At 44.8% G+C, this 72,089-nt stretch overlaps 1 protein-coding gene across 7 annotated transcripts; it reads left to right on the top strand.

The window, feature by feature from the left end:
- Window positions 1–27,520: 27,520 nt before the first annotated feature.
- TFAP2A (transcription factor AP-2 alpha) lies at window positions 27,521–69,627 on the top strand. Of its 7 annotated transcripts, none has more exons than XM_068236877.1 (7): window positions 27,521–27,625; window positions 34,521–34,955; window positions 37,406–37,457; window positions 40,076–40,307; window positions 43,339–43,457; window positions 46,165–46,306; window positions 67,427–69,627. In XM_068236877.1, the coding sequence occupies exons 1-7, from the start codon at window positions 27,593–27,595 to the stop codon at window positions 67,713–67,715; spliced, it is 1,302 nt and encodes a 433-aa protein (XP_068092978.1). In that variant the 5' UTR covers window positions 27,521–27,592; the 3' UTR covers window positions 67,716–69,627. The 7 variants fall into 7 exon arrangements, with proteins under 7 accessions (XP_068092978.1, XP_068092981.1, XP_068092976.1 ...); XM_068236880.1 differs by lacking the exon at window positions 27,521–27,625 and adding an exon at window positions 30,735–30,887; XM_068236875.1 differs by lacking the exon at window positions 27,521–27,625 and adding an exon at window positions 30,905–31,087.
- Window positions 69,628–72,089: the final 2,462 nt, after the last annotated feature.

Genomic DNA, 72,089 nt, shown 5'->3' with positions numbered 1-72,089 from the left:
CGCTGCCAGGTTTCACGTATTTTGGGGAACTGCTTCCAGATTATGTGTATGTTGGGGGAACTGCTGCTGCCACATTGTCTATTTTGGGGGAACCACTGCCATATTATCTGTATTTTGGAGGAACTTCTACCAGATTACGTGTCTTTTTGGTGAAATGCTGTCAGAATACATCTATTTTTGGGGGATACACTACAGTAGAGCTCAAACTTCCCTGGCAGACCTTTTACATCACTGCTAAGGTCATGTATATTTGGCCCCACCCATGACCATGCCCATGTTATGCTTGACCACGCCCATTTTGGCACAGGTTTTTAGGGTGAGTCCTCTCACCTCTTTTCCCAGGACTAGACCCCTGGCTGGGGGCTACCTAATACTGAGTCTCTCTGGCTGACATATACCAGGGGGATACCTAATATTAGGGGATTCCTTAGGCCACCCATACTGGGAGGCTATTTGGGGCTACCTAATACTAAACATGAGGGCTGCCTAAAACTAGTGTGTGTGTGTGTGTGTGTGCGTGCGTGCGTGTGTGCGTGCGTGTGCGTATAAAGATACCATGTCATTCTTTTTTTGGAGGGGGACTCAACCAAAATTGTGCCGGAGAGAGCCATGAATTCTAGCTACGCCCCTGTTTGCGTTTTTCCAAACATGGCAACAGGTGTCACAAAATATTAAGATATGTGTTTTACTTGGTTAAAGAGCACTGCTCAGATAGCCAGATTTATGTGTATTGCAATGTCATAATTTTGTTTACAGTTTTGAGATTAGAGCAAGACGTGAACTGTGTGAAGAATGACATAAGTTAAGGACGCCATCAAGTTACAAAATATTCTATGCTTTAATACCGTGTCACTAAATTAAAAACTGTCAGTAGAAACAAAAACAGCCACATCAAAGCAAAAATTCACAACTATGGCATTTAAGCAACTCCACCCATTCCCAGCCCATCCTATTCAGTTTCCTTCTACTACTGTACAAAAGAAGAAATTATATATACACTTTTATGCTGCTTAGTATAGTTTTCAGAATGTGCTTGCATGTAAAAATGGAATAGTAACCCATATATTTGCTCATTGGAAACTCGCTTACAACAGCAAAAAGATATTGATGAGGGTACAGCCAATTTAATTTTTTTCCAGGTGGAATATAATCTATGAGGTCGTTGTTTTTCTTCATTTATTTAATGCTGGTTTAACTAGATAGATTGTATTTTAATTAGGGACACATAAATAACTGTTAAATTATATTCCACAAGAAAAAAACAACCTTTTGCCAAATTATCGCTGTCCCCCCTCTTTTCTTTTACCCAATGCACCAACAACTGGCTACTTCATTAAGCAGCAGGGAAGCATTGTGGTAGCTTTGGAGTGTAACATACACACTGGCACTGCACTACTGGTCTCTTTACCTGAGATAGGCTGGCTCAGTGGCACAGAAAGAAGACTACCCCTCAGGCCACACTATGATGCTAGCAGTCTTCGCAAAGACCGAAATCTGCCATGGCAGTTTTTCTGAAAAGGGGTGTGGTTAACCAACAAAACCTGGATATGATGGCACAAGTGGTCAGCAGTCATGCTCGAAAGTACCCAAATTCGATTCGGGTGGATTTGAATCCGGGTCAGGGGAAAATTCGGCCGTGATCACGAATTCGTGATTCAAAACCCGCCGACTTTAAAGAGAATCTGAACTCTAAAATTCTTACAATAAAAAGCATACCATTCTCTTCATTATGTTCTCCTGGGCCCCTCTGTGCTGTTTCTGCCACTCCCTGCTGCAATCCTGGCTTGTATTTAACAGTTTTAGGCAGTGTTTACAAACGATATGGCTTCTAACCAGAGTATCATAGGCAGATAACAGCTTACTGTGTGACTCATGCAGAGCTTGGAGAGGGTGTGTAAAGCTTCTGCCAATGACAAGTAGTGCTGCACATTCCACACATTCCAGCCTCAGCCGACAGAGTCGACAGAGGAAAGAAGATAAGATTTATTACAGAGACAGTGCAACTAGAAAAGGTTGCAGTAAGACAGACCACATTAGAACAGGTATAGTAACTTATAGGATAGAAGAAATAAGGCTCAAAATTTTGTTACAGAGTCTCTTTAAGGGTTAATTGCAAAGCCCCCTTAAATGCCAGAATCACCAAATTTGCAGGTTATGTTAAGAAGAAAAGTGGGAGCAAGGGGAAAAAAAGTTCAAAAAGACTTTATACTTTTTGAGAAAATCGATTTTAAAAGTTCAAAGAAAAAAAACGATACATTTAAATGCCGGTCAATGATAGATCGTGGGAAATATTTCCCAGCAGTTAATAGCAAAGGCCCCTTACATCCTAGCAACACCAAATTTGCAGGATATGTTAAAAAGATAGTGGGAAACAATATTTAAAAAACAATTTGGGGGGATGTTCTGAGTGTGGGAAATCTGAAAAAAATGGCGTTGGGTTCCCCTTCCGGAGCCTCTGTAACCCCTTGTCCCCCATGCCAGAATGCGGAGCCCTGGCCGAATGGGGATTTGGGAATCGAGGCTCGATTGAAGCAGAGGGCAATCTGCGAACGCGTAGGGCGGCATCCCCCACTCTGGAACTTGATGTGTATATAAGGTAATACCCTGGGCAGTGGATCAGGCCTTGTATTTTTGCACCTTAGATTTAACATGCACCTAGCACTTTGATTTTCGCTACTGTGAATTATATATGCATGTATTGTGAATTTTGTGTTGGCACTGGTGGTGGGGTGTGGACTGCGGCGCATATCCCGGTATTTCTGAGTGTGGGGCGCAGTCCACTATCCGACTTCTTATGCACTGTATGTTGTTGTGTAGTTTTTTTGCACATGTATATGTCTGGCTGTTGTCAGTCTCCTTGGTTGTTACATGGTCTCATTCATTGCTTGTACAGGATTACTGCACCATAGATTGTATCATACATTACAGATTAACTTATTTCCAGAGATCCTTTATTGTGGGATTGATGGGGGCTTTTTATGCTTTTTAATGTTTTATCATGTGACTTGATTGTTAATAAAATTGATGGAATACTTTTGACACATATGGTCTCTGGACTGATTTATATATACCAGAACCCACTTAAAGGGGATTCTTTTTCTTCTTGTGTATGATTTGCTTCAATCAACTTAATTGAAGATCGCAAGATAAGAGGATACTGTATTCGTTGGATCGTTAACCGAGGATATTGGCGTGGGAACATTTTTTTAAAGGTACAGGTAAGTATTTTTGGTTAATTAAGAATATTAAAATACTTTTTAGTGGTTGTTAGAGATGTCGCGAACCTCCGATTTTCGGTTCGCGAACTTCCGCGGAAGGTTCGGTTCGTGCGAACGTTCGCGAACCGCAATAGACTTCAATGGGGAGGCGAACTTTGAAAACTAGAAACACTTATGCTGGCCAGAAAAGTTATGGAAAACATGTTTCAAGGGGTCTAACACCTGGACTCCCAGGTGGAGGAGTGGGATACATGGCAAAAGTTCCGGGGAAAAATCTGGATTTGACGCAAAGCAGAAATCACATTGAATGCTAAATTGCAGGCCTAAAGTGCTTTCAAACATCTTGCATGTGTATACATCAATCAGGGAGTGTAATTAGTGTACTTCTTCACACTGACACACCAAACTCACTGTGTAATGCACTGCAAACAGCTGTTTGTGTAGTGACGGCCGTGGTGGACTACTGCGCAGTGCGCACCATGGCGAGATTGCTCTTCCTCACTCAGTGATGTCTGGTTAGGTAATGTCTGTCTGCCTTATCAACTTTTGATGGTTCTTTCTCTACCATTGTTAAAGCTTACATCTATTTTTTTTACATTACATTTTTTACTTGCTGTTCAGTACCTGCAACGAGAATCTATTAAGGAGGTCAAGTCTGCCATTGTGACCAAGGGTAATGGCCGGGGAATCATTCCTGGTGTGATTCCGGTCTGGAGTTGTAGCCTAACAAACAGCTACCACCACACATCCAGGCAAGGAGGGCAGCAGGCATGGCATGCCCGCCCCGAGGTAGTGACCAAAAATAACAATACAGGACTCAGGAGGACTTTTGAAGCCCTAATGTAATGATTCAACTTTAAATCCTTTAATGAGAATCAGTTATGGAGGGCAAGTCTGATGGTACCTTCACTGCGATTCACCAGGTTGGTCTCCGGCGAGAATCTGTTATGGAGGTCAAGTCTGCCATTGTGACCACTGACCAAGGGTAATGGCCGGGGAATTGTTCCTGGTGTGATTCCGGTTCCGGAGTTGTAGCCTAACAAACGGCTACCACCACACACCGAAGCAAGGAGGGCAGCAGGCATGGCATGCCCGCCCCGAGGTAGTGACCAAAAATAACAATACAGGACTCAGGAGGACTTTTGAAGCCCTAATGTAATGAATCAACTTTAAATCCTTTAACGAGAATTAGTTATGGAGGGCAAGTCTGCCATCCATTCAAGTGCAAGGTATGCACTGACTGCCAGGTATAATACAATGTGCAGTCACAGATGCAGTGAAAGGCATGCAGTGACTGCAAACAGCTGTTTGTGTAGTGACGGCCATGCTGGACTGGTGCGCACCATGACGAGAGTGCAGGTGATGGTGGCTTTACAGCCCATATGGTCGCCCGGCTGATGTAGATGAATGACATAGCAGTGACTGTTCAGCTGATCAAATTTGGTCTGACCATAATGAAGCAATGACCTTATTATCTTTGGTGTGCCACTCCCACCCGAGACACTCATATAGCCGGCGGACATTGCTTCATTGTGATACGCAAGCCCCTTCACCACGGCAATGTAATGATCACGAAGGGGGATTGGCACATGTACATGCCTTTTTTTTGTTGTTGCAGCCGCCCGCAGTGCAGCCAGAAAAATTAGGCAGGCATGTACACGCACCAGAAAAATTAGTATAGCGGCCGCTGCTAGCAGCGGCCTTAAAAATTCAGGAATCCTGGACCCTGTTGGTGGTGGCGGAGAAGGCAGTCAAACGGCCTGCAGGCAGAGATGCTGTGTGTGGGGACTGACTTAGTCTTCGGTCGGGCAGTAGCCCTCCGGGGTCCATGCCTCATTCATTTTGATAAAGGTCAGGTACTGAACACTTTTGTGACTTAGGCAACTTCTCTTCTCAGTGACAATGCCTCCAGCTGCACTGAAGGTCCTTTCTGACAGGACACTTGCGGCAGGGCAAAAGAGAAGTTGGATGGCAAATTGGGACAGCTCTGGCCACAGGTCAAGCCTGCGCACCCAGTAGACCAAGGGTTCATTGTCGCTGCTCGCAGTGTCTGCATCCACAGTTAAGGCCAGGTAGTCGGCTACCTGCCGGTCCAGACGTTGGTGGAGGGTGGATCCGGAAGGGCTATGGCGAGGCGTTGGACTAAAGAATGTCCACATGTCTGACATCACCATGAGATCGCTGGAGCGTCCTGTCCTTGCCTACGTGGACATGGGAGGATTACTGGCAGTGGTACCTTTATTGCATTGTGCTGTGACATCACCCTTAAACGCATTGTAAAGCATAGTTGCCAGCTTGTTCTGCATGTGCTGCATCCTTTCTGCCTTCTGGTGAGTTGGTAACATGTCCGCCACTTTGTGCCTATACCGAGGGTCTAGTAGTGTAGCCACCCAATACAGCTCATTCCCCTTGAGTTTTTTTTATACGGGGGTCCCTCAACAGGCTGGACAACATGAAAGACGCCATCTGCACAAAGTTAGATCCAGACGTACTATCCATCTCCTCTTGCTCTTCCTCAGTGATGTCAGGTAAGTCCTCTTCCTCCCCCAGCCACGAACAATACCACAGGAACTTCGAGCAGCACAAGCTCCCTGCGACACCTGCTGTAGTTGTTCTTCTGCCGCCGCCTCTGTAAGATATGGACTGTGTGTTTCACTGCTTGCTTTTGTGGAGCAGGCATTGCATCCATTCTTAGAGCACATGTTTCTAAGACAAAAGACTTCACTTCCTGCTAACTGACCTTAGGCGGAGATAAAGTTCAAATCTGCATCCTTTCAGCCAATCACACTGAGCCTTCTCACAGGGAAGTGATGTATGGTGAGGGGGTGGAGTCAAGGGGTATATTGTCTTTGAGCATGCTGTTTTGACTCTCTGTGTGCTGTGGTGTGCTGTGAGAGCTGTTTCTCTGAATGGGTAAGTTAAGATCATGCAATGGTTCTGGGTGATGTGGGTTGTATTTGTAGGACATATTGGGAAGCTGCATTCAGGTTACCTGTATTAATGTATACATTATGTGCATTGGTTTCTAAGCTTTATGCTTTATACTGTTGAATTTCACTGTACTTGTTGCTTACTGTAATACATCAATGTCTGTACCTGTATCACAAATATCACATGCAATATAAACTTTATGAGATGCATTTCCACCAATTTGAGTGTTGCGTGGTGTCTGTACCTCTTAGCTAGACAGAGATGCTGTTCCATAGACTTGAGTGTTGTGGTTCTGTCTCTTAGCTGGGGAGAGATTATTCACTTAGAAGGGGGGAATTTTACCTGGGTTGCAGATCTGGGATCTGCTAAATTATCTTGTAGCTGCCTCCAATGAAATTGAGCTATCAGCCTCCTCCTCCAAAGAAACACCTTCCTCATCATCTGAGTCTGACTCCTCTTCCCCACACGACTCTTCCTCCTCCTCCCCCCCTGTGCTGCCGCAGGTGTGGAGGAAACATCTGATTCTGATGAAAATTGCTCCCACAACTGTTCCTGCCATAACTGTTCCTGTTCACGCTCCTCCACAGCTTGATCCACCACTCTACGCATGGCACGCTCCAGGAAGTAAGCGTACGGGATCAAGTCGCTGATGGTGCCTTCACTGCGACTCACCAGGTTGGTCACCTCCTCAAACTGCCGCATGAGCCTGCATGCATTTCGCATCAGTGTCCAGTTGTTGGGCAGAACATCCCCATCTCCCTAGATTGTGTCCTTTTACTGTAATTGTGCAGGTACTGGGTGACGGCTTTCTCCTGTTCTAGCAGGCGAGAGAACATGACCAGGGTCGAATTCCAGTGAGTCAGGCTATCACATATCAAGCGTCTCACCGGCAAGTTGTTTCTCCGCTGAATGTCCACAAAGCGTGCCACGGCCGTGGAAGACTGTCTGAAATGCCCACACAACTTACAAAACAAGTATTAAGGTGGCCACACATGATACAATAAAATGATCAGATTTTACAGTAATTCGATAAAATCGATCGTATCTCTCGAAAAAATCGAAAGCTTTTTTTTCCATTCGACTGAAAAATCTGATCGGATTTCCCGTTTTTTTTTTATTTAAATCGATCCGGAATGCCAGATATTTCTCTTTAATCTCTACTAAAGATTGTATGGTGTGTGTTGGATTGTTAATTTATTAATATACACACCCTAGCAATTTTCTCTGAGTTTCCAATCATTTTTATCATAAATGAGGAAAAAATTGAACATAGGTGTGTGGTACATTGGACATATTTTTGAAATGTTACAATCAGTCAGAAAAATTGATTGCAATTCTTAAATTGAACAGATATTTAAAAAATTGTATGGTGTGTGGCCACCTTAAGACAAATATAATGGGTTTGAATAAAAGAGAGGACCATTTAAAATATATTTTAAAAAGATGATTCAATAAACTTTTTCTAATTGTTCGTTTAGACCTTCGGGCGTTTGTTTTTTAAGAATTTGTATCCAGAACATTTCTTTATTCCTAAGGACCTCAAAAGCATTGTGCGGTGGGATGGATTCAATAAGAGTGAATTTGAGTGTTTGTGGATTGCAGTTGTGGGTGGAGCCGAAATGACGTAAAATGCTGTGAAGTGGATAGTTTTTTAATATATTTTTGCAACTATGCTTAGTTTTGTATCCATACTTCTATTATTACAGCAGTTTTCCGTCCCCTCCCCCACACACACACACACCCACGTACCATTAACCCTAGCTGGAATGAACTTCTCCAGTATGTTTTGGATCCAACAATCGGCATAGTGTGGCATGAACAGTGGGGAGTAAGCATGTGGTTACTTATGCATATCTCAGTCCCTTTGCCTATATCCCTCTCTTCCCTTCCCATCCAGCATCATACACATAGGTTTGCACAGGGGCGTTTCTAGGGTCCTTGGAGATCGGGGGCACCTGTGGGCACCAGGTGGGGAGGTATATGCGCGCTCCGCGGTAAAAATGGGCGTGGCCATGAGGTGAGTGGGCGTGGCCATGGGTGGGGCCAAATGTACATGAACTTAGCAGCGGTGTAAGCTACAGATAACGGGCCTACCCATCGAAATATTGGATGGAGCCCCCTGTCCTTTATTTAGATAATTTACAATCAGTATAGGCATAGATCAAAGATGTATACGCGCATACAATTTTGATTGGTCAATCACTGACCCCCAATTTTACCACCCCCGTGCAGTAAATGGGCCAACAGATAATGAATTTTATGAACAGAGCTAAAATTGGCTAATCAAAATTGCATGTGTGTACCAGGCTTTACAGCTAATACTGTACATACTGAAAGTAGCAGGGATCAGCATACAATATAGCTGGTTTACAATCAGTAAAGGCACAGAGTAACACCTTACACTGTACACACTGGAGGTAAATCAGCACACAGTGCAGGCACTAGAGAACAGCGTATACTGTACATACTGTAGGCAGCAGAATTCACCACACTGCAGCTAGCTTGCCAAAAATATGAGGATCACGTTGTGCGGCGTGCTTATCGCGCCGCACCGAAAAATGGGTGGGCCATGGACCAGAATATAGGTGTGGTAACGGGTGGAGACAAATTTACATGAACCTAGCAATGGTGGGACATTAGATTATGACAGTGGTGGCGAACCTTTTGGAGGCCGAGTGCCCAAACTGCAACCCAAAAGTCACTTATCTATCGCAAAGTGGCAACAGCAATTTAAACTAAATACTGTACAAACGTTTTAACTCATACATGAACATTATGGAAAATCCAAGTGGAAAATAAACTGTGAAGATAAACAATTTCATCCATCCTACTACTGAAAAATGTATTCAATTTTTTAGAACCTCCCAGTTTTATTTTCTGTTTTAAAAAGCTAAAAAAGTAGGTTTAATGCTATTGTCTCATATGATAAGGATTCAGCTTTTCCCATAGTCTCGCAGTTAGCAATCATGTGACCCCCAACAAGACAGATTCAGCAATCATGAGGACCCCAACAAATCATGAGGCCCCCAACAAGACAAATTCAGCAATCTTGAGGCCCCCAACAAATCATAAGGCTCCCAACAAGACAAATTCAGCAGTCATGAGGCACATAAATAGACAGCATTTCACATAAATAGGCAGAATGCCCCCTTAATGTGGTAGCCCCCCAAGTTAGGTAGTGAGTGACAGGGACCCCCAGGTTAGCTAGTGAGTGACAGGCACCTCCAGTTAGGTAGTGAGTGACAGGGACCCCGATAGTGAGTGACAGGGAGCCCCTTTAGGTAGTGAGTGAGTGCCAGGGAGCCCCTTTAGGTAGTGAGTGAGTGCCAGGGAGCCCCTTCAGGCAGTGAGTGAGTGCCAGGGAGCCCCTTCAGGCAGTGAGTGAGTGCCAGGGAGCCCCTTCAGGCAGTGAGTGAGTGCCAGGGAGCCCCTTCAGGCAGTGAGTGAGTGCCAGGGAGCCCCTTCAGGAATTGAGTGAGTGCCAGGGAGCCCCTTCAGGCAGTGAGTGAGTGCCAGGGAGCCCCTTTAGTCAGTGAGTGAGTGACAGGGAGGCCCTTTAGGTAGTGAGTGAGTGCCAGGGAGCCCCTTCAGGCAGTGAGTGAGTGCCAGGGAGCCCCTTCAGGCAGTGAGTAAGTGCCAGGGAGCCCCTTCAGGCAGTGAGTGAGTGCCAGGGAGCCCCTTTAGGCAGTGAGTGAGTGACAGGGAGGCCCTTTAGGTAGTGAGTGAGTGCCAGGGAGCCCCTTCAGGCAGTGAGTGAGTGACAGGGAGCCCCTTTAGGCAGTGAGTGAGTGACAGGGAGGCCCTTTAGGTAGTGAGTGAGTGCCAGGGAGCCCGTTTAGGTAGTGAGTGAGTGCCAGGGAGCCCCTTTAGGTAGTGAGTGAGTGCCAGGGAGCCCCTTTAGGTAGTGAGAGAGTGCCAGGGAGCCCCTTTAGGTAGTGAGTGAGTGCCAGTGAGCCCCTTCAGGCAGTGAGTGAGTGCCAGGAAGCCCCTTCAGGCAGTGAGTGAGTGCCAGGGAGCCCCTTTAGGCAGTGAGTGAGTGCCAGGGAGCCCCTTCAGGCAGTGAGTGAGTGCCAGGGAGCCCCTTCAGGCAGTGAGTGAGTGCCAGGGAGCCCCTTCAGGCAGTGAGTGAGTGCCAGGGAGCCCCTTCAGGCAGTGAGTGAGTGCCAGGGAGCCCCTTCAAGCAGTGAGTTAGTGCCAGGCAGCCTCTTCAGGCAGTGAGTGAGTGCCAGGGAGCCCTTTCAGGCAGTGAGTGAGTGCCAGGGAGCCCCTTTAGGCAGTGAGTGAGTGACAGGGAGGCCCTTTAGGTAGTGAGTGAGTGCCAGGGAGCCCCTTCATGCAGTGAGTGAGTGCCAGGGAGCCCCTTTAGACAGTGAGTGAGTGCCAGGGAGGCCCTTTAGGTAGTGAGTGAGTGCCAGGGGGCCCCTTTAGGTAGTGAGTGAGTGACAGGGAGCCCCTTTAGGTAGTGAGTGAGTGACAGGGAGCCCCTTTAGGTAGTGAGTGACAGAGAGCCCCTTTAGGTAGTGAGTGAGTGACAGGGAGCCCCTTTAGGTAGTGAGTGAGTGACAGGGAGCCCCTTTAGGTAGTGAGTGACAGGGAGCCCCTTTAGGTAGTGAGTGAGTGCCAGGGAGCCCCTTTAGGTAGTGAGTGAGTGCCAGGGAGCCCCTTTAGGTAGGGAGTGAGTGACAGGGAGCCCCTTTAGGTAGTGAGTGAGTGACAGGGAGGCCCTTTAGGTAGTGAGTGAGTGACAAGGAGGCCCTTTAGGTAGTGAGTGAGTGACAGGGAGGCCCCATTAGGGAGTGAGTGAGTGACAGGGAGCCCCTTTAGGTAGTGAGTGAGTGACAGGGAGGCCTTTTAGGTAGTGAGTGAGTGACAGGGAGCCCCTTTAGGTAGTGAGTGAAAGGGAGCCCCTTTAGGTAGTGAGTGAGTGACAGGGAGCCCCTTTAGGTAGTGAGTGAGTGACAGGGAGCCCCTTTAGGTAGTGAGTGAGTGACAGGGAGCCCCTTTAGGTAGTAAGTGAGTGACAGGGAGCCCCTTTAGGCAGTGAGTGAGTGCCAGGGAGCCCCTTTAGGTAGTGAGTGAGTGCCAGGGAGCCCCTTTAGGTAGTGAGTGAGTGACAGGGAGGCCTTTTAGGTAGTGAGTGAGTGACAGGGAGGCCCTTTAGGTAGTGAGTGAGTGACAGGGAGGCCCCATTAGGTAGTGAGTGAGTGACAGGGAGCCCCTTTAGGTAGTGAGTGAGTGACAGGGAGGCCCTTTAGGTAGTGAGTGAGTGACAGGGAGCCCCTTTAGGTAGTGAGTGAGTGACAGGGAGCCCCTTTAGGTAGTGAGTGAGTGACAGGGAGCCCCTTTAGGTAGTGAGTGAGTGACAGGGAGCCCCTTTAGGCAGTGAGTGAGTGCCAGGGAGCCCCTTTAGGTAGTGAGTGAGTGCCAGGGAGCCCCTTTAGGTAGTGAGTGAGTGAGTGCCAGGGAGCCCCTTTAGGTAGTGAGTGAGTGACAGGGAGCCCCTTTAGGTAGTGAGTGAGTGACAGGGAGGCCCTTTAGGTAGTGAGTGAGTGACAGGAGGCCCTTTAGGTAGTGAGTGAGTGACAGGGAGCCCCAATAGGGAGTGAGTGAGTGACAGGGAGCCCCTTTAGGTAGTGAGTGAGTGAGTGAGTGACAGGGAGCCCCTTTAGGTAGTGAGTGAGTGACAGGGAGCCCCTTTAGGTAGTGAGTGAGTGACAGGGAGCCCCATTAGGGAGTGAGTTAGTGACAGGGAGCCCCTTTAGGTAGTGAGTGAGTGACAGGGAGGCCCTTTAGGTAGTGAGTGAGTGACAGGGAGACCCTTTAGGTAGTGAGTGAGTGACAGGGAGCCCCTTTAGGCAGTGAGTGAGTGACAGGGAGCCCCTTTAGGTAGTGAGTGAGTGACAGGGAGCCCCTTTAGGCAGTGAGTGAGTGACAGGGAGCCCCTTTAGGTAGTGAGTGAGTGACAGGGAGGCCCCCCTCTAGCCGCCGCCGCTCCCCCCTCACCTGGCAGTGTAGTCAGACCTCAGGATCAACGGCGACCCGACCAGTAGTACGAGCGGGCGCCGGACGCACCCGCTTGATATGCGGAAGTGATGTCACTTACGCATATCAGTGCGGGCGCTGGGTCCTAGCGCCCGCACGATTGGTCGCTGGCTCGCCTCCTGATCCTGAGGTCTGAGTGACGCGGCGGCTGGAGGGAGCCGCTGACAGAGGGGGTGGCGGCACGAAGAGATCTGTGGCACCCCAGGACAGATTGGGTGCACGTGCCCCCCCAAAATAGGGCTAGCGACGCCCCTGGGTTTGCATCCTATTTCCACATTTATCACAGTACTGCACCGCCAAAATACCATATGTCATCAGTATGCGACCTCTATGTCTCTCCCACCTCCCATCCCCCGTTCTGGGCAATTCCAGTCACTTATAAATTTGAGACAGAGCATCCCACACCTCACAGAGGCGCTCTACCTGGTTCATGTCCTGATTTTGGTAAGTTGAGCATTTGCTCACCTTTAAACACTGCTGTTTCTTAGTATGCCTTTTTGCTTTATCATAATATACTGCTGCACTCACTCCTTTAAAAACGAAACCTTTCTTTGTTTCTCACAACTTTGGTAAGTTGAGCATTTGCTCATCTTTAAACACTGCTGCTTTTTAGTATGCCTTTTTTGCCTTATAATATACTGCTGCACTCACTCCTTTAAAAACGTAACCTTTCTCTGTAATTCCCTGTTTTAAATTCACTTTTTTACTTTTTTATCATTTTACCAAGAGTGACTCGTACTCTGCCTTTATATTATGGACATGTGCACATGTGCATATATTTATACATGCTACTTGCACACGTTCTCAGTCTATTTTGTATGCATATCTTGCTGTTAAATGCATAATTGCACATTTTATTGCTGTAGACTTGTGGTGCACCTTCGGGTGCCTGGTATTTGCGTTCCTCTGACAATCCCCTTTTTTTCCTTTTGTTTTCCTTCCCCAGCACCCTCTAAAAATCGTTTGCCTGAAGAAGCGGGACTGTTACCCGTGAAACGCGTTGCACTTTTGGAGTTACTAATAAATATTACTTTAGACTGTAAGTAACCTGTCCATTGTCCGGCCTTTTTTTTTCAGAAGGGAGGTGAGTTCACCCACTTTTTAACAATTTTAACTAATTTGATTCTACTTGGCGCCTCTGTTATCGTATTTCAATGTTTGTTAAGAGCAGCTTAATGGGTCCCGTAAGTTATGTACCTGTCCTGACCGTGCTTGACAGACCAGGCATCCGTGTTCAGGTGGACCCTTGACCCAACGCTGTATGCCAGAGATGACACCACTTGCCTCTCAACTTCACGGTACAGTTTGGATATCGCCTTTTTTGAGAAATAATTGTGGCCTGGTATCTTTCACTGCGGTGTCCCACTGGCCACAAATTTACAGAAGGCCTCAGAGTCCAACAGCTTGTATGGTAACAGCTGGCGAGCTAACAGTTTCGCCACGCCAGCTGTCAGACGCCGGGCAAGGGGGTGACTGGCAGAAATTGGCTTCTTCCGTTTAAAGATTTCCTTCACGGACACATGGCTGTTGTGGGCAGAGGGGAGCAGGAACCATTCAATGGCAGAGGTGCAGTGGAGGAGGGTGGCTGTGAAGGTGCAAGGGAGAAAGCGGCTGAAGATGCTGCACCTGAAGGAGGAAGAGGAGAAGGAGGGTGGCTTTTCGTTTGTGTGCTGCTTTTGCTCAGGTGGTCTTCCCATTGCAGTTGGTGCCTTTTCTCCATGTGCCTTCATAAGGCACTTGTCCCTATGTGAGTGTTGGCCTTTCCACGGCTCAATTTTTGGAGGCAGAGAGAACAGATGGCATAATGGCATTGCTCGGATCTTAGGCAAACACATTAAAAAATTTCCAAACCGCTGAGCCCCCCTGGGGTGATGGCACTAAATACCAAGATGGTGCCGTAACAGGACGCCGCGGTCACAGGGCTCCGGTCCTTTTCTCCTTTCTCCCCTCAATCCCTCACCTGCTCTCTCTCCCTCTCTGGGGAAGATACGGGGGAAGATGCGGGGAGAGCGGAGGTTGCGCGTGTGAGCCGGTGGGCCGCGGAGTTTTGAGCAGGCCGCGGAATGCCAGCTTATCTGCCACATGTTCAACTTCTGCAGGCTGCGGGGACTCTGCCATTTTCAGCAGTTCAGCCAGCCACCTGGAACGCAGCCACACAGCCTGGGGAACCTTACCGCTGATCGGGTGCTCGGCGGATCGCGCCCACGCCTGGGTCAGCGCTCGGCGGATCGCGCCCACGCTCCGGAATCGCCATTTTTCATCTGTCGGCCTCGTGCAGCGCTGGCTTCTCCGACACCACTGTTCCTGACCCGCTGCTGGCTGCTGCCGGATCAGCTGACCGGGATGCGCTCGGCTCGGCAGCCAGCTGATCATCCAAGCTGGGAAGGGAGCCATGTGCTCCGAGCTGGGAAGGAACCTGCCAGCCACAACGTTGCTGCCACAGCCTGCAGGGGAGAAGCGGGCTCTTCGGCTCCTTAGGGCAGGTCTGCCGCTGCTGGATACACCAGCACTCCACCGCCACTTCACGGATCCATCCATCTGCAGCTGCACCGGCCCACCGCTGCTGATCCACCAGACCACACCATCGTCTCTCAAGGTCTGTGCTGCTGTCCTCCCGGCCACCGACATCCTACCTGCACTAGGCCACAAGCCGGGGGCTAAATTTCCCACTGGCTGCCAGGTCCACTAGCTTTGCTTACTGCCCCATCGCAGCCACAGAGGAGGTGATGCTGCCCCCTCTCAGTGGAGCTGGCTGCTGCATCTGAGCATCAGTGTTCCCCCACCACCAAGGTAAACCCCCCAGCCCCACGTCCACCACCATAGGGCCCAACCGTCCCGTTTTCGTCGGGATTGTCACGATTTTGGGGGGCTCTCCCGCTATCACGGTATGAGCCCCCCAAGTCCCGGGCAGCAGTGGGCAGTGAGGGTGGGAAAAAAATGATCGAGGCGCCAGCCGCGGGTAAATGGGATGCGGGACGCGTGCATCCTATTACTACCTCCCTCTCTTGGAATCTGCCCCCCCCCCCTGTGTCTCCCCCCTGTTTGCAGAGTGCGCAGCTAAGCGGAGCGGGCTGTCAGCTTACCGGTATCCATGGACGCATACCGATGTCCGGCTTCAATCTGCTTCCTGTGATGTTACAGGAAGCAGGAAGCCAGATGGTGGTATGCGTCCATGGATACCGGTAAGCTGACAGCCCGCTCCGCTTAGTTGCGCACTCTGCAAACAGAGGGGAGTCACAGGGGGGGGGGCAGCATCCAAGGGAGGGAGGTAGTAATGGGATGCACGCGTCCCGCATCCCATTTACCCGCGGCTGGCGCCTCGATCATTTTTTTCTTGCATTGGCACCCTCCTCCTCACCCACCCACCCAACGGACACCCTCACCCACCCACCCACCCACCCAACGGACACCCTCACCCATCCACCCACCCACCCACGGACACCCTCATCCTCATCATATATGGGGGAGATATGTATTAAAAAATTATTAGGGGATATTATTAATTGAAAAAAAAATTCAATTTTTTTTATGGTAGGTGTGACGGGGGGAGGGGGCCTAAGTGTCCCGATTCCTAGACCACCACTGCGGCCCAGCAAAGTTGCCTCCTGGCCCCACAGGGCCCCCACTGTGTCTGCACCCTCATTACCAGCCGGGCAGACTTGAAATCAGGAATGCTACCCCTCGGGCAACCTGGTCCGCGTGAACTCTGCTGTCCGCCTCCATTGATGCCCCTCAGCTTTCTCAGCCTTCTTTCTACTTTCGCGGACATTCGGTAGCACCTGTCTAGTTGGGAGCGTGTCGCTGTGTAGCGTCCAGTGCCGAAAATGGCAGCGCTCATATCAGCTTTCAGGCTGCTCCTCCAGCCCCACTCTTTTCTGTTCCTGCTATCAGTGTATATTTTGCTATGTTGTACTATGTTAACTGTACGTGTATGCTGTAATGCTCTCTGTTTTGCTTTTTTTTTTGCTTGTTATTGTTTTTATGTATGTACCATGCTTAATCTGTATGCAATGCTGTACTCTGCTTAATTGTATGCACAAGCTGTAATGTTGTACTATGTATGCTTGTCCCCTGTCTATGTATGTACCATGCTTATCCAAATGCTGCTTCTTGTTTCTTTTTATTCATCGACGTATGCGCCAAAACTAATTCCGGGTACAATCCACCGTTGTACTTGGCGAAAATAAATTCTGATTCTGATTCTGATCAGCAGCTGACGTTGAAGGGCATGTTGGCTGGCTGTACATAGGTGGAGATACATGGCGCCGGGCACTGCCACCAGCTGTTTCTGATGAAGAGCTCCCCCTGCTTCTTTCAGGAACTCGTCTCCTCCTACTCTTCTCTGACTCCCCCTCTGAACTGTCCCCTTGGTCATCTTGACTCTTAGGAACCCATGTGGGATCCGTATCATCATAATCATCATAATCATCCTGCCCAGCTTTGCTTGCCTCAGACACCTCCAAAAATGCACCAACAGCAGGTACTTCATCATCCTCCTCCTCTTCACACGTTACGTCCATAGTGTCGCCGCCTAACTCAGACATACAGTATGAGGTGGTGTAACTTTCTTAGCGCCTTCATCTGGTTGTAACAGTAATGGCTAATCAGTTAATTTCCCACCAATTAACTCCTGTGAAGTGTCAAATGCAGTGGATGTGGTGCTTGTAGTAGCGCTGGTGGCTGCGGAAGATGAGGTGTTCTGTGTTAAATAGTCAACCACGTCCTGACAATCTTAGGAGTTGATGGGACGCGCCTTCTACTGAGCACTGTACTTTGGGCCAGGGCCGCTCGAAATCACATCAACACGACCTCGCACAGACCTGCCAGGTAACCTTCCTCTGGGCCTTCCTCTACCTCTGCCTCTACCTGTTTTGTCCGTTGTGGCAATATCGGGGGGGATGAAGTGAAAGGTATGCACTGACTTGACTAATAAAATGTGCAGTCACACAGGTGCAGTTAACAGGTATGCAAGGAGTGGTATATCACACTGCGTGCACTCACATAGGTAGGTGGGTGCACTGAACACAACAAGTAGATATATGCAGTGATGAGGTGGGTGCACTGAACACAACAGGTAGGTATATGCAGTGATGGGTATTATAATGTGCACCTGTCACACACAGACAGGTACCGGACAGGCACAGTGACACTGCATGCGCTCAGCTCACGTAGGTGCCGGGTGCACTGTAAACAACAGGTAGGTATATGCAGTAATGGGTATTACAATGTGCACCTGTCACACACAGACAGGTAGCGGACAGGCACAGTGACACTGTGTGCGCTCAACTCACGTAGGTAGGTGGGTGCACTGTGAACAACAGGTAGGTAGGTATATGCAGTGATGGGTATTACAATGTGCACCTGTCACACACAGACAGGTAGCGGACAGGCACAGTGACACTGCGTTCGCTCAATTCACGTAGGTGGGTGGGTGCACTGTAAACAACAGGTAGGTAGGTATATGGAGTAATGGGTATTACAATGTGCACCTGTCACACACAGACCGGTAGCGGACAGGCACAGCAACACTGTGTGCGCTCAACTCAGGTAGGTAGGTTGGTGCACTGTGAACAACAGTTAGGTAGGTATATGCAGTACTGGGTATTACAGTGTGCACCTGTCACACACACAGGTAGTCACTGAATGTGCTGGGCCTGGCACATACACAGTATGAATTATCAAGGCTGTCTATGTAACAAGCAAGTGTCAGTGGGACACACAGAAAAAAAAATAGATCACAAGAACAAGATTAGCTCTCAAAAGAGCTATTGTGGGGTGCTATTTTAGCAATAAGAATCAGCAAGGAGCAAGCTAAGAAGCCTACAAGAGCCTAACTAATCTTTCCCTATGAGAGTCTGCAGCAGCAGCAGCTGTCGCTTCTCTATTTACTGCAGGCACACAAGTGAGTTAAATGGCCGGCGATGCCTGCCTTTTATAAGGGGGGGGGGGAGTGGCTCCAGGAGAGAGTGTAGCCTGATTGGCTACAATGTGCCTGCTGGCTGTGATGTAGAGGGTCAAAGGTAACCCTAATGGTGCATTATGGGGGCGAACCGAACTTCCGGTAAAGTTTGCGGTGGTCCGCAACCGCGAAACCCCGGGAGGTTAACTGGGAACCACTCGCCGGCGAACCATTCGGGCTATCTCTAGTAATATACTCTCTCAACATGCATATTATAAAATTTCAGTCCCTTAGGTAACTAATTTATGTTTGTTTTTTTACTGTAATTTTTTTCTAATTAAAAATTTTATTTAAATATTTCTGGGTGTGTGGGAGGTAAACAGTTAATTTTAAATGTAAAAATGTATATTCATTTTAATAAAAATGTATGTAGATGTAGTTTTACTATTTGACCAGAAGATGGCCACAGTCAATTGTTTTTCTTTTTTTTTTTTTGGCTTCCTTACAGGAAGTGAAGAGGGGATGTGTAACAGAACAATTGCAGCTTCTCCACAGAAGCCAGAAATCGTTCTAAGGGACTTAGATCAAGAATGAATGCTTTCCCATTCACTGATCTCCGGGCTAACTGGCAACCTGCGCACTCCAGTGGTTCCAGCCCTGCGAACCCCGGCAGCTCCCTTTTTTCATGGACGTAGCTCCTACATCCAGCATGCATATTTGGACTTAGGAGCTATGTCCTGGAGACTAAAGTGGTTAAAGAACAATTATCAAAGAAACCGTTTTTCTGTAAACTCCACATACCTATAGAGCTTTTAGCCAGCAACAATAAAATGCTTTTCAGAGGTCTCTCAGTACAGCCTGTGTGAAAAGAAAAGCCTTGTTTATCAGCTGTTTTGCAACAAATTTGTGTCGGCATCGGGGGAGGGGGAGGCAGAGCGGCACTGTAACCTGTCTTTAAACTGTTTACTTTACACTGTGTGGCAGAGAGAGACACACAGACAGGAACACAGAGCTGAAGCTGATGATTATTTACACACATTTGAAGCTATATTTCTGCTTTCCATAATTCTAAACAGATTCCAGTCACAGTATTAGAGGCAGTTAAGATTGTTTTTGTATACTGGATGTGCTATGCACAGTCCTCCATAGTAATGCCCACAGTGAAAACTGTTCTCTGTAAATGTCATATTTTCTTCATATAAAACATGAAAAGATGAAAAAAAGCCTCTCTATTGCTATTTGCTAGAAATTACTGGAATATGTGTGGCATTAAGAATTTTAGTTAACTTTGATAGGTGTCTTTTTAATGGTGCCCATACATGGTACAATAAAAATCTTCGATTTTCCCGAATGAAAGTCAAATAAAATCTTTTTTGTTCAATCAAGAAAAACAAATGATTATCCCGTTTTTTCAATAAAAATCTGATCAGACATGTTGGAAAAATCTTTATATTCAATCTATTGGAATAATTGAGCGAAATTATTTAATTGGGGAAAAAAAAGAAAACATTGTACCATGTATGGGCACCATTACTGCACACGTGGGCAAGCCAGATAGTGAAACATACTCTGCCCTACCAATTCTTGTTGACTGCTATATACGGGTTTAATAATAGTCACGTCACGTTCTGAGTCACAGTTTTACAAAGGACAGCTGTCCAGAGACACCACTGCCAAGCAGCCAGTTCTGTCCTATGGAAGTGGTAGATGAGAGAATCAGTAAGGAGCGTCCCACTTGTGGGAACTACCATGGCAACGTTTGTTTGTGTCTGATTGCTTAGTGATGGATCACAGTGGACCACTAAACAACATAAGGTATACTGAAACAAGATTTTCTCCTGATATGATCATGAGCTATCATCTTGGACAGCAAAATCTAGCATGTGTGCAGTGTGTAAAAGCCTGGTACACGCTTTCAATTATAATTGGCCAATCACTGACTAACTTTACCACCTTCGTGTAGCATGAGGGTCAACAGGTATTGAATACTATGTGCAGTTTGTGTAGATAAAAGCTGTTATACTACATGGCAGAGGTAAAATAGGTCAGTGATTGGCCAATTATTACTGAAAGTGTGTACCAGGCTAAAGGTTTCATCTGTGCCAAGAATCTAGTGTGTACAGCTGCACCAACATATTGCCAAAAGATTCAAACCGCAAAACATCTTGGCTGAGGACATTGTTCTCCTCCTTACCATGCCTGCTGGAAGTCACCCTGCCATCCAATTCCCCCTCCCCCCCCTCTTCTGCTCCATAGAAAAAGAACACATCAGTAGCAGAGATGGATTAAGATGTAATGGGGCCCTAGGCAAAGTAGTAGATTTGGGGCACCCTTGTGGTCCATTTGGTAAGCTGAAGTGGAGAGAGGTCAAACAAGGTGGCAGGTGGACCCCTTGGCGCCCACTAGGCCCCAGGCACCTGCCTAGGTTGCCTGGTGGATGATCCTGCTCTGGTTTTGCTTCCCTGCAGCACTTGACCTGTGCTGTAGCCAATGAGAGATCAGATACCAAACCTTGTGGACAACAATCATTGTTCATGTGTACACACCTTAAGGCCCCATTCACACCTAAAACCGCAAAACGCTGGCAATTACCGCCGGCATTTTGCAGAAGTGATTTTTCCACGATTAACGCAGAAAAATCACTGGACACTGCAGCGTTTTGGAAGCGATCGCGTTTAGCAGTGCTATGCATTCTAATCGCTAATCGCGAATCGCCGGCAAAACACTGTATGTCACTAGTTTGCGGTTAACGCTAAGTGTGAATGGGGCCTAAAGGACAACTGTAGTGAGAGGTATACGGAGGCCACCGTATTTATTTCCTTTTAAACAATACCTGTTGCCTGGCAGCCCTGCTGATCTATTTGGCTGCAGTATTGTCTGAATAACACCAGAAAGCAATAGGGGTTGCAGAAGCTGCGACTGCATCGGGGCCCTTCGGCCAGAGGGACCCCGAAGGGCCCTCCCTCAACTGCAGTATTAGCTCTCTATTCAATCCTGCGCTCGTAATAATTACTTCTATAGATTTTTTGGCTGGATGGTGTAATTGTTAAGGGCTCTGCCTCTGACACCGGAGACCTGGGTTCGAATCTCAGCTCTGTCTGTTCAGTAAGCCAGCACCTATTCAAGTAGGAGACCTTGGACAAGACTAACTAACACTGCTAATGCCTATAGAGCGCGTCCTAGTGGCTGCAGCTCTGGCGCTTTGAGTCCGCCAGGAGAAAAGCGCGATATAAATGTTCTTTGTTTGTTGTTTGTTTGTAATCATTAACAAACTGTTCCCCAACCCCTTTTTGCACTTCTGACACTGTAGTTGCCATTGGCAGGGTTTGGTGTGCTGTATCAATTGCTATGTATAGAGTGCTTGGGGGGCCCCATTGGTAAACTTGCATCGGGGCCCACAGCTCCTTAGCTATGCCACTGGTCCATCTGACAATAATGTCAGAAACACCTGATCTGCTGCATGCTTGTTCAGGGTCTTCTTTGGCTAAAAGTATTAGAGGCAGAGGCTCAGGAGGACTGCACGACAATTGGTATTGCTTAAAAGGAAAAAAAATATGGCAGACTCCATATCCCTCTGGCTTCACGTGTCCTTTAACCTCTTCCGTCCCAGAAGGTGGTGATTGAAATCTACACTCTGGAGGCTGTTATTCCTGCCAGGGTGTAGATTTCACACTTCACCACCGCCACTCACTCTCGCCGCTCTCATCGCTCCCACCGATCGCTTCGCTCTCTGCCTGCCACAGCTCACTCACCCTGCTGGCGGTATGACAAAAGAGCTTCCGTGAGCCGGGCAGGAGACGATTTCATTGGCTCCTGACCCTGTGATCAATGTGAGCAAATCCCATTGTCTTATATTGATCACAGGGTCAGGAGCCAATGAAAGCGGCTCCTGACCAACTCACAGAGCTCTGCCATCCTAGAGACGCCAGAGGGAGCCCAGGCCAGTGGGAGTTGGAGGAAGCCCCAGGTATGTATATTTTTTTTGTTGTGGCCACATCTCAGGTACACTTTAAAGAGAACCCGAGGTGGGATTTACTTATGCTAGTGGGGCACAGAGGCTGGTTGTGCACACTAACATCAGCCTCTGTTGCCCCATGGTGTGCCTCCAAGACCCCCCTGCGCGCCGCTATACCCCCCCGCAGTGCTGGTGACACGCAGCGTGTCGCCAGCACAATGTTTACCTCTCGCCTGTCTGTTAGCGCCGCTCCCCCGCCTCCTCCGTATCGGCGCTACCCGCCCGCATCACTTCCCTCCAATCAGCAGGAGGGAAGGGACGCAGGCGGGTAGCGCCGATATGGAGGAGGCGGGGGAGCGGCGCTAACAGACAGGCGAGAGGTAAACATTGTGCTGGCGACACGCTGCGTGTCACCAGCACTGCGGGGGGGTATAGCGGCGCGCAGGGGGGTCTTGGAGGCACACCATGGGGCAACAGAGGCTGATGTTAGTGTGCACAACCAGCCTCTGTGCCCCACTAGCATAAGTAAATCCCACCTCGGGTTCTCTTTAATGTCTTTACCGGGACGCTTTCGAAACAGATATACATATATGTAGAAAAGGCCACATCACTTCAGTTTTTGAATATTTATTCTGCCTGCCCAATACAAACTTTCAAATCAACTTCTTGCCTCAACAAAGAGGATAACTTCAACAGGTTGTGGCAAACCATTCACAACAGAATTAAGATGAAACTGCACTTATAATGTCCGAAAAAAAGGAGTGCAAAGAAAACGAAAGCAAACGTAGGTTTCAGCTGTTATAGGACCACTACAGCGGAAAAAAAGTAGGCAGTTAAAAACTGGCAGAACCAACAGGTTTTGGACTAGTCCATAGTTACATAGTTACTTGGGTTGAAAAAAGACATACATCCAGCAAGTTCAACCAGAGAACAAAGTATAACACCAGCCTGCTCCCTCACATATCCCTGTTGATCCAGAGGAAGGCGAAAAAACCTTACAAGGCATGGTCCAATTATCCCCACAAGGGAAAAAATTCCTTCCCGACTCCAGATGGCAATCAGATAAAATGCCTGGATCAACATCGTTGGGCATCCCTAGTAATTGTAGCCATTACAATAGGTAGTAGAAATCTGACAGAACACACAGGTATTGGACCATCTCCTCATGGGAGGGTCTCATGGTTTTCTTTATTTTCAAAAGCACTTATTGAATGGCAGTTGCTCCATCCAACTGCCAAAAAAGTGTGCAGGGACATAGGGGCTGGCCAGCATCTTTGTATAAATCCTTTTTAGGAACTGTCTTTATAAAAAATAAATGGCATGCTGAGAATCCCCCATGAAGAGATGGACTAGTCTCTGGTCCCTATGGTTCTGTCAGATTTCTACTACCTACTGTAAGTCGCAGCAGCATAGGAGAAAACTCATTTATGTCTCACTTTACTCTGGAATAAAAGTATTTCTCATTTGTATGTGTTTACATGCATTCTACATTTTACTTTTTTTATTTGCGACAGTGTTGCCTTGAATAAAAGAAAAATCCCCCTAACTTTAAATTTTGTTGCAGTTTTTTTTCACATGGCTTCATAATTCAAGCCCATGATGATGTAGGAAAAAATGAAACACAACAACAAAAGATCTGCAGAGTTTGGGGAACCACTGACTGCCATATATACAGGGGTTCACTGCTGGAAAGTAAAGACAGTCACCCATAGGCCACAAATGTTACCAACATAAGGGGGATTTTCTGAAAGAAATGTGCAATGAGCAGCAATTAAGTGTTAGGCCTGGAACCCACTGCAAACCGCAAACGCTAAACGCAACCGCTAGCGTTTTGCCTGAGCGGTTTGCAAGCTGATTCATGCGAGTTTTCGGTCGCGTTTTGCAACAGTGTATTTTTTTCCCCAGCGGGTGCCTAGCGTTTTGCGTTTTGCGTTTTTATCCTGATTGGTCCTGTGAATTATTTTTCATTTTGTTACAGTGTGCTGAACCGCAAAACGCTAGCAGAACCGCTCAGTTTAGGTTTTGCTGAGCGTTTCTGCTAGCGTTTCAATACTTTACATTGAAGCGCTAACGCTCCCAAAATGCTGCATGTCCTGCGTTTGCGTTTCTGGGAAACGCAAACGCTCCTGTGGAAGTTGCCCCATCCATTAACATCAGCTGAGCGTTTTGGCAAAACGCTAGCGTATCGCAGCGCTGCCAAAACGCTGCCAAAAGCGCTCCTGTGGGTTCCAGCCCTAATGGTACCATCTCAAATATCTTATAATGTACACAGAAGCTCTGCTTGTTTCAATGTACAACGTTTGAACTTTAGTGAAAACTGGGAAACGTTACTCCTCCTTAATCAGCACCATCATCCAGTATATATATAATATATATATATATATATATATATATATATATATATATATATATATATATACACCTTTTTTATATCATTACTTATTAAGCCCCGTGCCCAACCCCCCTTTTAAAGCAACTCCCATCTTCTTTATGTAAGATGTGGCACTGTTACAACTTCAGCATATTTACATCAACTGTGGTTTAACACACTTTTTCCTGTGTATTTCGTTGCCTGTTTCCGTGTTTATAACGTAACAATTTTTCTAGCGGCTGAATGAAAACAACGGGACTTTATGCAAAGGCTGCAAAGTTTACTGGATCTGCCATTAGCCTGTGGCTACTACATATGAATTTATTTACCTCCGTTGCTTTGGTCTAATAACCACTCCCAAGGAAATTGCAAGCTTAGTAAAATACTAGTAATATTAGCACGTGGTTTCCCGAGATCTGTCTATCTGCCTGCAAGAGGAATTGCAAAGACCTAACCTGAGGAAGTCCTTATTTTAGCGTTGCATGTTTAAAAACAATGTTTCCTATAAATCCAGCAGCCTCTCTGTACATGGGGTTATATAGCTCTGCTGTCACACTCGCTGGCTGAAGAGATCAGGGTTATATAAGTAGATGAATTCTCTATCTGACCAAGAAAGGAAGGCTCTTAACAGCAGAAGCAGCAGAAAACATAAAATAATTATTGTTTATACAGAACTATTGCAGAATTTTTTTTTCGTAACTATTCAAAAAAATCTAGTCATATTCTTGACACATGAACGAATTTTGCAGAGTGGTTGCAAAGTTCTTACAGAACAAGATTATTTGTCACCATTTGGGGGGATTTAAATAATATATCTAATGTTTAAGTAATCACACAAAACATACAAAAAAACACAAACTCACACAACCACACTCACACAAACACACACAAAACACACACACATACACTCATCTAAAATATAAAAGTATCTTGAAATCGGTTGTTGAAGAAAATTTCAGAACACTGAAACCTGTTTTTCCCCTGTGAATGAGTTATTTTCCTTCGGGGCAGATTAAGCTTTCCAGAGTTTGATAAGTGCAGATTTATGTCTTTGATGATTGCATTGCTTTGTAAACAGTGTGCAGATACAATGCAGTGCCTTTTGCCTCTTAACACCTGTTGAAGAATACTGTAGCAAACAATGGGGGAGCGCCGGTATTCTATTTCATATGTTACGAATTATGCACGAACACAGATCACAGTTATGCACTTATTTTCTATAGAGAATGTGTGTTCTTTCCAGTGTAGCGTGTGAATCTACCATTTAGAATAGCTTGTTAATGTATAATTAATGTTATTGTGAACTGAGGAAAATGTATTATTATTATTATTGATATTATTATTATTATTATTATTATTATTATTATTATTATTATTATTACCGGTCTCCATCTATGAGCTTTCTTCCACAACTTCACTGAAGACAGAGTATGTAGTTATGTATCTACAGAATAGGACAGCGAATGTGCTTGTTGCGCCCTGCTGCTTTGCACAGGTGAGTGACTGACTACTATCAGTGATTACACAGGCAGCTCCCTATCTCCTGTAATCGATGTGAATTAATACATGTTGGTGTGGATGTAGTTCTCCATGGCTCATTGCTTTGCAAGCCTCTCCCAGCTCTTCTGTGGCTGACTATATAAATACATTACTGCATATACAAAGCTCCAAACTTTTTTCTCCAGCAGTTTGACAGCCGCCTTACTCACACATCACGTGGAGTCATCAGACAATACCTGTGGGGCATCACTGGAAGCCGGTATATTTTATTAAAGCATTAACAGATCCTGTCTGGAGTGCACTAATTATATCACTGGTGGGACTAGCAGGCAATGAAACACAAGGAGTAGGAGGCTAATGAAGCTTTAGGATTTTTGTTCCGGGCAACATTGGGAGAGGATCAGATTCAGAGACTGAAGGTAACGTTGTCCTGGCTATTAGCTGCTTACAGCCACACGAACTGCTTCTGGTGATCAGACATATAGATTAGGCATCAGTGTAAAAAGTGCACCCACATGGCAAATGCAGGGAGTAGATTGTGTAGTCAATGTAGTGAAATAATACTATCATCTGCTATGTATACCTGTATGTAGTTATATTATAATTTTCTGGTAATATAGGGCAGTGTTTCCTGACATAAATATGTTCATTCTCCACTCACTATCTAAGATAATTTAACAGAAATCTAAAGTGAAAATATACTAATAGTACTGACAACCTGTTGCTGGTGCATGTAGTTCCACTGTTGCGCAGCTGATGTATAAACGATGGATAAAACCAGTGATTGCTAGTGTGAGGGAAAGTGGTCCACAAGCATGGTCGTTGCCAACAGCAACCAGAGATGCTAGTGGGAAGTGGAGCTAGATTGGTTGCTAAAGACATCAGCATCACATCCTCATTAAGGATCCCCAGTGTGTCTCTGGAAGTCATCCACATACACGTAATTCCCCTTCAGAAATGGCCACATAGCATGTAGCGATGCCTTTATGTTTTACTGGGAGGCAGAACACAAGATCACAAGCCCATAACTGCTTTATAGTCAACAATCACTGTATTTATCACAAAGCAAACAGCGCCTGGTTTGTATTTACCGTCTCTAGATCTCCTATCAAGCATAAACTCAGGGTTTATTGCATTAAAATTGCCTTAATAACATACCCGGCAGTAACGTCGTATTGAGATGTGTTTCGTTATAAAAGCCATTCCTTTCTGTGACAGAAAAGAAGGGACGTTACAGGAAAGAAAAAAAAGTTGGGGTTGTTAAGCTGAAAAGAAACAAAGTAGTAGTTGAAGTACACGTGTTATTCCTGTACAGCCTAGGTGTAGATAGTGACCTGGTACTATAACAAGGGGGTCTCACAGCCCCATTATCACCATAGCACTTGATTGTATAAATGCAGTGAGCAATAAATAGCTAGTATTGAGGGGACTGGAAGGGGGGAGGGGACCTGGTGTTTATGTGGAGACGGTGCTGTAAATCTATCAACATCACAGACAACTCTGAACATAGTAAGTTACCTAAGCGAATTCCTGACTGCTGCGCATGCGCTTACAGGTAGCAACCAGTTCCTCATGAGCAGGTGAGCTATTCCTGTGCAGGTAAGACAAGGATTTGTTGAAGCTGGTCATAGCAGCAGGCGGATCCCCCAGTCTATCATCAGCGAGGGATTTAGAGGATGTCCATACTGGCCAAGATGGGGGATTGGCAGGTGAGGTGTCACTCCACTGTTTACATACTATTTCCAGGTGTTCTTATCCTAAATGACCCTTTCCAGTCCTATTGCCTCTGTAGCGTTGTCACGTGGTGCTATATGGAAAGCTGTATTATTATGGTTCTATCTGTGAGGTGTGACTATAGGGAGGCCATGGGGGTTCACATAGATGTATGCTTTGCCTGTTGTCATGCTCTGTTCCTTAGCATTATAAACATGAAGCAGGTGAAGAGTAGAGCAGACAAAACCGCCCTGAGCCACTTCTTTTCTCTACACAGTAAAGCCTCTCAGTAAAGGTGAGCGAAGCAAGCTAATAATAACTACCTGGAGTTTATTCACTGGAAAGCTGGGACACTTCTTCTGCATGGGATTCTGGACCGAGAGTAGAGTGGTGTTCATCCTGCCGCCCACGTGACTGGACGGCTACTGACTATATGGGTATAATATATATATATACATATATAGACACAACTGTAACCTACAGTGCCTGTGTTTTGGGAACACCCGTGTGCTCCGGGGCATTCTGTGAAGTGTGTTTGTCTAGAGAGCTCTTCCTACTTAAAGGATTGTAGCCTGAAATATGTACTTACACTCTCTCCTCCTTCTCACTCTCAAATCAAAAACAGGTTCACTGGCATGACCAAGGTGCATACAGGCATTGCCACGGCAAGGAGAAATGGAGGACATGGAGAGGGGGTGGGATACAGGTCTCTCTCTCTCCCCCCCCCCCCCCCCATCACTTCTCCTTTCCCTCTCTCCCCTCCCCCCCCCCCCCCCCTCTCTCTCCTTCTCCCCTCTTCACCTTCCCACCTCTCTCTCTTTCCTTCTCTCCCTCCCAATCTTCTCCTCACCTCTCTCTCTCCCCTCTCCCTCCTCATCTCTCTCTCTCTTCTCTCGATCTCACATCTCCTCCTCACCTCTCTTTACTTCTCTCCCTCCCCATCTCCTCCTCACCTCTCTCTCTCCCTCCTTCGCTCCCTCCCCATCTCCTCCTCACCTCTCTCTCTCCCTCCCCATCTCCGCATCCCTCTCTCTCTCCCCATCTCCTCCTCCTCACCCCCCTTCTCTCTCTACCTCTCCTCTCCCTCCCCATCTCCGCATCCCTCTCTCTCCCTCCCCATCTCCGCATCCCTCTCTCTCTCCACATCTCCTCCTCACCCCCCTTCTCTCTCTCCCTCTCCTCTCCATCCCCATCTCCTCACCTCTCTCTCTCTTCTCCTTATGCTTTTCTCCTCTCTTTTTCTCTCCCCTCCTCTCTCCCACTCTCTCCCCTCCCCTCCTCCTCGTCTCCCTCTCTCTCCTCCTCCTCCTTTCTCTCTCTCCTATTTCCTCCCCCCCCCCCTTCCTTCTTCCTCTTCTCTCTCAGTTCATTATTACTCAATATTTCCACATGTAATATATGTTGCACCTTTCTATAGGGTGTATGTGTACCCCTACTGTTTGGACAGAGTGGTGGGTGGTACGCGTGCCATCTCAGAGAGGTATATATTAAGATGCACATAAAACAGCTGTATAGACAGAACTCAGGTCGCGTGAAGTTATCTATGGTGTTTTCGTTAACAACAACAGCAACAAAAACTGTTTCACTGATGGGTTCCATCACAGCGAAGAAAAGAAGTGGATACTGCAAATGTAAATGTATCGAAAATGTATTCTTACAGATTCCCAAACATGCTACTTACAAATACAACGCGTCAGTGTAAAAGCTACTGCTAGGCCAGGATGTACCTGGTGTATAGTCAATGATTTTATACACACAAGCTCTATGATAGGCCTGTGTGTTTTTGTCAGGCTGGATTAAAAGTTTTCTGTAGAAGTAGCAGCTAGCCTTTGTTATCATAACGTGCAGCAAGGGTTTCTGAAGCCTTTCTAGTGTATTATTCAGTGATCAGTGACTGGCTAGTGTACCTGCTCACACGTTTGTAATAGACGAAATGCTCTCTGCATGTCAATGAGGACTGCAATGCCCATGTATATTTACGAGTTTCACACCATTAGCAGGTCCTGAATGCAACTTCTCCACCCAAGAAATGTTAATGGCTCTTTAATGCGACGGCTATTGATCTGCTTGGTGGTGTTAAAGTGTTCTTTCACACTCTTGCTAACCCTCATGCTGCTATGTTTGATCCTGACGCTAATATTCTCATTCAATTAGCTGGGCGGTCATGGTGATCTTGTTGATGTGACTGTAGGCCTGTCTGACCTGAAGTGGATGGCGCTAGCTCATGAGGTAGCCATTTTCACAGGGCCAGCAGGTCATTAGCACATAACACCGAGGACCAACCCAACGTCACTGAACATCAAAAAGGGAAATACTATTAACAGGTCCTCATCGTACAGAGCTGTGTTGTGCCCTATCCACCTACTCAGCTATATACATATATATATATATATATATATATATATATATATATATATATATATGTCCCCGGGATGTAAAGGTACGGTATTCAGATGCAATAAATACCGCTGAGCGATGCCCTATCCTGCAGCCAGCTGCCTGTCCCAGCTATTCTTTTGAATCCAATTAGCCATTAAAATTAACCATTCTACTAATGTCAATGTGAAACTGTTCATTAGATGCTGCATAATTTTCCCATTTCACACGTTCCCCAACATATTCAGACATCCAGGCGGAATATCAAATAGGACGCACGTAAAAAAGTGAGCATTATCACATTGAAATATTATTTCAGACAATGTGGAGGGAGAACTACATTCACCAAAAAAAGGAAAAAATCACTTTTAAAATCAGTCTGTTAATAGTAGATAAGTGCTATATTGGGTGGATTATTATTAAAACAAAACAAACAGACAAATAAAAAATCTTACAGAAAGCAGCATTGTATTTTACAGAACGTATTTAAAAAGACTACACAGGTTGAGAATATGTTGTTGCTGAATGACTGTGTGACCCTTTAAGCAGGGATTGGTAAAGTGCCTGTATTGTTATGGTGGAGTCAGATTTGAGCACGCTGTACCTGCGTCCTTGGGTTCTTATGTCACCTAGCAATGGGCTATTGTTGATATGCTAATAAGGTACTTAGGCTTGTTGTAGAGAAGCAGGGAAAAAAAGGCAACTTTCCACCATTAGAGGGAGATATCAGAGCACCAAAGCACTCCAGCAGCCTCCTTCACTCCAGCACACAGGGGCTCCAGACTTTTGTGGGGACAAGGAAGAAAGGCGAATTCCTCTTCCCAAAAGCCCATGAAAATGCTCTGGAAGTTGACGGATAATATCAAATACGAGGAGTGTGAGGTAAGGGCGAGAAAGTGTCCTAGTCCATCCGGGAACCTTTCCTAACTTCAGACAGACATCTAAACTCACACTACGAGGAGGCTTTGGGCATCCCTCTCTGCCTGCATGATAGACTTTCTATAGTGACTACATCACTGCCTGCCTAGATGACCACACTGACATCGCCTCTGATTCCTCTGCATATGTTTATAGCCTCGGTGGTAAATATTTGCTTTCCTACCAAATAAAATAAACTCACCTTATCAGTGTTCTCAGCAATCATTGCTTTATAGTTTATATCCAATAAAATCAAATCATTTATTTACCATTTTCTCCTCCATATAACAGCTTTTATGCCACTGTTTTTATTTATTTTTTCATGAAAATATACTTTTGACAAGTGGTGTTGCATTTTACAACAGACCCTCTGCAGAACCCATACTGTGGATTTGATTTGGTATTATGAGTATGATCTGGAAGTTTGAGTATGGGAGGGAATGCTATAGTTTGCTTTCGAGGGTTTGGGAAGTTTGGCCGTATGGCGTGTGTTGTTGTGGGGTTCTATAGACACACACAGGAGGGTACGGTGGGTGAGCCCTGCTGCCTGGCACATGGATCATTGTCTTGTTAGGGCGAGGAGGATTCCCCATGTGGTCGGGGCACTTTGTTGAAGGGCACTTAATAATTCTCTTTACAGGTATTCTCAACATTTTACATGTCATCTTTCTTTTTTTAATACTTTTTGATGGTTACATTATTTTTTTTAAGTATCTATCTCGACTGCCGAAATGTGCCCACTAATGCAATCTTTTTGTGCAGTCTTACCATCTCTATATAGTAGAAGGCTGAACTGAGTGAATATATTTTAAATGGATTTTTAGGCAGCCCCTCCTATTACATAGATTGGACAAAAACGGTTGTAGCATTAGTGGGCACCTATTTACTATATTACACAATTTAGCTGCAATCTGTGAATCTTACTCTATAAGGATGTGACATTGTAAAATCTCATCGGATAGGCGATCTAGGCGGATGTATATGTACAGCTCTTAAAATCAGATGACATTTTGTAAGGATTAGCCCTGTATGGTAAATATAATGGTTTAGAAAGCGGGGAAAGGCCGGGTGTAGGGCTAGGCGATGCTATCAGGCTTCCTATGCCATAGCAGTGGCTGTGCAGAGAGCAGCTCCAGCCTCACAGCCTGTAATCTCGCTTTCAAAGTGAGATTAAAGCTTTATTTTGTTAGGTGTGCATAGTTCTGTAGGAACATGCAGGCGGTGGATGACTGTTGTTATTCTAACCCTAGCCAGCTAAGAGCTCTGTAATATTTTGGAGGAGTTGTTTGCTGGAGTTGCAGAGCCAGTCGGACGGGTTTGGAGCTCACAGTGGGAGCAGGCGGAAGGGAGGCAGCTGCTGAGCCGGGCCGGACCGTGCTGGACTGGAGCTGGCCCAATAGACATCCCGGCCTGGGGACCACTGGGGACAGCCATCGGCGCTACAGCCAGCCGGAATCCGGACTCTGGATCTCGAAAGAGGGACATCAGGGCTGCCCAAGCAGAAGAAAGTTCCCCAGCTCTCTTCCGGGACCTGCATGCTGCCTGCCACAAGCACACTGCTCACTCCCAATCTGGCTGCCCCTCTTTGTCTCAGCCCAAACCACCAGGAAATGAGGGCTGATCTCAATGCCTAGATGCTGGGAAGGAGAAAAAAAAGACATCTTTTTACCAGGAAAGTAAATACTCTGAATCCTAATTAGAGTTGAGGGACTTCCTTCATCCAGCCGCCTTGATTGGCTGTTTTGAGGACTATTTTTTGGAGAAGCAAGCTGCTTTGTGAGCTGTGGTTGTTGTGGTTGGAGCCCATCGGGCTATGGATCAGGTTCAGAGGACAGGAGATCCGGGCCCCTCGGATACAGACATGAAAAGCAAAGGACTGGAGAGTACAGAGAGCCTTCCCATTCCCAGCAGCAAGAGGAGGACATCAGACATGCCCATGGCATATCCAGGATATTCCCAGGATTCCCAGGTGCCAATTCCTTTTTATTTCCCCCATCCCTTCTTTCCTGTCACTGACTGATCCCCACACTCTGGAGCTCTTTCACTTTTCATGCCCTGCAACCTTTAAAATGTCCCCCCCTTCTCTGTGATTCGTCAGCCAACCCCCCTCTCTCCTTCACTGAGTCGTGTCTCTCCCTCTTTTCCTCCCCCTCCACCTCTCTGATTAGATACACTGATTCTTCATTCAATGGACGTCATTTAGAACAGGGCTCTGCCTTGAGTTGCTTCCTCGGTTCACGCTCGATTTCCAACCATTCTTCCTTTATTAAGTATTGGTGTAATATTAATAGTCATGAATATCTGCTATTAGGGCTCGGAGGAGAGCGGCGTGTATCTCTTTAGTACTAGGAAGCCCAGGCACCGCTACACAAGGCAAGAGGAGAGCTCACAGGAAACAAGGATTAAACACCCCGGCTTATAACACACAGAAAAAAACTTTATATTGAACATCTGAGCCAGGGCGTGATTTTTTTCCAGCATCAAATGAAGAATTTATACCAGTTCTGATGGATTATGCTGCTTGGTCGCCTCTTAACAATGGTCGACGCTATGATTTTCTAGTAGTAATATTCTAGGGCTGCCTCTTTTTAGCACCTAGCTGTGTTTTCGTCTTTTCTGTTTCTTTTTTCTCTTTTTTCTTTTTTTACTTCCATTTTTTCCACCCCTGCTTTGTAACAATAATCTGCACTGATGTTAGTTCACAGCTTTTCCGCTATGGTGAGTTTTTCTTTTAATCATGTATTTTATATGTTATGAATGATTTTTTCCCTGGTTTATTTATTGTTGTTGTTTTTTAAATACTGCAATTTGCCTTTTGTGATTTCGCTTCCATTTGTAATATTTATTGGTTTACCTCCCCTGATTTTTATGACCTGATTTTATCTGAAACATCCGGTGATTTCTCCCGGATCAAATGAAAGCTTCCTGTCTGCAAATATATAGAAAGTGCCGGTTGTGAGTTAAACTTAACCATATGCTGGACTGCTATGCCCTGTAATGCATGCTCCCCTCTAACAGATCTCCCCGGCGTGTGGCACTGGCAACTGGCTTGCGGGGGTTACAGACTTCTCTCAATGCTCAACAACATTACCTGCCTTATGGGCTTCTGCTATAGGAAATGTATTTTCGCCAAAGACATCATCATGTGGGCAGGAAGCAATGCACACCCTGAACTCGTGGAGGCTGAATGTGCTCTGCAGCCTGCTGCTGCTGCTGGCAAAACACAGATCTTTAATAAACAGTGTTGTGTCATTCCGACCAAAACAAACCATTATGGCGGAATGGCAAAACATTCTATGCATGTGGATAAGAAGAGTGTGTGCAAAGATTCGTTACAGCCTAGGCAATTCTCCAAATCCTTCATTTTCATATAGTTACACGATATATATATATATATCCAACACAAGTTATATATCCAGGACATATTTCACTATTCCATAACATAATGTTTTAGGTATTTGTAAATGTGTGTATGATGCTGATGTAGAAGTATTTTTGTATTCTGATGCAGATATATACATGTGCCACTTTTGAGTTATTTGTCGCTTGCAAAGGCTAGCTTTCTAACTGTTCCTTCTGTTTTTTTGCCCCCTGTAGGACCGCCACGACGGTACCAGCAATGGGACAGGACGGTTATCGCAGCTGGGCTCGGTGGGCCAGTCACCCTATGCCAGCGCACCCCCACTATCCCACACCCCCAATACTGACTTTCAGCCTCCCTACTTCCCTCCGCCATACCAGCCCATATACTCGCAGTCTCAAGACCCCTATTCTCACGTCAACGACCCGTACAACCTGAACTCTCTCCATGCCCAACCGCAGCCTCAGCACCCAGGGTGGCCGGGCCAGAGGCAGAGCCAGGAGGCCAGTCTATTGCACACACATCGGGGGCTACCACACCAGCTGTCCGGCCTGGACCCACGCAGGGACTACAGGCGGCACGAAGAGCTACTGCACGGGCCTCATGGGCTAGGCTCAGGACTTGGGGACATCTCTATTCACTCCATACCTCATCCAATAGACGATGTGTCGGTAAGCTGCTTTCCTAATTTTCATGCTATGCCAGCCTTGCCCTTACCCTCATGTGCCACCAGCTTCCCTAGTCTATTTCCAAAGCCAGGTCAGCCCACAGCAAACACACTGCATGCTGCACAGCTGTGCTCCTCTATAGGCAGATCTGTTGACTGAATGGAATCCAGCAGAACAATCCCTACCCCGCATACAGGCCCAGAGCCACAGAAAGGATGGATGTGTTGTGTAATAAATAACCTGTCCCTTATAATTAAGGAAATGGCATGCAGGAGCAATCGAATACAGTCCCAGCCTGTACCTGCAGCTGGCACGCCTGAAAGACATAACAAATGAAAGTGAGATATATTAAAATCCCTCTTCTCCATTTTTAACACATTATGGACGCCATACGTCATTAGAGAGCTCCTAGACCCCATCAGAGGCACCTCTCCTACTTTCTATTGAATTGTGAGGGGTGGAATTGAACGATAAATTATTTGAACGTAACTCGGTTACCAATAGGGGCCATTAAAATGTTTTGCAATTAAAGCTGACATTGATCATTCAGAAAATCAGGAGAAGGCGAGGAAATCAGGCCTGGAATCAATAGCAGCGCATTCCAGGTCCTCTTCACCTTGATCCATCCTATATTCTAACTGCAGACAAGCAGGCAGATAATCTGTCGCCAGGACTTCTCATTCTGCAAAATACTTCTAAAAATCGAGGATTAGATATTGCAGGGAAATAAAGTGATGACAGTTTAACGATTACACAGCCTCAAATCGCAGATCACTGGCTAATGAACTAGACAGAGAGGGCGTCATCTGAGTTGCAGTTTTTATGTGTATCATTGTTTGTCTTTAGCTAAAAAAAAAATATTTATATGTTTTAGTTTCTTCGACACATTAAAAAAAATAAAATCAAAACACAAAAATCGAACTATAAAGCATTCCAGCCCAAATAGTGTTCTGTATCCTGTCAATGATTATCTGTTAATATTAATTATTATAAACCTTGTGTAGCACATGACTGGGGTCTTGTGGCGTATATTTACTATTAAAAGCTGAAATAAATATACAGAGTATCACATGAGTCAATTCCCACATCTAAGAGAATAGAACATCCCCCGAGCTATTCATTTTGCATTTTATTATCATAATGGCCTGTCAATGGTTTGATCATATAGATTAGCACCAAGGAACCGGTTTTGGGATGTACGTATGATGTGTGCGCTATGCTGAGTCCAATCACCGGGGGCAACAGAAAGATGTGGGCGATTATTTAGAATTAATCTAACTTTTTGAGCTGTTATTTACTCTGCTTGTTTGTTCGCCGTTGCCGTTGAGTTTAAACAGCTATACGTGTTAATATAGTCGATACACATTATTTAGGGGAAATGGCTTGCTTGAAGGAGAAAAACACACACAAAAAAACCCAGAATTAACACGATTCTCACCCCTAGCTGAGTCTATCATTTTTTCTTAAGTAGTGGAGGGCTGGATGGAGGCTTGAAGATCATATAGCTCTATGGGGTACTCTAGTTCTTCGTGTTGCTCTTGAAACAGTCCAAATCAAAGAATTATCCCCCAGAACGTATAGTTTATGGGTTGAGTGAGGCAGCATAAAGGGATCATATTTCCCCATATACTTAAAACAGAGAGCTAGACTAGTCATTTCTGAACATTTCTCAATTTAATTATACTTAAATGCAGGAGCACTTTAGGCAAGTTACAAATGAGAGCATTGAGTATAATAAAAGCCGTAATAAAGCAACTTAGTACCATCCACCCGGAATCATTGAGATCAGGCGCAATTAACAGGAGCATAAATCCAGAACCGAGTGGAAAATGTTACCATCAGTATTATTTTTGGATGACGACTAACTGGGGGGGAATTAGCGTAACGCCTTCACTGATTCAGAACCAAGTGGGTCGGAACTAGGATTGGGGCAAGGGTGATCTACTGGCGCTGCTACGTGTAATACAGGATTTGGTTATAAATATAATAATAATAATAATAATAATAATAATAATAATAATAATAATAATAATAATAATAATAATAATAATAATAATACATTTAGGCCTGTGTTCTGGCATACTGCTGCTTTAAAGGCAATGGAACAGGGGCCCTCGGGAGCATGATCTACCCCCTCACACAATTAAGAATGCGTTACATTTTATGGTTCCACATCAATTTCTGCTGATCTCTAATCTTGCTGGGGCTGGGAGCATATTTCCGGCTCTCCTTAAGATACGGGAACTGTTTAAGCATAAGTGACTTATGATGACAGAATGTTCCAAGAAGCCAGTGTAAAATCCCCTTTTAGGGAAAAGAATATCTATTCCTAGGTGGCACCGTGCAGATCTCCCTAACAAGCTCTTCCCGGGCATGGGGCTATCCCTTCTCTGACAGTTTCCTATTCCTTTGTTATGACAGAGTATTCAAACATTTGTGTCTTTCTGTTGCAGCACGTAGAAGACCAAGGTATCAACATCCAAGATCAAACTGTAATTAAGAAAGGTAGGCTCTTTTCTGTTGCATTCCTTACAAGTCCTCACAAGCTTTCGTTCTTTCTGTTTTTTTTTTGTCAATGCTGAACCTCACTGCCAGGCTTCATTCTGAAGTATGTGAAACGTGCAAGCGCAATGGAGTCACTAGATACATAACAAGAGGCTCTAAAAACTGTTTGCAAATAGATATTTGTTTAATAACATCACGTGATCAGAAAGGCACGCGGATAAATAGCCGGCTGGTTTAATAATAGTGTTCTGTGTACATTAGCCCCAGCCCCCAGTGGCCAATCAGAACGCTTCCTTCTTTGTTCTCATTGCTATAAACTGATTGGAGAAATGAATAGTTGCCATGGGCAACGACTCTCTGCAGATCATCGCTGTGTGAAACGTAAATACCCGGAAGATGGTATAGAGTGATTTTTTAGAGTTCAATTACTGGCTCTGATCAGTGATAAAGGGTTTCCATGTTGCTATGCGACTGCATTATTACAAATTATTAATAATATTATTAACACACCTCTAACTATCTGAAAACAAGATGCTGAACCAGTCAACTGTTGTTGTTCTTTTAGGTAGAGGCTGCAGTGCAGTTTGTTCTTCCCCACTTTAATTTTTTTTCCAAGTTGATTTAGCAGAGATGGATCTAAGAGCTGCTCTTTCCAAGTCAACAACATGATAATTGGCTCTTCTATTAGTAATCTCAAGAGTTCGTTTAGCTTCCATTGTCTCTATTAGCCTCCCCAGAGCTATTAATGTCACAAGTGATCTATCCAGAGGCCCCCATACGTCTGACTATCCCCAACAAATTAAATGCACAGGCCATCCATAGCCACGTGATTAGGAGGCACACTATGGTGAATATGAAGATGGTGGGTCCATAAGATGCCCTCTCTGTAGAGGTCTTTGTGTGCAGAGCACGAGTAGTGGGATTATAGAGGGACTGGAAATCGCTGTCCTGGTATTATCAGACCACAATGTGTATTTTTATACTCCTTTCCGTCTAGATAATACCCGGCATGAATGTATATATTTGATGGTATCAGGAATAAAATAACATACATCAAACCTACGAGGCACATTTTAGGACACTATTATTTCAGTCTAATTGGATCTGACCTTCGATATAAGATCTAATATCAGGAAGGAATTACCCGTTTCAGTGATGTAGTATTTCTTTGCATGACCCCCATATCTATAAGCTTTTAACTTCTTGCTAGAATTTGTTTTATTTATCATTATGTTGATTCCCTTTCTCCAGTTACATATTGTGTCAGAATACAGGCCCTCTTGCCCATTGTCAAAGAGAAAGAGAATAATGGATGCGGAGGTCTGCAATGCTGTTGTGGAAATATGTAGCATAAATGTTTCGTTTTGTTAGAACTTTGTGATTTTCGTGTTATTTTCTGCAAGTAATGCGCCTTTGCTCCTATCTCGGCTCTAGCTGTGGTTAACATGCATATTTAAAGAGGCGACTAAATGACTTTCACTGTGTCGTCTAGGGCTTGATAATTAGAATACTTTTTTTAAGGACTGATAGAGAATGCATGCAGTATTTATGTAAATGAACGCTAGCTTGGGCTTCAGATGACTTGAGCAGCAGCAGTGCTAGCAGAGACAGTGACAAAGCCCTTGTTTCTGGGACTCTCTCAGTGCTGCCTTGTGAGATAGGACCTCGTGCATCAGGCGAGGCTGTGTGGGGGTGTATTATACTACTGAACTATCTAACTTTAATCGGTAATTAAATCAGACAGCCTTTTCCCTCAACTAGACATTGTGCAGTCCAACTGCCACTTTCTGCCTCACTGTGGCGCTTAAGGACTTTCTGCTGCCTTGTGTGTGTGTGTATTGGCCATATTAACCCTGCTAGCTGCTGGAGAGGGCTCAGCAATAGACTGCTTATGGTCCTCACTTCCGTCTAAAAAGACTGGCATCCTATAGGCACGGCTCAAAAGGTGCCACTAATGACACAATCCATTTTTGTCCAAATCTATGCAGTAGAAGGATAAACTGAGTGAATAAACTGTGTATGGGTATTTTAGGTAGTAAAAAAAGAGATTGTATTATTATTAGTGATCACCTTAATGTAATCTAGTGTAAGAATATCATTATAGTGTATTAAATCCTTGCATTGGATTCGGGATAGCTAGTATATATATAAAGGTGGCCACTAATAATGCAGTCTTTTTATCCAATCGTTGTAAGTAGAAGGGTAGAGAGAATATACTGATTGGATATTTTACGCAGTCCCTTATATTACATAGAAAGGGTAAGGTTAGATAAACAGATTGGATCGTTAGTGGACATCTTTAATGAATAATATTTGATCTTTTTGTTGCATGTATTGATAACATGATGCATTGTCTACCTGTGATTAGTATTTCTTCTGATGTGTTGATCAGTGTTGCTCGGCCATGGCCAGGCTGGCTGTACGTAGGCTGTGTGCTATAATTGCTGATACATACTGGATAGAAGCCACACACCTGTGATCTGGGTGCTGTTAACTGACAGGCTTTATTAAAATGGCTGATTTGCCCAGAGAGCGCCTGCTGCTCCCCAGAACACAGGTGTGTGCTTGTAAGCAGGCCTCCTCGCTTCCTGGCATCATTGTCATCCTTCTCTTTTCAGGGCCTGTCTCATTGTCTAAATCCAATAACAATGCAGTGTCGTCCCTCTCTCTCAACAAAGACAATCTCTTCGGTGGAGTAGTGAATCCGAATGAAGTTTTCTGCTCAGTTCCCGGACGTCTGTCTCTTCTAAGCTCAACTTCAAAGTACAAGGTGACAGTGGCAGAAGTACAGAGACGGCTGTCCCCGCCCGAGTGCCTCAATGCTTCTCTATTAGGTGGAGTGCTCAGGAGGTATGATTCCTATTCTACCTAGCTGTTGTGTATAGACAGATAGTACTGCACATGCGTCAGGTTGATCGTTTGAGAGATGCTTAAAGGGAACTTGAAGTGAGGGATATGGAGGCTGCTGCTATATGTATTTATTTGTAAACAATATAAATTGCGTGGCTGCTTTGCTAACCCCGTTCTAATAAAACATATAGAGACACACACCGAATAAACATGTAGATCAGAGTTCTCGACTGAAATCTGACTGGATTAGCTGCATGCTTGTTTCAGGGGTGTGATTCAGACACTGCTGTAGCCAAAGATGTCAGCAGGACTGCCAGGCAACTGGTACTGTTTAAAAGGTAATAAATAGACAAGTCTCCATATACCTCTTTCTTCAGGTTTCCTTTAAATGATAGTTCCATTTATTGGGTGAGCTGCTGGATGGATTTTAAATGAATGAAAACGACATATATAACGAGTAGTGTGTCAGTATCATGTTGTGATTGTCCTTAACGTTGCAAGGAAAGTTAAAGCCACCCCATACACTATTCTCAGGTCATAAACTCAGGTACTGAAACCCTGACACTGTCAGATCTATGTCCCTGTCAGTAAAATAGCTCAATGTATCAGTGTCAGGAAGGGACTGCAGCCAGCACGCTGATTACCTGCAGTCCAGGCTATATAATAGTCCCAGTCAGCCCAGGCTATGACTTGGTCAGTGTATTTACCATGAGGACAGGTTTATTCTGTGTCAGGCTGCAGCTGCATGAGCATATGAGGACAGGGAGGCAAAACATGTGGGTGGAGAGATGCTGGGCTCCTCATAGAGAGGACAGCAATTAATGGAGCGGGTTATGAAAATATTTGCTTCCATTATTCTTTAATTTGCTGTCTTGAGGTAGGAAGGATGTTTTTGAAGAGACTCGACATTTGAACCTGAAACCATAAAGTAACCATTCAGCAAAGCTGAGCCGCTTCAAATTATCCACTGTAGCTCTGATTAGGCGCCTAATAAACAGGCGTTTAAATCAGGAGATTGCTTTGTATCATATAACTTGGGTAATAGATGATGCTAAACTCTCTGTTTCACCGAGAATTTGTTTAGTTAGCAGCTCTTTCTCCATCTGATTCCGAATTGCTGCCAATTAATAAAAAAATGAAAACCAAAAAAAAAACAACAACATTTTTAGTTGCTTCATCTCTAGACAGACTGGAAATCAAATAGCAGAGCCATTTGAGAGGTAACTGCAAAAGATTTGGGAATGTAGAGCTGTTTTGGGGTTATGTTTGAATTCAAGAAGAAGAAAACCTGTCACTGCAAATTCCATGTGAATCAAACTTTAAACTAAACTATTTCATTCAACTGTAATATTTTACATCAAGCTGGAGAATTGTAGTGAACCCAAAACAGACGTTTCCCCTAGTGGAGATGGGGCATGGAAGCAGGGAAGATTTCATAGGTCTGGTGAAAGAGTTTGATAATCCACACGATTAATTGGAGGCATCACAAGGAAGAGTTTTATATCATTATCTTAGATAATGACATAATGGTTGTTGAGGTGTGATGATGGCTTTAAAAGCAATATCTCAGCCCAGTTTCAGCAATAGAGCCCAGATTATTGCTGAATTGGAGTCTCTCTCTGCATTTAGCTCTTTGTGCATGTAGCTTTCTGTATAGGCTGTTGTTGTGGCTTCAGTCACTTTCTCACTAATCGGGCTGCATTAGTAATTTTGTACCGCGGTTTCAAACTATAGAATCCAGCCGATCATTTCATCATTTGTAATTACAGTATCCGTTTTGCAATTAGGGTAGTTATGCCACTTAATGCTTTCTTAAACGACTTCTGATATGGACAGAACTCGGTTTGCATGTAATTATATCCCTGATTAGCTGCAAGCGTGAAAGAATGACACTGGGGTGATTTCCTAAAGGAGATGTGTAGTGAAGACCTGTGACGTGACAACGAATTCACCCTAAACAGCCAATCACGTGCGGCGATTTGTTCTTTTTAAATGGATGTTGAAAATGAGCACACGTTTGATGCAGTGCTTATCATTGCAGACTTCTTGGAGTTTTTGTTTCTGTCCTATCAGTATCGCTAATGTGCCCATCTTTCCTCCCATGGTTTGCACCAGTCTTCCAGTACCTTTTATTTTGTCTTTACTGTCCCCCTCATCTGAGTTCAGAAGTAATTTGATTCCTCTTATGCCCTTTAGAGTTAGAGATGCCCTAGACACTGAGCCTAATGCCATTTTCTGTGTCTGCGCCCTGTAACTATGAGGCCATTCATATGTTTCTGCAATTTACATGGATGAGAATGTAAGGGGAGGCCTCATTCCTCTGGGTCAGAATAGGTCACTTTTTGAGCAATGATGATCTTGGTCTGCAGCCATGTCAACACATTCCACTTCCTAACACACCAATCAGATCTCGCCTTCCTTTTCTGCGGCCTATCTGAAAGTTTTCCTGTGCTGGGGGAGTGGGTGGGGGAGGAGCTCGCTTGACATCTGTAGGGCTATGCGAGGTGGAGGGTGGCCCCATCAGCCTAGCAGGGAAACTAAAATGACATTTGGGACACTGAGAGGTACCTTTTCGGTTTATAGATAGCTATATAATTTATACATTTATTTTATACTGCAGCTACGTTGATTTGCCTAACTAAATATATTACATTCATGTATATTGTGTATTTTATTGTTATTCATATTTGCTGCCTATATTCTCTTATCTCTCTATGCATGCATGGGAGTGAACACTATAACCAGTTTCCTGACACCTAGAGCAAGCTGTTGCTAATGGCAACCATTCAGAAGTCATAAAGTACAAGGGGCTTGGTTGTTGTTGGAAGTAGTTTCATATTATCCCAGCTGTCATATCATCACCTTCACTCATCTATTGTGCTGAAATATCTCATTTACCACATGACTATACCGAGCTGTAATCTGATCATCAGATGCACTTTTGTGTAAAAAGATGCTGCCTGGATAAGTTCTGACTTAACTATCAATATATTCCACCCCCAGGATAATACTCTTGTTTCAATCTCCACAGGGCGAAGTCTAAAAATGGCGGCAGGTCGTTGAGAGAAAAATTAGATAAAATAGGGTTAAATCTTCCAGCTGGGAGGCGTAAAGCTGCTAACGTCACTTTGCTGACGTCACTAGTAGAGGGTAAGTAACCTTATACGAACCTGTCACGTGACAAGCATGATCATATATAGCCTGAAAAATACACAAATAGAGTCTCATTTTTATTACAATGTCATTTTCTTTTTTAATCTTATTGTAATAACACCACTTTATATATTCATAAATCCTTTAATAATGATAACAGAAAATGGCGTCACATTTAAATGTAAGTTTTGTGATCATCTTCTTCCTTAGATTCACATTGGCCTGTGCCTAGACAATACATGTACTAACCCAGCATGGTTGTACTTACAACAAATTGACCCCTAGAGTGCCAAATTAACTTCAGCATTGCTAGACGTCACTTGTTTTGAAATGGGCTGTTTTGTTTTTACAGTATTTGTGTTTTCTAGCAGTAATACTCCCCTCCTAATCTCTCCTGACTGCAATTGATTCTTGTGTTCTCTCACAGAAAGTCATCACAGTAATAATGAAATACCTAGGCTATATTCTCCATTCCAAACAATGTATTAAATAATTGTGAAGTGGGATGGAAGTACCATCTGTGTTGGAGGAGAGCCTGACCAACACTTTCTGAATGACTTTCTGGCTGCTTGAACCTATGATAGAGGGGAACATTATTGTACAGATCTCTGACCCCCCCCCCCCCCTCATCTGTACACAGCATTATATACATTACAGCACAGTGTACTAGCTTAGCTTCAGCTGGCAATATAATGAGCCGTTCAGGTCTAGCAGAAAAGACCTGTTGAATTTCATTGCACACATATGCTGACGATTTGTTCCAGTTTTATAAGCAGTTAAAAAGTTAAACTGAATGATAACTTAGTGATGCCATAATGTGCTGCCATCAACTGTGTTTTCACGAACAAATATGTTTTGTTTCTTCTCTCCATACATATCCTGAGCATAGATGTGCAATCACTGTGGCCAGATCCCTCCTATCTATATATCCTGATTAGCTCAATGTTTATGTGTATGTAGCACTGTATGTACCATGTATGCAGTTATTGCTGTGAGCCCGGCTGTCTGCTGTGGGTGTTGTAGCTAGCTGTGTGTCTGGTGTCCTGAATCTAATGTCTGATGAGTACCGTTATTGTGTATTATCTGCTCCATCTTTCTGGAAGCAAGCTCCACTGCTCTGTGCTTTGAAGCGCTAATTGGCGCATGCGTTCTTCCGGAGTGCAGCTAATAGCAGGAAACCCTGCAGTAAAATCCAACTGCTTCAGGAAATTAAAACCAAAAGATTTAAAAATCAACAAAACAGACAGACTGCGTGCACTGACCCCGAATCTCTCCTAGCTAATCGTTCAGGATATATAAAAAAAGATCATTCATTGTAAAGAGCGCTGGAGTTAAAGAATGTCAGCGCTGAGAGCTGTGCCTCCTCGTGCTGTACACAGAGCACAGGCTTTATGGGCACATTTCTTTCATTAAATCATTAGAGGAGGGTCGCCCATCGCCGTCTAGTCTTCCTTCTGTCTGCTCTGAAGTGTGTCAGTCAGTGTTAGGACTTCAAACAATATAGATCTATACAAACGTGTATGTAATAATCACTGGTACTGTACAGTTACTGCTATTTAATCACTGCCTATATCCCACTTTTCCGGTCCCTGTCTTTTAGTCCCATTCTCTTTCTGCCTCCTCCTCTTTCTCCTGCTTTCTTTCTATCCCCCCACTCCCAGCTACCATATTCTTCTCCCCATCCCCCATCCTACCTTCTTCCCAGGTGCCCCCCCCCCCCCCTAAAAAAAAGTAAAAGAAGAAAAATATTTCACCAGAATCCACCCCATTTATCTGCCTCCCTACTCTCATCCTGATTATTCAATTTTTCCTGCAATTGAAGCCACATTATATGGAGGATATAATCGAACCAATCAAAATCGACTAAAAGTATATTTGATTCCTATAGCCTTATCTACATGGTACAATTTTCCATCAGATAGACGGAATCTATTAGATAGATCTAATAAGAAATTGCATCTCGTGTAGACGTCCAAATTGTTTCAGGTCAATTTTGAGATAGATTTTGCTTTGATAAGTACTCAAAATCTATTGCAAAATCTAACGCAATCCGATTAGACCGATTGGAAATTATCTAATAGATCCATCTAATGCTGGGAATAAACGGGCCGATTTTGTCGCTTGATTCTCCCGCTTGATCGTTCGCTGCTCGATTCCGCAGTCAATTCTCGTATCTTCCGCTCGTTTTTCTCATCCTTTTCTATTTACTGCTATTCGGAATCAAGCGGAGAAACGATCGGGCGGGAGATCGGACATGTCGGAAATTATCTATTGAGCCTGCTCAAAATCGAGACGTGTATTCCTAGCATAATAGAAGATCCGATTTGACAGAAAATTGTACCATGTAGATGAGGCTTATGACTTGCATACAATCTGCATTCATTGACCATCTCTTCAGCCACTACCCCCATTTCACTGTTTGTATGAGTCTCACCTCCCCCCCATACTGAGACCTTCCCCACTCTGTTCTGCTACCTCTGCCCTCTATCTATCTCCTCTCTCCTGTCTGCCAACCCCTCCCTTTCTCTCTATCTGCCCCCTCCCCCATTACATATATTATCTACCCTGTTGATTACTGATGTGATTTGTATATGTTTTAGAAAAATAGCTGTACGAATTAAATAAAAAACACGATTATTATCATTATTATTACTTGCATAGAAAACCAGTTCAGTGATGTCATTAGTTCTGTGTTCCCCTGCAGGAGAGGCTGTTCATCTAGCCCGAGATTTTGGGTATGTCTGCGAAACGGAATTCCCCGCAAAAGCTGTGGCTGAATATGTCAACCGGCAACACAATGACCCAAATGAGCAAGTGACCAGGAAAAACATGCTACTAGCCACAAAGTAAGTCGGATTTCATGCTTCATGTTGATGCTGCTTTGCCTGAAAGGCGCACAGATTGACATACAGCTGTGACTAAACCCTGGTGCTTTTATAATAAGGTACCTTATAATGTAGTGGGGTGTAATCTATGGCTATCAGTTGCAAATCTTGAATGTGACCACAATAAGAGACAGTTCATTGATTACTATACCCTAGAAGGCTGGGTGCACACTTGGCAGTGCGTGCAAGGTTGCGATTTCTGTCATGTGCGTTTTTTGTGCCTTTGCATTTTCTTCCCACACATGCATTTTACATGTTTTGTATGCATTTTTTTATATGTGTTTTATACAAACGACTAGGTAGTCAACAGGAAGTGGAAATACATCAGAAAACATAGTTTTTTTTTACAAAAACGCATACAAAAATCACCATTGACTTTCATTATGTGCGTTTTTTATGCATTTTTGAAAATATGCAACGAAACCAGCATTTTAAAAATGCGTATTAAAAAATTACATACACATGCGTATTTTCATGCGTCCCATTGATTTAACATTATATGCGTTGTTAACTCTGTTTTTTACGCAACGCTAGCATTTCTGCTTAGTGTGTTCTCAGCCGAAGACTTTTCAGGCAGGTCTCAGGTGCTAGTCCTGTGGCAGGGCTTACTGGTCCTATGGCAGGGGTGCTGGTCCTGTGGCAAGGGTGCTGGTATTATGGCAGGTGTGCTGGTCCTATGGCAGGGGTGCTGGTCCTGTGGCAGGGGTGCTGATCCTATGGCAAGGGTGCTGGTCCTGTGGCAGAGGTGCTGGTCCTATGGCAGGCAGGGATGTTGATCATATGGCAGGGGTGCTGGTCCTGTGGCTTGCAATAGTGCTAGTCCTGTGGCAGGGGTGCTGGTCCTGTTGCAAAAGTGCTGGTCCTATGGCAGTGGTACTGGTCCTGTGGCAGGGGTTCTGGTCCTATGGTAGTGTTGCTGGTCCTCTGGTAGGGGTGCTGGTCCTATGGCAGGGGTGCTGGTCCTGTGGCAGGGGTGTTGGTCCTCTGGTAGGGGTGCTGGTCTTATGGCAGGGATGCTGGTCCTGTGGCAGGGGTGCAGCCCCTGTGGAAGGGGTTCTGGTCCTATGCCAGGCAGGGATGCTAATCCTATGGCAGGGGTGCTGGTCCTATGGCAGGCAGGGATGTTGATCCTATGGCAGGGGTGCTGGTCCTGTGGCAGGGGTGCTGGTCCTGTGGCAGGGGTTCTGGTCCTATGGCAGGCAGGGATGCTGATCCTATGGCAAGGGGTGCTGGTCCTATGGCAGGCAGGGATGCTGATCCTATGGCAGGGGTGCTGGTCCTGTGGCAGGGGTGCTGGTCCTGTGGCAGGGGTTCTGGTCCTATGGCAGGCAGGGATGCTGATCCTATGGCAGGGGTGCTGGTCCTATGGCAGACAGGGATGCTGATCCTATGGCAGGGGTGCTGGTACTGTGGCAGGGGTTCAGCCCCTGTAGCAGGGGTTCTGTTCCTATGGCAGACAGGGATGCTGATCCTATGGCAGGGATACTGGTTCTGTGGCAGGGGTGCTGCCCGTGTAGCAGGGGTTCTGGTCCTATGGCAGGCAGGGATGCTGATCCTATGGCAGGGTGCTGGTCCTGTGGCAGGGGTGCTGGTCCTCTGGTAGGGGAGCTGGTCCTATGGCAGGGATGCTGGTCCTGTAGTATGGGTGCTGATCCTATGGCAGGGGTGCTGGCCCTGTAGCAGGGGTGCAGCCCCTGTTGCAGGGCTTCTGGTCCTATGGCAGGGCTGCTGGTCCTGTGGCAGGGATATTGGACTGGGTAGTCTCAAATCGTGTAACTACGACGTGAATGTTTAAGTGTACCCATTTGGTGCTGGACTACATTACCCACAATGCTCAGCAAGCAAACCTTGCTAACGTTAGCAACAGCTGGACAGTCCAAGCTTGCCCACCCTTGACCTAAACTGAAAACAATATAATGAACATTTTGCAGTATCCCGAGTTAATCATTTGCTAGAAGTAAATTGCTTCCAACATGAACAGGATTAAGAACCTCATAGAATTACTTATCTAATTATCCGGAAATGTGATGCTTTATCAAAGCACATCCAGATATTGGAAATACAGCTACAAATTAACATGTTTTACATGGGTAGTTTTAGTATAGACTCAATAAAATAATTTAAAGGGGATGTAGATGTATGTACCTTGTACTCTGAGTCTGAGGTATGGGGGGGAGGGAAGGGTGGCATTATCATCCAGTAATACAGTGGGCCTTAGGGCTTGTTCACACTAAGGGCGCTTTTGGCTAAAATTGCCCTAAAAGTGCTTGTGAAATGATTCCCTATAAGAGTGTTCACATATGAGTGGTTCGATTCCAATACACTCACCAAAGCGCTGCCTGTACCAATTTTGGGGCAATTTGCCTCAATGGAAGGTACAGGAAAATCACAAAACGCTTGAAAAAGCGATTTGTATAGTGATTTCCCCAGCGCTTTTAAGAATAAATACATTGTATTTATTTTTTTTTCCATCAGAAAGTGAAAAAACAAATCCCTCTGCAAAAGTGCTTAGAAAAGTACTTTACAAAATATCGCAATGCGCAGGTAAGCGCCAAGAGACGCTAAAAATAATCGCGCACAAAATCGCAAAACACTGGCATCAGCGATTGCGATTTTAGATGTGAACAAGGCCTTAGTTAATTCACTTTTTCTCCTAGGTGATATTTTCTCATGTTATCAATAAAATGCCACAAGCAAGAACAAACTCAGAATAAGTTTGACAGTCCTTTTCACTTACTGTTTAGTACTTTTTTAATTGCAAAATGCTGAAAAGTTATTTTAAACAGAAACTTAAAAAATAAATCTCCTAAGAGAAAACTTAGTAAAAAAAGTGAAACAAATAAGGCTACGTTCACAGTGACAATGTGACGTTCACAGCACGGCTGGTGCAGTGCAGTTTAATGGCATGGGGCATCCCAATGCACTGCATGCAGTGCGTTACTGAAAAACATGTGCATTAAGGACCAGGGGATTTTGCAATGATCGGTGCTGCATGGGCTCTACAGCCCGCAGCACCGATCAGGAATGTGGCAGGGCGATCAGACTTCCCCCCTTTTTTCCCCACTAGGGGGATGTCCTGCAGGGGGGGTCTGATCGCCGCCGGCTACTATTGATTTGCGGGGGGGCTCCTCAAAGCCCCCCTCCACAGCGTTTTCCGGGCTCCCCTGCTTTCCCTCCCTCTCCCTTCTCCTCTGTGCGGCGCAGGACGGATATCCGTCCTGCGCCTGATAGGATAGGCTTCTGCCTATCAGATGCCGGCGATTCCCGGCCAATCAGAGGCCGGGGATCGCCGATCTACGTCACGGCGCTGCTGCGCAGCAGCGCCGTGTGATGTAAACAGCGGGGATTCCTTCCCTGCATGTTTACATTATGCGTGCGAGCCGCGATCGGCGGCTCGCACACTGTTCACGGAGGCAGTCTCCGTGAACTGGCATGGAAAGGCCGCTCGATCGAGCGGCCATTTCCATGCTATACCACTAACGACCCGCCGACATCTATGGGCGTTAGGCGGTCGTTAAGTAGTTAAGGCTAGTTACACACCAGGACGTTGCGTTTAGGGGACGTTATAGGGCACATAACGTGCCCCTAACGCAACGCCTGGTGCTCTCTGGTGTGGACGTCGGAGTGAGCCGCGTTGTGCAGCTCACTCTGGCGTCCGTGATGCCGTGATGCGTACTCTTGGCCAATCGCCGCACAGAGCGGTCGCTCCAGGAAGTAAACACTGCACGTCACTGAGTGCAGTGAATATTAATTAGCCATGTGCCCGGCCGCTCTCCCCTCCTCCCCAACATGACTGAGCATGTGCAAACAGTCTAACGCGGCTTAGCCGCGTAGAACGCACAGCATGCAGCACTTTGCTGCGTTACACTGTAATGCAACGTGGGCAGTGTGAACAGCCCACTTGTGTTACATTGCTGTGCGTTGGGGGAGCGTTACAGGCTGCACTAACGTGCGCCTGTAATGTCCCTGTGTGCAAGAAGCCTAACAGTAGCAGTGAAGCATACTTTTCAATGACTGTATGCATCACTGTACGCCAGGTAACACACATATAACAAGCGGTACCACTTACTGATTCCATTGCATTGTGTTCCTGCTTTTACAAGGAACACAATGCAAAACCTGCTGTGAACCTAGCCTAGGGGCCATTTTACATTTAATGCATTTTAATGCATTGCTAAGCGTTGCGTTTTAATGCGTTTTTTTTCCTCCATAGCAGTGCATTGTGAAAAAGTTAGCGTATAGTGTGAAAGAGGCCATAGGGAAACAAGGAAACTGGACTGCAAATCAGTTGTCCTTTCAGTTACAACTGACAGCAACTGATATATTGTAAATGGACCCAGGGTTCTTTTACACTATATGGCCTGGTGCACACCAAAAACCGCTAGCAGATCCGCAAAATGCTAGCAGATTTTGAAACGCTTTTTCTTCTTTTTCTGCAGCGTTTCAGCTAGCGTTTTGCGGTTTTGTGTAGCGGTTTTGGTGTAGTAGATTTCATGTATTGTTACAGTAAAGCTGTTACTGAACAGCTACTGTAACAAAAAACGCTTGGCAAACCGCTCTGAAGTGCCGTTTTTCAGAGCGGTTTGCGTTTTTCCTATACTTAACATTGAGGCAGAAACGCATCCGCAATCCAAAATCTGCAGCAGCCCGGGAGTATGCGGTTCTGCAAAACGCCTCCCGCTCTGGTGTGCACCAGCCCATTGAAATACATTACCCTAGCGGATCCGCACCCGCAAGCAGATCGCAAACCGCAGCGGAAACGCTCCGGTGTGCACTAGGCCTATCAGTTGCTGTCAGTTATAACTGAAAGGACAACTGATGTGCAGACCAGTGTCCATGTTTCCCTATGGCCTCTTTCACACTATATGGTGTAAAACTGAAGCTTTTTCACAATGCACTGCTGTGGAGAAAAAAAATGTAATAAAATACAATGCAACACAATGCATCACAACACATTAAATGTAAAAGGGCCTGAGGGTCTTAAATTCTGTTTGCCATCTGCACAGAAGGGAACACTTTTAAGGCCATGTTCACAGTGGTGTGTTGCGGTGTAACAGCCGCTTTGTAACATGGCTTACCACACTGCAATGCACCACCCATGGAATGTTCCCAGTGCAGCGGCAGTGTTGTTGTAATGGGATCCGGTATGGTAATGCACACTTCACTGTACTGTAAACTCTGGCATTATGTGGTAAACAGTCTACATGCAGTGCGTTGGGATACTGCACTCTGTCAGACCGCACTGCAACGGCCGCACTGTGACCTTCTACGCTACAATACCGGTATTGGGACACACCGCAAGTCACAACTGTGAACATAGCCTAAGAGTTACAGTGAAGTATTCTTGTATACTTCACTGTATATGAAACAATGAGTGGGTATGGTGCAGTGCCAGTTTCCTGATCTATTGCGTTACATTCCAGTAGTTACAGGGAACACAAGGCCACTGTGAATAAGGCCTAGGGCTAAGTTCCAAGTGGGGCATTGCACTGCACTGTTACAGAGGCATTATAACACACAGAATCGCACTGCAATTCCAGGTCTATGTGAGGTTCAGAGCCAACACAATGCATGCACAATGCATGCAGTGCAATACTGCATAGCACGTGCAGTGAAGCATGTTTTTGACTGTATGCTTCGCTATATGCAATGCAATACTTGCATAACATGTGATACGACTTTTCCGCTCCGTAGTGTTTTGTTCCTGTTTTTACAGGAAATGTAATGCAGCTCCCACTGTGACCTTAGCCTAAGGGCTAGTTTTGATTACGTGTGAGGGCTTGTTTCCACTGTTGCGACGCGATTTCGGCCGCATTCCGACGCTTGTAAAAACGCATGCGGATGCGTTTCCACATGCGTTTTTACCCGCGATTTCGCCTGCGATTTCGCATGGCAGGGTGCCATGCGAAATTAACCATGACACTGCCAGGGCTCAATAAAATTGAAAAAGGTGCGAAATCGCACGCGAAATCGCGGGTAAAAACGCATGTAACAAACGCATGCGTTTTTACTATTAAATACATTAGCGGCGATTCGCACGGATTCCCGACGCAGGCGAAATCGTTGGCTCTTTTGTGCATTTTTTTCACGCTGAAAAAAACGCACCTCAACAACGCTACAGTGGAAACAGGCCCATCCACTTGTATTACATGTGCGGATCTGCATGCGTTGGACGCATGCAGATTCGCGATAGTGGAAACGAGCCCTTAAGTTGTGATGTGATCAAATCACTATGCAATGGAGTTGTAAAGCCACATTGTGTGGTAGATTGCTGTGCATTCATACAGCGAAGCTGGTTTCACACTGACCGCATCACACCACAATGCTAAAAAAAGCCTTTGGGGATTCCTGTGGCAATGCATGGAAATTTCCCTCCTGGCTGCAGGTCAAGCAGGAAGTGAGGTTCTCTAATGCTCACTTCCTGTGGGCAAAATTTGAATTGCGTGGAGGTGTATTGAAAAAATACGCTTTTGCGCAAGCGGTGTAATGCGAATGCCGAAATTTAAAAAAACCAACATCACTATAGACTAACATGACTTCCAGTCGCTGCACATCGCCACACAATTTGCCCGACAATGCACTGTTGCCTTTGTGGCAAATCGAGCACTTCCGGAGGAACGCATCACGCCAGGTATGAAATGCCCCATAGACATTGGTGTAGTGTTACCTTGTGGCAAAACAGGGTAACACAACACACCAATCTGAAAGGTGCCTGAAGCATACAGTGCAAGGAAATTATGCCTCACTACCACTGTAAATGCACGAGTTGCCCTGTTAAACACACAGCATGCTGTATGTTACTGCACTGGAACCCGCCGCACTGCACTGAATGTGAAATCCCCATAGGAATATCACTGCATCATGACGCAATGCAAAGATATTGTCCATTGCAATGCAACGCAACAGACTTAGGCCTCTTTTCCACGGACTGTTGAACTGTGTGCTCAGCAAGCAGTTGCCAGGCTGCAGTGACCAGGCCGCAGTAAGCAGTTAACAGGCAGCAGCAAGCAGTTGTGAAGTTTGAGAGGCAATTCAATGTCTATCAACAGTCCGTGGAAAAGAGGCCTTAGTGTGAAAGGGTCCTAAGAGTATTGGGACTTATTCACCAAGAGGACAGGGGCATATAAAGCAGGAGTGAGGCCATTGCTCAGAGCATCCAATCAAAATCTTTATTTTATTCAACAGTTGAAACTTAAATGGTTGCTATGGACAGCTGCTAATCCTTTCCCTACAGTTTTTCTTGCCCCTGCTGTGATAAATCTGCCCCACTGTATTATGTCCTGGATGGGGAGGTATAAACACTTGAGCATGGAAGAGAGGATGTCATCCATAGCAAATCATATCCTCCATGTGAATTCACAGTCCATAACAAGTATTGAAAACAGAAAGCTATTTGGTTGCTATGGGAAACCCACTGTTGCCTCTGTCTCCATAATGCAAGGCAGGATGATCTGTAACCCCCTCCCCACTGTGACTCACAAAACCAAGGCTTGGATTTGTAGTTGTACTTTAGATGAATTGCCACAGGTTCTCTACATCTGCTTTATATTAAGAAGATATTTCCTGGCCATTTAATTCTCCCTGGCCAGGAATGGAAGAAACCAGCAGAATACAGTTTACATATGCTCTGCATTTCGTTCTCACCATTTTTGCCACAGGAACTATTAGTTGAAGTCCCGAATGTCCCCATACATGTCAATAGGTTACTAATTCTCCCAGAGGCTTTTCAAGCAGAAAATTAATGGAACGTGGTCTTCGTTATGGAACTTGTAGACTTTACACAACTGGAGGGGAGAACTCAGATGAGCAGACTGCAATGCAGAGTGCTGCACAGCTCACTATCCTGGGCAATCACACTTTCCAGTAGTAAAGACTTGGCAAGGAACTTATGAAAGGGAAAAATAAACTGCAGTGTTGTTTGCAGCAACCAATCCAAATACTTCTATTCTGCTTAAGCTGGCCACTAACTATACAATCTTTTTCATCCAACCATTTCTGTGTAATATAAGGTAACTGCCAAAATTACCCATTCAATATATGCACTCAGTTTACCCTTATACTACATAGATTTGGTAAAATTGGATGAAAAAGATTGTATCATTAGTGGTCACCTTTACTACACGCTGATCGATTTTCTTCCAGATTTCATCTGCTAGAACAGCACACTCTATAGCTCTATACTCACCTTGCAATCCAGGAAGATGAATCCCAGCGACTTCCCATGATGACGAGTGCTCTATGATCCATCTACCTGGCGGCAGGTATACACGAAGTCATGTGATGAGACATGACGGGCGTGAACGAGAGTTCAAGCGGTATTTTGTGTGGGAGTCGTTGGGGATATTAAAGATCCAAACCGCTGTGATGGTAGTTATTGCTGTCACGGCTAAGAACCATCAGCATAATCACGCACCTGTACTCGCATTGCAAAATCGCTGAAACTATCGCTCTTCACTCCAAACATTTCCAGTCGTCGGATAACTTGTTGGAAAAAACGCTTAATTTCTATTGAATGTGAACAACTGCTATTGTAAAACTATAAAATCAGGCCTTTAAAGCAGACCTGAACTCAGACGTCCTCTCTGCTCTAAAAGCTACACAACAGCATAATAACCTTTAAGCAAAAAACATTTCTTTTGTTACACTTGATACAAATCCTAAAATAAATATGCACTGTCTCTACTTCCTGATTAATAGAAGCAGACATATTGTTAACCTCCTGTGCTCTCACATGGCCTCATCTGCCATTTCTGCCATAGGCAGTCATGTGACACAGGGGAGAGGTCAAATTACAACTTGTGATTAGACACAAATGAGGGGGAGTTAAACAGGCTAAACTCTCTAAATGCATACAGGGTGCATTTCTCTATGTATTTCTTCAGTCCTGTGCAAGAGTTCAGGTCCACTTTAAGAGCTTAGAATGGATAAGACAATGCTGAGAGCCAGTATGTTGAAGTGTATTCAAAATAATAAGTGGTGATTAAAAATGATAAACCTCTACTTAGCAGCAATGAAGAGGATCTTCCATCCCTGTTGGGGAAGAGTGGATGGAGGAGTAGGTGATTAGCGGCCATAAAGTTCTAGAGACATGAGTGGACCACAAATCAGTTGCTATGAGCAGAGCCGGGACAAGGTCCTCCAGCACCCAAGGCTGAGACACCAAATTGCGCCCCTCCATCCCTCCACCCCAGCCGTCACACACTGATTGCTATTATACTAAGAGGCACCCCAGGGCCCCCAAGACCTTAATCTCTAGTTATCTAGCTTGTAGTCACTTCCATGTATCTCCTTTTCCTATTTCTTTCTGCTTCAAACACAATTAGGAATGACAGCTGAATGAATTGTGCGCCCCCTCCTACACTGCGCCCTGAGGCTGGAGCCTCTCCGGCCTATGCCTCGGCCCGGCCCTGGCTATGAGGCCTTGTTCACATTGCGTTCCTTTAGCGTTTCCGTCCGCATTGGGCGGTTTTTGATGCATAATTTTTTTTCAATTCCTGGCGCTTGGGTGGGCGATTCATTTTTGTGCTTAACGGTTTTCTAAGCATTTTTCCAAGCGTTTTTGTAATTCACTCCCTGACGCAAGTCAGGAAGTGAATGCTTTGAACCGGAAAAGAATAAATACAATGTATTTATTCTTAAAAACACTACCGCAATCGCCTTAATGCGCGTTTTTGTACGCATTTGCCGATTTTCCTATACCTTCCATTGAGATGGAATCGCCCCGAAAATGGAATACGCACCGCTTTCCTAGCCGCACAGCGCACGACCCGCACTGATATGAACCTTCTCATAGACATTCATTGTCCACACGGTCGGGGGGCATTTTTAAAAACCACAGGTGGGTGAAAAAAAGCCAAAAACGCCTGCAGTGTGAACAAGCCCTTAAAGGGGCTATTTGAAACTCTAACAGTGGTAACAGGGAACACACCCCAAAAGCGAAATATGAGACCTCTCAAAAATATTTCAATCAATAAAAAAACAAAAAAACAAACAAAACTATGCACTGTGAATAATATATACCATAAACTGTGTGGGTGGTGCCTAAAATATATTACATAACATTATTAAATCAGTATAAAGCTGGCAGAGTGGTAACTAAAGAAATAAAATTAATCTGGATATAGCTTTGCAAAGTCAGAAAGTTTTATTTAGAACTAACTTGCATATTTTCAGACTAAAGACTAGTTTCACACTGGGGCATTGCATTGTGCTGCAGTATAGTGTACACATAAGGATAAAACCAACATTCGCTGTGACATGTGGCGTTGCACCCACAAAGAAGTAAATGACCAATATGCAGCTCCATTCACTTAGACTATATTCACAATGGCTGTTGTGCTCCCTGTGACATCAGGAATGCAGTGCACTGGATCGGTACAGTGACGCTGCACGATATTCTCTCATTGTGTCAGGTACAATGAAGCCTACAGTCAATGAAAAGTATGCTTTACTTTAACTGTAACATACGCATTTATTGGTAACGCACTGCATTCAGTGAGTTACCATACAACAAACCTTTATACCGCAAAACATCCGCTGCACTGTGAACATTGCATAGGTGGTGCATTGCAGTACAGTAAGCCACGTTACAAAGCAGCTGTCAACACTGTGAACATGGCCTAACTGTGCATGCCAGTGTGTGTGTGCTTCTAGTAACACACTGTATGCTCTGTGGTGTAACAATGGAATCTATTGGCAACTGATGAGGTGTGATTTTGAATCATACCTGGTTACAGTGCACAAAGTAGTCTCTATTATAATGCAGTGTTTTAGTGTGAAAGTACTTTCAGCCAACGTCTTGAAGTATAAGGCTAGGTCAGTGATAGGCAAACTTGGCTCTGCAGCTGTTAAGGAACTACAAGTCCCACAATGCATTGCAGGAGTCTGACAGCCACAGTCATGATTCATAAAGGCAAATGCATTGTGGGACTTGTAGTTTCTTAACAGCTGGAGAGCCAAGTTTGCCTATCACTGGGCTAGGTTTACTGTGGTGCAGTGGGGCCTAATGGCCACGTTTTAATGCTGCTTTCCACACTGCAATGCAACACCAATGCGACGTTCACGTTGCGGCTGGTGTGCTGCGTTATAATAGCATGCGGCATGGTAACCCACTGCATGCAGTGTGTTACTAAAATGTGCATATTAACACTGACAGTAAAGCATACTTTCCATTGACTGAATGCTTCACTGTAACATGGGGATATTGTGCAGTACTGATTTCCTGTTCCGTTGTGTTCCTGCTGTTAGAGAGAATGCAAACCAACTCCCACTGTGAGCTAGCTTAAAGTATCAAACCTGTGACCACCTAATGTGGGGCAAGTTCTACTAGAAATCAGGATAAGTCATTAGTCGGCGGAGATCCCCGATCCAACTGGCCTTGATGTGCCAGTGGGTACTTAGCTTTAGTGGCTTAGTGATCATTTTAATCTGCTTCTTTTAAAGCTCGACCAAATGTAAAATTGAGCTACTGTACACTGTGTACAGGCCTATCTTGCTTTTAATGGGTCAGTACACTGAGGTCTGAAAGTGTACCTGAGATGGGAACACTGAAAGATTTTATAGTTACCTGGGGCTTCCTCCAGCCCCATGAGCACTGATGTTTCCCTCACCATCCTCCCAAGTGCTTGGTATCGGTCCTGGTAATCTTGCTCAGCTGTGCCAGTCAAGCTCTTCTGCACATGCGCGGAAGGGCCACACATGCGCAAAAGAGCCGACTGGCGTGACTGAGCCAGATTGCTTGGTCTGACACAAGGCCCAACCTGCAAGCGATCTGCCTAGTTGATCTATTCAACCTCAGCGATGCCGATCCCATTGTTCGTGCCGCTCCCCTGCCCGCCCTTTGAAATCACACATGTGCCACTTGTCATCTCTCCGACGTCCCCACACCCCCCCTGCATAGAAACACAGTGCATCATCAGCTACACAGCTGACACATGTCTGTGAAGCCCGGCCTAGCAATGTCGCTCTAGGGGCATCAGGTCCTGAAACCCATTGGGAATCATCCATCAAAGGTGTGTATGCAGCTTTACAACTGCACAACTCCTTCCTTAGACTACAAGGTTTATCTCTTCATGTAGTGCAGAGATTGTGAGAAATGTAGTCATGGTCACACCTAATTAATCCGCCCACTTGCTGAATTCAGAGAGGAGAGTAAGAAAGCGTATACAGTGAAAAGTACATTTGTGCCAGGAAATAGGTATTCTGTCCGCACTTTAAGGGCTTGTTCATATTATAAGCGTTTTTGCTTATTTTTAAGTGCTGGCAATTTTATAAATCGCCTTAACCCTCCTGGCGGTTGATTTTTTTCTGCCAAATAGGCAGAAATCCATTTTTTTTTTTTTTTTTTTAAATTTCATGTAAAGCTACCAGAGTGGTAGCTACATGAAACACCACTCGAGGGCGCATGTGTCCCTCTAGTGCAATCGTCGCCGGCATCAATAGCAAACAGGGGAACGCGTGTATAACACGTTCACCTGTTTGGCTTCTCCTGTCGCCATGGCGACGATCGGAATGACGTCATGGACGTCAGCCGACGTCCTGACGTCAGACGCCTTCGATCCAGCCCATAGCGCTGCCTGGAATTCATTGGTCCGGGCAGCACAGGGCTCTGGCGGGGGGGGGGGCTCTTCCACCGCTGCGTGCGGGCGATCGCCGCGGAGCGGCGGTGATCAAGCTGTGCGCGTGGCTAGCAAAGTGCTAGCTGCGCGCACAGCACTTTAAATGGGGCGAATCGCCCCACCAGGGGCTGAGATATCCTCCTGCGAGGCATAGCCCAAGCTCAGCTCGGGCTTGCCGCCAGGAAGGTTAAAAGAGCTTGTGCTATGTTAGCTTATGTAAATACTCTCACATAAGCGATGAGCTTTCTATCCAATCACAAACGTGGCTCCTGCACCGTTTCCAGTGCGTTTGCAATTCAATAGAAAGTAAAGCAAAATCGCTAAGCGTTTGAAAAAGCTCTTTGAAAAGTGATTTTCTGAGCGATTTAATGAATAAATACATTGTATTTATTTATTTCCAAGTCAAAGAGTTCACTTCCTGATTGACGTCAGGAAGTGAAAAAAACATCGCTACACAAAAGCGCTTAGAAAAGCGATTTTCTCAGCGCAAATCGCTTAGAAAAGCGCCAACAAAATCACCCACAAAATCGCTCTGCGCTGGCAATTTATAAAGTGAACAAGGCCTGACTTCCATACACTGGCTATATTCACTTACCAATTAAAGGCATGCGCCTAGTTCATTTTGGGTGTTTAAAATCTGCACGTCCAGTTTCATAGCATGAACCACTGCTATATATTTTGTGCATGCTTAACTCACAATGCACTGTAGAAAGCGAGTTAGGATAAAGCACTCCGCTACAACTCAGTGATATGAAGATGCCCATACAACTGAGATTTGAGAGCCCACCTACAGCGTGATGTCCCAACTGTGCCATTCCATCGGCCCTCTGCCCACCCCCCTCTTCCCACATAGGAACAGAACACGTCACTAGACTGCAGGCTAACAACACCTCTGTAAAGTGTCAGCTCTGCAATGTCGCCCAACGGATCATGTACCGGCGACATTCATCGTATGTGTATGAACCCTCAGCCTTAAGTTTTTAGTCCCAGATTCTAGGCTGAAGCTGAATGCTTTGACATTAGGCAGCAAAGTTAAACATTTCTTGTTTAACAAATCTGAGTACGTTTCAGTGTTTAAAAATCGAAAAGGTCACTTCAATACATGCCCTATTAGATGCTGGTCAGAGGTACTAGCTCATAAACAGGAAGGTACAAGTTGGAAAAAAAATCATATTTATGGAAGACATGGGAATGGTGAGAGGAAGCTACAACTGCTTATTTAAGAGGGAATAATAGCAGTCTAATTTCAGACTTAGCTGATCAATCCTTCCCTTCTTTCATCATCTACTGTGCCCACAAAGCACATTGTTTGATGCCAAGGAAAATAGCTAATTACTTTGACTGCCTGTGGGTCGATTTAACGTTCCACTAAACCCCAAATTGAGCAGGGCAAGTTCTAATGGAAATCAAGATAAGTCAGTACAAACTTTGTATATCAACAAAGTGATCAAAATAACATTTTATGGGCCAGATGTGCTTGGAACAGTACGCAGCTTGCTTCCTGTTTTTTTCAGGATTCAGCTGCTGGTTGGGTCAATCAAGTCTGACCATTTGATGTCCAAAATGGGAAGAACAATAGATAACAGACTACATTCCCCAGCATTCCGGCATTAAAGTAGAAAAATGTCTACCAGACACCTTTTTACAGTTCACGTGAGTAGATAGTGAGCAACTGTAATGCTGGGCATAGACGGTTCGTTTATGTGCCGGTATCGAGCCAGCGGCTCGATGCCAGCGTGTCACCGCTTGTCCGCACGTGCGCGCGGATCGATCCCCTTCCTTATCAGCATTTTGTTTCTACCATTGTCCGCCCGCGGGGATCAAGCACGGTATCGATCCGCTGCGGTGATCGGACAGGTTGAATATTATCAATCGAGTCATCAGCGGCTCAATTGATAATATAAAACTAACCGTCTATGCCCAGCATAAGGTTTCGCACACATGCTAGATGAAACTCTGTCCAGCCTACTGATAACAACTGCCTGTGCCAAGAATCTATTGTGTGTACTGTAGCGCCCATCCGATACCTGGTGAGTGATCCGCCTGATGGACTGACTTAGCTGAGCATGTGCCAGGGCATAGTTCTTCCTACTTACCTGGCTCACTTTGTGATGCTCAATGTCCACCACTTTGTTGACCCTCCCCCCTTAATACAAATACCACCAAATACCACACAGCAACAGAAGGTGTTGCTAGCCTGGAGGCTAATGATGTTGCTGTACAGACTTTTCTTTGCACTGTTGCCCAAGAGATTGAGTCGTGATCCCTACTGGATAACAGTCCTTATAGGTGTACCGTATATAAGGATTAAAGGACAACTGAAGTGAGAAGAATATAGAGGCTGCTATTTGTATTTCCTTTTTAAACAATACCAATTGCCTGGCAGCCCGGCTGGCCTATTTGGCTGCAGTAGTGTCTGAATTACACCAGAAACAAGAATGCAGCTAATCCTGTCAGATCTGACAATAATGTCAGAAACATCTTATCTGCTGCATGCTTGTTCAGGATCTATGGCTTAAAGTATTAGAGGCAGAGAATTAGCAGGATAGCCAGGCAACTGGTATTGCTTAAAAGGAAATAAACATAGCAGCTTCCATATCCATCTCACTTGAGTTGTTCTTTAAAGAAAACTTGAATTGAAAATGAAATGTCAAAATGTCAATAACATGCACACATCATGCTTACCTCCCGCATAGTCTACTCCTCAATCTATTTCTCCTCTCCCGCGTCCTGTTTGTCCGCTGTGAATGATGGAATTCTCCATCCTCCATTTAAAAATGGCAAAGACCCTGTAACAGCTTCCAGGACAGCACACTGTTAAACTGTAATAGCTCCCACTTGAGCCATAGGGAAACATGGACATTACATTGCACATCAGTTGTCCTCTCAGTTAAAACTGACAGCAACTGATATATAACTGACAGTAACTGATCTATTTCAGATCTGACAAAATCTTGTCAGAACTGGAAGGGATCGTTGATAGAAGAAAATGGTGAGCTTGTGAGAGGATCTGACAGCGAGGTAAGTATGTAATATTCATTTGCAGGTACATCATGTGTTTATTTTAAATAATTGTACTCAGTTCAGGTTCCCTTTAAGACCTCAGCTCTGATAACAGTGAACAACAGGATAAATTGGTATGAAGGCTTGCACCCACTAGAGCAATTTTTTTGTGCAAATGGTCCCAAAATGCTGCACGTCCTGCGATTGTGATTTTGCGAATCGCAATTGCTACTGTGGAATTTGTTACATTTATTTACATTGGCAGACCATAGGGAAATCACTAGCGATTTAAAACAATCCTTAAATGCTCAAAAAGTGCTCTAGCGGCTTCCAGCCCTAAAGCATATGAATATGAGATGAATAGGTGCACAGCTGCAGGCAAACACAGTTTCACAGAGGATTTTTCCACTTGAAAAGTTAATTTCCAAAGGCAATACTTTAAATTTTACCCTAATCATTGTGATTGCTTGCGAAATTTGCCCAGTTTCATTTTGGATTTAGATGGGGTTTAAATCAGTGAGAGACATACGTATGCTCCTGGACATGTAAGCATGGTCTGAACAACTTCAGGATTTTCTGATGGTTTATTCCCTGAAATTCTTCACTCTGCCAAGTAGCTCCTGCATGTACTATGGAGAAGTGGTGGTGGCACACTGGGTTTACTTTGAGCATTCACCGCTACCTCCTTTGCCATGTCATAAGCACAGATGCTAACACTAACAACTCAGTTTTTCTATGAACATGGCCCACAACATTCACTCAGTGGTAACCCATCCACATTTGTGGATAGGTAAACGTTCATATTTTTTTTTTTATTTGGTCAGAGGAGAGCTGGGAAGTTTGCATTTGCGATGTGATGATAGTGTGTGACGCAACCCAACATATTTTGAAATTAGCCTAAATAATGGTTACTCAGCAAGGGTAAGTTAAAACAGAATAAAAAACAGCCTCTTCTGGCAACCTGCACATCGCAATGTACCTCCTCACCACTTATCTGAACCACAGGCGGAATGTGTGCCTTGACTGATAGCGCACAGCCGATTATCGTTATTACGGAATGGAACTGGGGAGAAGCCCCTGTGACCGCAGGGCGGCCCAGAGCTGTAAGGGGGCCCTAACTACTACTTCACTCCCTCCGATAAAGGTGGTCTCCTGGCCAGAACACAATGCAGAGATGTAAATGTATCCATTGTGGGACCATTGCAGCGCATTGCTGTGCTATTACAACTTATGTTATAAAGCACAGCAACACGCATAGTGAGGAGGTACTACAAAGAAAATGCTGAGAGAACAAAGGTCTGATGGACTCTGTGAATGAGCCCTGCCAGTACACTCCTCTCAACATGGAGACAATTGCAACCTTACATGCTTTTCAAACCTGTCTGCTCAGTTACCCTTCCTCGATCTGTTGGCAATGTCTGTCTGCCGTATCTTTCAGTAAAATGGTCTGACTGTGCAACTGTTATCTCATGTCTGTGGGTACCTCATAACTCTACATGATCATACATAATTTCAACAGATTTTCCTCTTGATAGGCCCTGAGGTGACAGTTCTGTTGCTATATTTTGCTGACCTGACAGTCAAAATGTGAAAAAAAGTCTGAGTGTGTGACTCTCTTAGCCTGCAAAGTGAGCATTAAGATTTATTCACAGTGGGACATTGCGGAGCTGTGTTATAAACTCTTATAACACAGCTTACTGCACTGCAACGCTAATCCTATGCAATGCTCACAGTGCGACATTAGCATAGCATTGTAACATGCAGGGCTGGATTTATACTCTTTCCTGCCCAAGTCCACTGTCAGCAGCCGCCCACCTTCAGTACAGGTAGCCAGATGACCCCCTACCCCCCTACAGAATAGCTAGTCAGATGATCCTTCCCCCTTCCCTCCAGTACAGGCAGCCCATTGACCCTTCCCTCTAGCATAGGTAGCCAGGTAAAAAAAACCTTCCCTTCAGTAGATAGCCCGATGCATCTCCTTCCCTCCAGTATAGGTAGCCTAATGACCCCTCCCCTTCCTTCTAGTGTAAGAAGCCATATGACCCTCCCCATTCTGTATAGATAGGTAGCCAGGTGACCCTCCCCAGTATAGCCTGCTGGTCACCCACCCCTGATCCTGTGGTGCCCTAGGCCATGGACTATGTGGCCTTGGCTTAAATCCAGCCCTGGTAACGTGTAGCGTTATGGAGACGCACTGCTTGCAGTGGGTTACCTCTAAACGCACAAAATACCAGGTACAGGAAAGCATACTTTTCATTGCCTGTATGCTTTACTGTACCTACTGTAGGCGACGGTAACGCAGCGTTACTACCTTTTTTTGCATTGCAATGTTGCGTTGTAATTTTAACGTCGCAATACAACGCAACATCCCACTGTGAATGAGGCCTGAATGATTAAGAATGTTACTTTGGGCAACACAGGTGATTGTAATCTCACATGAGATAACAAATTTATTATCATGCAGGAATTGAATTAACACATGTAAAGAGTGACTATGGGGTCACAGAGGGGCCTTGCCTTCCCTGTGAAGCAGGAACGCAATGGAATGGGAAAGTGGCACTATACATTACCTGTGCATTGTGTAGCATACAGTGAAGCATACAGGCAATTACAAGTATGCTCACTGTTAATGTGCGCGTTTTGCGGGATGCCACACTTTGTTATAGCATGAGGTACAGACTAACCAGCAAGCTCATGGTGAACCAGAACTCATTGGAAACAGTCTGTATGCATGTTGGATTATTCTGGCTCTGTACAAATTAACAAGCGGACACATCATTGCATTCCAGCGGTTCTGGAGGTGTGTTTAGCTTCTAAGGGTAACAATGGTTAATCAGAATCAGAATCATTTTATTTCGCCAAGCATGACTGGGTCATGCCCGGAATTGGGTTTGGCACAATGGAGCGGTACATAGAAGGAAAGGCAGAAAAAACGTTAGAATGACAGTAATACATCATACTCAAAATATAGACATACACAATATACAATCAGCATTAGATATAGATATACATATAGCTCAGTATCCATCTTTCAAAAGTACACTGCTGAAGTTCACCACTCTAATGCAGGTGGTAGGGCACTCCTATGCAGGTGGTAAAGCGCTGATAGAGGGTGGTAGAATTTTAAGGGAGTTCAGGAGGCTAACGGCCATTGGGAAGAAAGAGTTCTTGTGTCTGGTGGTCTTGGTGGGGATGGCCCGGAGTCTCCGACCCAGTGGAAGTGGGGTGAAAAAGCAGTGCCCTGGGTGAGAGAGGTCACTTGCAATCCTCAGTGCCCTGGCTCGCAGTCTTGTGTTATACAGGTGGTCAAGTGGGGGCAGAGGTCTCCCAATGGTCCTCTCTGCCGACCTAATGATCCTCTGTAATTTGTGCCTGTCACTGACGGTGGCTCCCGCATACCAGACCAAGATGGCGGAGCAGAGGATAGATTCAATGGTGGCAGTGTAAAAGCATGTTAGAGCCATGCCAAACTTCCGCAGTTGGCGGAGGAAGAAGAGTCTACGCTGGGCTTTCCGTTGGGTTGACGTGATGTTGACTCTCCAACTGAGATCAACATCACGTCAACCCAACGGAAAGCCCAGCAGAGACTCTTCTTCCTCCGCCAACTGCGGAAGTTCGGCATGGCGCAGGAGATTCTAACATGCTTTTATATTCAGCAGTGTTGCACTGGGAGCCATCTCAAGCTCACTCCAACCTGAATTATCGCAAATTCTTTCTGTTTTAAGAAAGCAAACTTTTGTTTTTGTTATACCATAATGCACTTACCACACTGTGAACACCGCATAGGTGTTGCATTGCATTGTGACATTTGTGTTAAAACCTGGCCATTATGCCGCAGCACAACCCTTCACAATGAGGTTAGGAGCGCACTTGGTTGTGTTGAGCTTTCTGCATTGTGCATTTTTGCATTTTCTGTGTGTTTTGTGGTTTTTCAATATTTTTCATTTTTCAATGGTTAAAGATACAGTATCATATTTGTTTTACTAAAAAACTCATGTAAAAAAATACACCTTCTGCTTCTCCGTTGAAATGCACTATGTGTTTTTCAGATACGTTTCATAGAAATATGTAGCAAGTTTTGCATTTGAAAGCACAGTGGAAAATGTAGAGGTGTTTTTTATGCTGCCAATAGACTTTCATTATGTGCAGAAATTTATGCGTTTTCTGCAATGCAGGCAATCCTTTGTGAAGGTGTGTATTTAGCTATCAACTAGGTTCCCTCGCTCATCAGTTTAGTACAGGGAAACTCATCTAATTGTTGCATGCTGGGATATGTACTACACAGGCTCCCAGGGCCGGATTTGTACTTTTTATAGCCCAAGGCCCACCACCACCAGCTGTATCCGGACTAGAAGCATCCTAAACTCCCCCCCCCCCCCCATGGCAGGGACTAGATCTGGCATGGGCAAACTTGGCCCTCCAGCTGTTAAGGAATTACAAGTCCCACAATGCATTTGCCTTTATGAGTCATGACTGTGGCTGTAAGACTCCTGCAATGCATTGTGGGACTTGTAGTTCCTTAACAGCTGAAGGGCCACGTTTGCCCATGCCTGGACTAGATTGTAGGCTCCTCTGAGGACAGTTAGTGACGTGATGGTTGGGATTAGATTGTAAGCTCCTTGGCGAGTGGCACATTCGGAGAGTGACTGGTAGCTCAGAGATCACTGTACCTGTTCGCTGCTGCTTCATCCCCTGAGTGCCAGTCCAGCTGTTGGTAGCCGCCCACCCCATGTGCAAACTCTGTGCAGCAGGATAAAAGTTCGGCAGACTAACTGCTAGTGCCACCCTGCTGCCCACAGTCCGCCCCTCGCTTTCCTGGCGCCCTAGGCCATGGCCTATGTTCCCTTGCCAGAAATCCAGCCATGCAGGCTCCCAGTATCACAAAAGCAAACAAAATTTCCAAAAAACTACATGCATTTGTAGCTGTGCTTTTCATGCCATTTTGGTGCGTTTTTAAGGGCCTATTCACACTTGCAAATGCAAAATGCTAGCATTGCACCGGCGATTCTTCTGCGATTTACATGGAAAAATCACTGTACACTTTCGTGATTTTTGAGCGATCAGGATTAGCTTTTTTTAGCATTGTAATCACGATTGCTTTAAAATCGCAGAAAAATGCTGCAGGTAGCCCATATAGCGATCAGCGCTAATCGCAATCGCAGCAGTGAGATCACTGCCATATAGTTAATATTGCGCTAGCGATTTAAAAATCTAATCGCCCCAGTGTGCATGGACCTTCAAGATGGTGGTAGCCTGAATTTCAGCAATCCACTTATCAAACATTTTAAACAATGGTGGAGTAGCTATGGTTGAATTTTGTTTTCTATTTATATCTGTGGGCACAATATGGTCAAAGTTTTTTTTCTGGTTTGGTTCCTCTTTAAGTGCATAAACATGACTAGCAGTGGGATTTGAGGATGAAGTCAGCTGATCTATGTCGTTTCTTTTTCTTGCTTTGCAGGCAGATTTGTAAAGAGTTCACAGATTTATTGTCACAGGACAGATCCCCTTTGGGCAACTCCCGGCCATCTCCCATCTTAGAGCCCGGAATCCAAAGCTGCCTGACACACTTCAACCTCATCTCTCATGGCTTTGGCAGTCCAGCAGTGTGTGCGGCCATCACAGCCCTGCAGAATTATCTCACTGAGGCACTAAAGGCAATGGACAAAATGTACCTGAACAACAATAACCCCAACAGCCACACAGACAGCAGCAAAGGTGGAGACAAAGACGAGAAGCACAGGAAGTGACTCTACTGCGCCTACTCTTCTTACCTGCCCGCCAGGCCAGCACTCCGTGGGGTTGGCCTTCTGCCCAGTGGAGCATATAGACAAGACATTCCGTGCCATTCTTCCTCTGGAGATACAAGGCTGCACTGCCTCCTTGTCCATCCTTCTTTGTCGTTTGATCCACCTTTGGATTATTACCAGGACAGTTGATGGAGCCAGGAAAAAAAGTTGTGTCTCATTAGTGTTTGAAATTTTTCTAAGAAAACTTTTTTTTTTTTTAAAGAAACCAGTTCTTGCTGAAATATATATATCTATATGAGAGTCATCGGACTGAATCACCACCTACTCTCTTCCTATGAAATTATAGGCCTGTTAGGAGGCTGATGAAGATGACATTTATCAGTATTGTGAATAAACTTGAACACAAAACATTTGCAGTTCCATGTCATGTCTTCAAGTTGTTCCCTCCCCCCATAAGGTAATGAAAGAAACCTGAACTTTTTATGTTTGTCTGGACACAGAGATCACGGTCACTATTATAAGGGAATCAGTGTTTATGTATATATTTATTTATGTGTAATTTAATGGGGATTGTAAATATGGTGCGTCTGTTTAAAGTAAAAAAAACAAACAAAAAAAAAATCAAATTTTTTTTATTTATCTGGTGATCTCGGTTACCTATTGTTTAGTAGGTTGTTTTCCAATTTCCCTGCAGTTTATGTGGCTCTTGGTACTTCCTTAGGACAGGACATTGGTTTAATTTTTTTTAATTTTTTTTTTTTAGGGGATTCCTCATTTTTAGCCCTGTGGTAGCATGTTAAGACAACAATGAAGCAGCAGAACAAATAAAAAATAAAATGGATTTTATATATCTTTAGTATTACATAAAGTCTTTTATTTCCTTGAGAAAGAAACATTTGGTTGATAATGAAAAGTGGGGGTGGGGAAATGGTTTGTCATTCTTTATTTGTTGTGACTTTAAATGGGAGGTTCTATACATTTGTCCTCTTAAAGCAATACAACAAAGATGGCGTTTTGCTATAGGGATGGATTGAATCGGGAACTTCTGCTACCGGCTTGGAACGAAGGAATAGCTTCAATCGGCTAAAGAATTGAGGGATTTATTTTTTTGTAAACGATAACAAGTCTTCTCCTTTGTGCAGTAAAACTAGAGCTGCTTTAACTGAATAAAACACCTAAAACAAATAGAAAAAAATTCAAAAACAAATTCACAGGTCTATTGGTTAACTACCAAAGTTACAATATTAAACAACAGTAGACTGTGAAGGAGATTGGAGCTATTGAAAAAAAGTGTTTTAATAGTTTTAATGTAAACGCAAAGGGGGTGGCTGTTATCAGGTACCCCACAATCTCTTTAGACTGAGCCCATTTACTACATTTCACTGGGTACTTGCAAGCGATATCAGATTCCCTGCTGTGGCATCCCTTTAGAAAACAGCCCATTTTGGTTGTTTCTGATAAAATATCGTGTCTATGTACTAGAAGCACAAGGATCTCAGCGGCTGATTACTGAAAGTTTCCCACAGTAAAGTGAATCTGAATAAAATGTACACAGGGCTGTTTAGCAGCAGAGATGCTCCAGTAAATCGGTGTCTCCCTGGGTCCCTGTGCGTGGGGGCAGCACAACTGGCTTCTAGATCGTATTGACTTGTATGAGAAGAGCCTTTTCACAGCTTACTAATGTATTATAGTCTTTTGTTGACCAGGTGAATAAATATTTGATACGCTTTATGTCGATTTTTTTTTCTTCCCGCACTGTCTTTACCCAGGCGTATTTTTGTCCATGGCAGTATATTTTATTCGGTATGGTTACAGTAATTGAGTTTAACTCTCCCCTGACAATTGCTCCTCGCAATAAGCAGCTGAACCCATTGTTTCCCTCAAGTATAATAAAACTAACTTTCAACTCGGAGTTCAAAGTAGGGGAATCATTTTGATTTTTCAAGCCTGATATATATATATATATATATATATATATATATATATATATATATATATATATATATATATATATATATATATATATATATATATATATATATATATATATATGTGTGTGTGTGTGTATTTTATATATAATTTTTTACACACGCATACTTGAGTGCAGTTTCCGAAAGCTGCTAGGCACTGTTTTAAATGTAGCAGGTCCTGCAGCTATTTGGTTGCTTGAACAAACAAATAGAAGGTTTGGGAGGCTTAGCGCTCCTGTGAAAGGGGTGTGCTTGGAAAGTGCTCGGGGGCACGTTTGATAATTGTTTGGGGAATGGACATATGAGCTATTGCAAGCCGTTAATATTTCTTTTCCTCCAAAATGAGATAAAGAGACCTTTAAATACCCAAGGAAATACAATGTTCAAATGAATTGGGTAATCTTATTCTTTTTTTCCACGTTATTCTACATAATCCGTTTGTCGGTGTCATTTGATGTTATTGCTCCTGTTGGGAGTTATTTTATTTCTGTGTAAGGAGGCATGAAATAGCTGACATATAAAAGATGCTTATTCATCAAGAGAGGTGAAGCGTTTGGTAACCCATAGCAACCAATGAGCGTCCTGCTCCGGTTGTCATGGGTTACTGCATCACTGGTACTCGCGCTGAAGCCCAGGGGGTGCACAATGCAGCGACGTTAAAGTCATATTTTCATTTGGATACTGCATTTCCCTCCTAGATTAACAAGTGTATTCATAGATAGGGTCAATTCCCTAACGTGTATTGAAATGCAAACGGAATGGCTAAAATGACCAGCGATTTTAGGTTCTTACCCCCCCTGAGATGCGACTGAGTATCTTAGGCAGGCATGTAGGTTTATGGTAAGTTGTTTACAATAACAGTGCAATAAGAATTAACTCATGCTGTTTGACGTTTCGTTGAGCTGTTGAAGCAACACATTAGATAAAGCACAAGATGTTTCATTTTGCTCTGGTAATCTACTTATGGAAGGCACTGTAAAATCAATCTTGCCAAGCTGAAGGGACTAGCAGTGGAGCTGGGAAAAAAGGGCGCATGCCGCTAGTGGACAAAAAGGGCGCCGCCATTCACTCCCATAATAAATAGCGTTTAATGGGCGCCGGGTAGGAAAAAAGGGCGCCGGAGCTAAATAAAGTTTATAAACGGCGCCAGGAGCTAAATAAAGTTTACAAACGGCGCCCGGAGCTGTTTAATGATTTATAACTGAACTTGTGGTGATTTACGTTTATAAAATGCACCCGTGCCGAATAACGTTTATGAAAATACTAAACATATTTATCTTATTTAAATAATTAAAACATTATTTAAAGTTTTATCCCTTACTGTTTGTAAAACATTATTATTCACAAAATAAAGCGATCAGTACGTAACGTAAATTGCAAAATATTTTTTTAATCCACAATTAGTAAAACATAATTATCCACATAATAAAGGGGGGTCTTAGGTTTAGGCACCAACAGGGGGGTCTTAGGTTTAGGCACCAACAGGGGGGTCTTAGGTTTAGGCATTAACAGGGGGGTCTTAGGTTTAGGCACCAACAGGGGGGTCTTAGGTTTAGGCATTAACAGGGGGGTCTTAGGTTTAGGCATTAACAGGGGGGTCTTAGGTTTAGGCACCAAGAGGGGGGTCTAGGGGTTAGGGGTAGGTACAGGGAGGGTTACTTAGGCACCAACAGGGGGGTCTTAGGTTTAGGCACCAACAGGGGGGTCTTAGGTTTAGGCACCAACAGGGGGGTCTTAGGTTTAGGCACCAACAGGGGGGTCTTAGGTTTAGGCACCAACAGGGGGGTCTTAGGTTTAGGCACCAACAGGGGGGTCTTAGGTTTAGGCACCAACAGGGGGGTCTTAGGTTTAGGCACCAACAGGGGGGTCTTAGGTTTAGGCACCAACAGGGGGGTCTTAGGTTTAGGCACCAACAGGGGGGTCTTAGGTTTAGGCACCAACAGGGGGGTCTTAGGTTTAGGCACCAACAGGGGGGTCTAGGGGTTAGGGGTAGGTACAGGGAGGGTTACTTAGGCACCAACAGGGGGGGTCTTAGGTTTAGGCACCAACAGGGGGGTCTTAGGTTTAGGCACCAACAGGGGAGTCTAGGGGTTAGGGATAGGTACAGGTAGGGTTCTGTGTAAGAGTAGGCTTAGGTATAGTTTTAGTAAAATTTTAGTAATAATTACTAATGTATTACAACACTTATTACGAACGTAGTTATATTTATATCATCTTTATAAACAATATTTTCAGATTTTATTATAAGAACAAACCATAAATGACGGTTATTCACAATAATATACAATTATAACAATTAAACATATATTATTGGTTTTTTTATAAACGTAATTATAAGTTTAACTTTTGAAACAGGGAAGATTAACGTTTTCACAATTTCCGATTTCATAAACATTATTTAATG

Source organism: Hyperolius riggenbachi, chromosome 5 (assembly GCF_040937935.1).
Source record: "Hyperolius riggenbachi isolate aHypRig1 chromosome 5, aHypRig1.pri, whole genome shotgun sequence".
NCBI classification, from domain to species: domain Eukaryota; kingdom Metazoa; phylum Chordata; class Amphibia; order Anura; family Hyperoliidae; genus Hyperolius; species Hyperolius riggenbachi.
The sequence above is the reverse complement of the archived record's forward strand: the minus strand, read 5'-3'. Positions and strand labels throughout refer to the sequence as shown.

Coding starts and splice junctions, on each gene's coding strand:
- TFAP2A (XM_068236873.1), top strand. CDS start 32,737: ATGGATCAGGTTCAGAGGACAGGAGATCCGGGCCCCTCGGATACAGAC. Junction 32,893..34,520: donor GATATTCCCAGGATTCCCAG/GTGCCAATTCCT, acceptor TGCCCCCTGTAG/GACCGCCACGACGGTACCAG. Junction 43,458..46,164: donor GCTGACGTCACTAGTAGAGG/GTAAGTAACCTT, acceptor GTTCCCCTGCAG/GAGAGGCTGTTCATCTAGCC.